The sequence below is a fragment of the Lathyrus oleraceus genome, chromosome 5 (genome assembly GCF_024323335.1).
Source record: "Lathyrus oleraceus cultivar Zhongwan6 chromosome 5, CAAS_Psat_ZW6_1.0, whole genome shotgun sequence".
NCBI lineage: Eukaryota > Viridiplantae > Streptophyta > Magnoliopsida > Fabales > Fabaceae > Lathyrus > Lathyrus oleraceus.
In genome coordinates this window covers 96,719,625-96,791,713 of record NC_066583.1, presented here as the reverse complement: position 1 = coordinate 96,791,713, position 72,089 = coordinate 96,719,625, and the positions used below count along the sequence as shown (strand labels likewise).

Here is a 72,089-nt window from a genome sequence, read left to right as displayed (position 1 = left end):
GTTAAATAAACCTTGCATCATATAAGTTGTATTTAACATAATTTTTGTGCACATCTTCGTTTGGATTTGGATTCGAGTCCGTTTGGATTTGATCGCACATTTTAGGAATGATGTGGATATGCTAAGTCAATGAATATATCAAGGATTTTATTGCTGCTATGACTTGATTATACTTGAAATTATCGCTTCGGTTACGTAAACACCTACAGCAACAATACAACTCAATAGCATAATGCATACGCAAGGAAACCTTTCCAAGCAACAACGTGAAATCGACAACTGTTAGGTGCCCAAGTTTGCTTATTTGAGCTATCAAATGTGGGCATCTTTCACTCCTTTTTATCGAAAAAGTGTTCGAAACCGCCCTTGCTTTTGTTGATTTGCAATACTATGTGAAATGATCTTGGTACCTTTAATTTGTGTGTTATTGTGCAGGAATTAGGCATGAAAGAGTAGAAAACTAAGGCACAAGAAAGATGGCAAAGGAACCAAGAAAGAAAGCAAACATAAGCAAGCTCGCTAGGCGAGTGAGGTAGCGAAGTACTCGCTAGGCGAGCACTCAGCGAGATGCCAGCGAACACTCCCAGACTTGGACAGAACCAAAAAGATCAAAACTCGATGTGGCGAGGGAAGTAGCTAAGTATTCGTTAGGCGAGCATCCAACGAACAATTCCAGTAGCAAAAACATCAAGACTCGCTGGAGCGAATGAGAGAAGCGAGGGCTTCGCCTAGCGAAGGATTGTTCGCCTAGCGAACAGATGCAAACTTGTTTTGGATGCAGGCTCTTCTGGTGACTTATTTTGGGGCTCGCTAGGCGAACCATTCTGCTCGCCTAGCGAGCATGACAGCTCAACAACCATTTCTATAAGTAGTATGGGCTACTTTTTGGAATAGGATCTTTTTATATCTTTTATCATCTTTTTACTTGTTTTTTGCTATGAGGTGATTTTTGTGCCCTAGAAACCCCATTTCTCATTCTTCTTCTTCTCTTGACAATATTTTACAAAAAGAAGGTGGATTCCCATCCAATCTCGATTCTTCGACTCGGATGTTGATCAACCCTCTTCCGAAACTTGTTGTTCAAGCTACCATGAAAATGAGTAGCTAAGTCTTTCATTTTGTCAAGGTTAGATGTAGATGATCATAAGCTTTGTATGTATATGGTTTGATCTTCATTTGTAAACTCTTTGATGATGAATGTATGGTGAAAACCTTGTTTTATTGATAACTCTTTTTGTTGGTTTATTATTGAAAGGTGTTTTCCAACTCTTGACCTAGGTTTTCATCCATCCTTGTTCTTTAGCTAGAGATAGTCTTGAATGAGTTTGTTCACTAAAAAGTTGAACCTAAAAGTTGTCATTTTGATAGATTGTGTGAGAAATCAACAATGGATCAAAATGGGAAAAACCCACAATGTGTGTTAGAAATAAACACATTGGGAGGATTTTGTGAATGTGTTTATCATCTAATGGAGTTTATGAGTTTTGTTTGATCGAACATATGCATGCAAAGGGATCGTGGAACCCTAACTTTGACAATCTTTCTCAAATCGTAAAACCAAAACTTTTACCGCAATTTCTTACTTTTTATGCAAGCTACCGTAACCGAAAACTAAAACCCCCTTGTTACTATAAGTTAAGAACTTAACAACTGTCGAACGGCGGCAATATCACATAATCCCTGTGGAGACGATAACAAATCCCGACACTCTATCCCTATCCCAACAAAATGGCGCCGTTGTCGGGGATTGTGAATTGATATTGCGAGCATCGCAATTGTTGCTGAATTTTTGACTTGTGCTTGTTAATTTGTTTGGTTTAGTGTGCAGCTTTCGTTTTATGCGAGGGCAGGTTCCTGAGGACCAACTTCTTTTTGATCCCGAGATCGAAAGAACCGCAAGGAGACTGAATAGCAGAACGAGATGAAGGAGGCAACAAGCTAGACAACGACAAGAACAAGGAGAAGGTTCTTCTACAACACACCCACCACCTTTCACACCTATCATGGATCCACCACCACCGCCGCCCGTTTCCACACCATGTGTCAACAGTCCGAGGAATATAGCTCAGTTTGCCAACCACACAGGAAGGCAAGCTGAGATGAAGACGGGAACTCTTAACTTGCTATACGGAAGTCCATTCACCGGAATGGACCATGAAGACCCCTTTGCTTTTCTCACCAAATTTTACGTGATAGCATTGGCAGCCGGAGTTGATCAAGCTCAAGAGCTACCGTTGTTCAAAAGACTATTTCCCCATGCTTTGCTCGGCAAAGCCAAAGATTGGTACTTGGATCAAACACCTGCAGTCATGACGGATTGGAACGTGTTGGAAGAGAAGTTCATTGAAAGATTTTTCTCCCACAACCGGTTCATGGAATCCAAAACGGCTATCTTTGTGTTTTCGTAAGGAGCCAACGAATCACTGAATGAGGCATGGGAAAGATTTAAATCCATGCTTCGAAAGTGCAAAGGGCATGGTTTTGACGAATTGATGCAAATCCACATTTTCAAGAATGGCCTTCAACCTAATTGCAAGACTTTATTGGATGCAACCTCGGGTGGTTCTTTGTTGTCTAAAAGCGTCGCCGAAGCTACTGATATCATTAACCGTATGGCTCTAAATGACCTCCAAAGTCAAAGTAGAGGCAACACTTTGAAGAAACCAGGAGTGCTTGAACTTGGGACAAACGATGCTATTCTTGCCCAAAATAAACTCATTTCACAACAAGTTGAACTCTTAACTCAACAAATAAAAGAGTTGAGAGAGCCTCCAAAAGCTAAACAAATAGCTTGTTGTGAGCTTTGCAAGGGTGATCATGACACCGGGTTTTGTCCACCTCCCGGGTTCAAAGAGGTGAATTACATGGCGAACCAACGAGACTACCAACCGAGGCAACAACAACAACAACCGTATCAACAACATCCTCAAAATCAACAACAACACTCTCAAGGGAATCAAGGGTTCCAACCAAGGGCTAACTATCACCATAACCAAGGTTATGGGGGTGGTACTTCTAGCCGTCAAAATCCTTACCAACCTCAACAACCGCCAGTCGTGACTTCAAAGTTAGAAGAGACATTGACACAATTTATGCAATTGTCGATGGCTAATAAAAAGAGCAACGATGCGGCAATCAAAAATCTCGAAACTCAAGTCGGTCAACTTGCTAAACAACTAGCGGAACAACAACCCGGACCATCTTTTTCGGCGAACACGCAAACGAATCCAAAAGAGCATTGTAAAGCGATAACGACGAGAATTGGAAGGGAGTTGATTAGTGAGAGTGAAAAAAGAGATGAGAGTGAAAAAAGAGAGGATGAGAAAAAAGATGAGGAGAAAAAAATAGAGGATAGCATTGATGTTGAAGTTGGGGAGTGGAGTGAGGAAGAAGTTGAAAAAAATGAAAAAAATGGTGAAGTAGAAAATAAAGAAAGTGTGGAAGTTGAAAAAAATAAGAGTGATGAAGTGAAGGTGGAGGGAGTAAAAAAGAAAAGAGAGAGGAATTCTAGAGTTTCTAAAGGAAAGGAGGTAGTGGGCGCTACTCCAATCCAAAACCTTTCGTATCCACATGCTCCATCTAAGAGGGAGAATGAACGGCATTACGCCCGGTTCATGGATATATTCAAACAACTCCAAGTGAACATTCCATTTGTCGAAGCATTGAAGCAAATGCCTAAGTATGCGAAATTCATGAAAGACATACTTACTAAAAAGTGGAGGTACACGGAACCGGAGACAATTGTCCTAGATGCTAGTTGTAGTGCAATCATTCAACGGACGCTTCCGAGAAAAGAGGTTGACCCGGGACGAGTTACTTTGCCGGTTACAATTGGTGATTTCTATGTCGGAAAAGGGCTAATTGATTTGGGGTCAAGCATTAATCTAATACCATTGTCTATTGTGAAGAGGCTTGGCAACATTGGAATGAAGGTAATCCGGATGACTTTGCAATTGGCCGATAAGTCGACTACCCATCCTCATGGGTTAGCCCAAGATGTATTGGTCAAAGTTGACAAATTCTTCTTCCCAGTTGATTTCATTGTGATTGATATGGAAGAGGATGACGATGATCCGCTTATTCTTGGCCGGCTGTTCATGAAAACCGCACGCATGATGATTGACGTTGACGACGGTTTGATGAAAGTAAGGGTCCAAAATGAAGAAGTTACTTTTGATCTATTCGAACCCATGAATCATTCAAAGGATAGTCGTGATAGCTTTCGCATTGATGTGATCGAAGAGGCAACTTTTGAAGTTTCTAAACATGTTCATAAGATATCTCCTATGGAGTTAGCTCTTGATGACTCCTTTGAAGTTTTCACGATTGAAGAAGAGCAAGCTCTTAATGAATGCCTAAGGGAACTTGATAGTCTAAAAGAGTTACATCCGTGGGAAGTTGAGGAGGAAGTATTGAAGAAGGAGGTTAATGAAGAAAAATCGCCGATTGAATTGAAAATGTTACCTTCTAATTTGAAGTATGAATTCCAAGACGAGACCGAAGCAAAGCCGGTTATCATAAGCAATCTTTTGTCAAAGAATGAAGAAGCCCATTTGATCAATGTTTTGAAAAAGAATCAAGAAGCCATGGGTTGGACTCTTTCCGATCTCAAAGGAATTAGTCCTTCCTATTGCATGCACAAGATCTTAATGGAAGAGGACTTTAAGCCGGTAGCTCAACCGCAACACCGCTTAAATCCTACTATGAAGGAAGTTGTTAGAAAGGAGGTTGTTAAGTTGTTGGATGCGGGAATGATTTACCCGATTTCGGATAGCCCATGGGTTAGTCCTCTACATGTGGTTCCGTAGAAAGGTGGCATTACCGTGATTCAAAATGAAAAGGATGAGTTGATCCCGACAAAAGTGGCAACGGGGTGGCGTATGTGCATTGATTATAGGCGGTTGAATACCGCAACTCGAAAATATCACTTTCCACTCCCGTTCATGGATCAAATGCTAGAAAGACTTTCTGGGCAACAATACTATTGTTTCTTAGATGGCTATTCTGGGTATAACCAAATTGCGGTTGACCCGGACGATCATGAAAAGACGGCTTTCACATGTCCTTTTGGAATCTTCGGATACCGTAAAATGCCCTTTGGGTTGTGCAATGCACCGACGACTTTCCAAAGATGTGTGCAAGCTATTTTTGCCGACCTTATCGAGAAAACAATGGAAGTCTTTATGGACGACTTCTCCGTATTTGGTGGTTCCTTTGGTCTATGCTTGGACAACTTGGAAACGGTTCTTGAAAGATGTGTGAAGACAAATCTTGTTCTTAATTGGGAGAAGTGCCACTTCATGGTGACCGAGGGGATAGTGCTTGGCCATAAAGTCTCTTCAAGAGGGCTTGAAGTTGATCGTGCTAAAGTTGAAGTGATTGAAAAGTTGCCTCCTCCGATGAATTTGAAGGGAGTCCAAAGCTTTCTGGGGCACGCTGGTTTCTATCGGCGCTTTATCAAAGACTTCTCAAAGGTAGCCAGGCCTTTGAGTAACTTGCTAGCTAAGGATCAGGATTTGGCCGGTGAACAAAGAAAAGTGCAATTGCTTGAGTTGGAAGAAATGTGCAATGCCGCATATCACTCGAGTTGGTTGTACAAAGAAAAGGTGAAAGAGTATCATGACAAAAAGCTTAGGAAGAAGGAATTTGTGCCCGGACAGTTGGTCCTTTTGTTCAATTCTAGGTTGAGGCTATTCCCCGGAAAATTGAAATCTAAATGGTCCGGGCCATATCGTTTCAAAGAAGTCAATGAGTATGGAGCTGTTGTCATTGAGGACTTGGAGAAGAAAGATAGTTGGACGGTTAACGACCAACGTTTGAAGATTTATCTTGGCGGTCTTGTGGATCGCGAGAGCTGTGCAATCTGCTTGGATGCTCCTCTGTGAGCATCTCGAACCGTCGAGCTTATCCGACGTTAAACAAGCGCTTGTTGGGAGGCACCCCAACATTGTAAGTATTTACAGCTTTGTGTTGTATGGTATTGGTGTTCAAATTGGTGGAACCTTGCTGAATTGTGCTGTGCAGTGCTGTTTTGAAAAAAACAAGATCCTGTCATGTTCGCTAGCTGCTCGCTAGGCGAAGACAGTAGCGAGCCGTCCGCTAGCTGCTCGCTAGGCGAAGGTTGCGTGACAAAACTTTATTTTATTTTTCAGAGGGCCACTCATTTGGGCCCAAAACCCATTTATTTTGTTTTAGTCTGAACAGGGTCACAAACTCACTCTCACTTTCACACTTTTCACTTCCATCTCACACAAAAACTTTGAGAATCATCCTTGTGCAAACCCTAACTGTTGCATTTCAGAATCAATCAACCTCTTCAATCAGGTTTGTTCTGTCTCCATTCCTTTGTGCTTTCAATGTTGTACAGATCGATGTGGCGCGAATCATTGCGATTGAGATGAAGTCCGTGGTTGAGAGCGGGCTGAAGTCGGGGGCGCGAGTTAACTGCCCCCTTGCTTTTCCTTGTCTCATCATGGCTTTGTGTCAACAGTCGAGGGTGAAGCTACCCTCCCGCAGTTAGGTAAGGATTCCGTCCGCAATCGATGATCGATATGTGGACAAGTACTGTAAGCCGAAGAACTTCCGTGGTAGTACAGCTGCTGATGATACCGGGGTTGCTGATGGTCCTGGTGCTTTTTCTCAGAGGTTTGATCCTTTCCAGCAAACTGTTTGCAATTACAATTGGGATTGGATGACGGCGACTCAGCGCGCCATGATTGATATACATGACTCTATGCACGTATTACAGTTGCAGGTACGTGACCCTTCTGGAGAGCATCCTATGATGACGCGTGAGCAGTTCCTGCAACATGCTAGCTGGCCTGAGGACAGGCCTGTTTTCGGAGAGGGGGCGGGTGCTGGTGCTTCTGGTGCTGATGGTTCTGGTGGTGCTGCTGGTGCTTCTGATGATGACGATGATGATGATGATGATGATGATGATGATGGTTCCGGTTCTGAGGCCAGTAGTGAAGAGGGTTCTGAGTCCTATGAGGACTAAGTTTTTTTTATGTTATGTTTTATTTTCTTGTATTTTCAGATATTTGGTATTTTGGTTATGTACTTTTTGGGGTGTTTTGTCCCCCACGCACATTTTAACATTTTGAAGTGATGGTTGTTGTTTATGTTTTAAATTATTGTGTTTGGTTTGAATTTCTTTTGTTTAATAAATTTTTGATTGTTGAGGGTCAAACCTTCTAGATTGGTTGCTCCTCAAAGAAGTATCCAATGAAGGTGCATCCGAGCTTGGATGGCGATGATAAAAATAAACAAGCGAATAATGCTAAGGTACATGGTTACCTCCGGTTAGAATTTTAGAATGCATTAAGAACTTTACTCTTTTCGTAATTGAATATTGTTCTTTTTGCAACATAATTGAATGAATGATTCACCTAGGGCTTAGAACCACAAATTGTGAGGAAACCTCCATTGTACACTAAAATGCTAGATTCTAATAAACTGTGTTGATTCATTTGATTCATGCTTTGTCTTTTATTATTGTGATTTTGTGGAAGCAATTAGAAATGATCAAGGCGCTTGTTTTCTTTCGAGCACAACCAGTTCCAAATACAATTTACCCGTGAGCAGAGAGTATTCGTGAACCCCTTTGAGCTTAAACAGTTGAATCTCAGCTTGAAATAAGGCGAGACGTCAAAATCTTTTTTCTTGAAACCCTGAAATTTTTGATAATTGTTCTTTTGCCGTAAAAAGTCAAGAGCATTCACTTGGGGTGAGTAAAAGATAAGTTGGGGAGAACGAAAATGAGAATCGGTAGGTGCCACAACTCTTGAATAACCGAGCAAGCATTGGAAAAAAAAAATAGAAAAGAGAAACATTTGTTTTGTGAATACGATGTGAAAAAAAATGAAAATGAATGCTTGCTTGGAAGAAAAATAGTGAAAAACAAAATTGAGTTATGAAATAAGAGTTGTGAAGGTTTCAAATGAAAAACAAGTGGAACGAAGTTGAGATGTGTGAATAGCTTGTACAGTGAATGTCTCTTTTGCATTGGCAAGTTCGTTTTCAATGGCCTTATATATGACCATTGATTGTAAACCTGACCAAGCTACAACCGGAAAAGACCTTAGTGATCTTCGTGCTTCCGCATTTTCATTTATAATTGTTAGACATTATATGAATTGAATTGACTTTTGCATTGTTTGTTGGAGAGTGAAATTGTCCCCGCGGTTGCAAATGCGTAATTTTTTCAATCCTTATTCGAAGAGGAGAGATAGGGTGATTCATTCAGGATAACATTGTTGTGGATTGATACATGTTTTGCATTTCTATAAGGCTTTAGTTCTTGTGTATTGTGTTATTCTAACCATTGGGAACTTGTGTCTGGTTGATTCTCTTGTGTTTGAGCCATTTTATCCGATTTCGGAGAAATCTTTTTCTTTAAGCAAATCCTCTTGTCCTTCAAGAGGCATACTTTGCTTGAGGGCAAGCAAGAATCTAGTTGGGGAGAGTTGTTAGATGCCCAAGTTTGCTTATTTGAGCTATCAAATGTGGGCATCTTTCACTCCTTTTTGTCGAAAAGTGTTGGAAACCGCCCTTGCTTTTGTTGATTTGCAATACTATGTGAAATGATCTTGGTACCTTTAATTTGTGTGTTATTGTGCAGGAATTAGGCATGAAAGAGTAGAAAACTAAGGCACAAGAAAGATGGCAAAGGAACCAAGAAAGAAAGCAAACATAAGAAAGCTCGCTAGGCGAGTGAGGTAGCGAAGTACTCACTAGGCGAGCACGCAGCGAGATGCCAGCGAACACTCCTAGACTTGGACAGAACCAAAAAGATCAAAACTCGCTGTGGCGAGGGAAGTAGCTAAGTATTCGCTAGGCGAGCATCCAGCGAACAGGTAGTGAACAATTCCAGTAGCAAAAACATCAAGACTCGCTGGAGCGAATGAGAGAAGCGAGGGCTTCGCCTAGCGAACAAATGCAAACTTGTTCTGGATGCAGGCTCTTCTGGTGACTTATTTTTGGGCTCGCTAGGCGAACCATTATGCTCGCCTAGCGAGCATGACAACCCAGCAACCATTTCTATAAGTAGTATGGGCTACTTTTTGGAATAGGATCTTTTTATATCTTTTATCATCTTTTTACTTGTTTTTTGTTAGGAGGTGATTTTTGTGCCCTAGAAACCCCATTTCTCATTCTTCTTCTTCTCTTGACAATATTTTACAAAAAGAAGGTGGATTCCCATCCAATCTCGATTCTTCGACTCGGATGTTGATCAACCCTCTTCCGAAACTTGTTGTTCAAGCTACCATGAAAATGAGTAGCTAAGTCTTTCATTTTGTCAAGGTTAGATGTAGATGATCATAAACTTTGTATGTATATGGTTTGATCTTCATTTGTAAACTCTTTGATGATGAATGTATGGTGAAAACCTTGTTTTATTGATAACTCTTTGTGTTGGTTTATTATTGAAAGGTGTTTTCCAACTATTGACCTAGGTTTTCATCCATCCTTGTTCTTTAGCTAGAGATAGTCTTGAATGAGTTTGTTCACTAAAAAGTTGAACCTAAAAGTTGTCATTTTGATAGATTGTGTGAGAAATCAACAATGGATCAAAATGGGAAAAACCCACAATGTATGTTAGAAATAAACACATTGGGAGGATTTTGTGAATGTGTTTATCATCTAATGGAGTTTATGAGTTTTGTTTGATCGAACATATACATGTAAAGTGATCGTCGAACCCTAACTTTGACAATCTTTCTCAAATTGTAAAACCAAAACTTTTACCGCAATTTCTTACTTTTTATGCAAGCTACCGTAACCGAAAACTAAAACCCCCTTGTTACTATAAGTTAAGAACTTAACAATTGTCGAACGACGGCAATATCACATAATCCCTGTGGAGACGATAACAAATCCCGACACTCTATCCCTGTCCCAACAACAACCCTTTACTCATTTCTAGATGTCTCATTTGGTTCGTTACCTCTTTTCATTTTATTATTGCAATACTGATGTTTCTTTATTATTATTGTTTATGAGTTTTTCACATTTTTATTAGTGTATGCGTTTCAATGTCTGTTGTGCCGTGTTGATGCTGCAAGTCACTGAGCTCTGCAATGACTTTTGATTTTGCAAAGTGTAAATGATGTATTATCATCATGCTGCTCACTTTGATAGATAAATGGTTATGTTTCTTTGATTTGTTTGGTGCAAGAGTGTTAAAGTGTTCTTGTTCAGCTATCACAAATTTCATGTAATTTACTGTGATATTATGGGGTGAATCTTGTTGTTGTATCCATAGGTTTACCCTTTGTTTTCTTTTGAAAAATAAGAGGAGTATTTAGTTTTATAGTCTCTAATAACCATTGTCATGTGCCAATGTGGATTTAGCCCATTGAACGAAAACAATAAAAAGGTTGAACATAAAGGAGGCGACGTCTCCCTTACTGTTAATTATTTTTTAATTTTTTTTTTACTTAAAAAGGCTGTGTAACAATTTTTTTCTCTTATATTAGTTAGATTAGAATAAAGAAGGAATTATGGTTATTGGGCTAGAAAGTGGCAAACTTTAAAGCCTACATATCGTTTCTCCTCCATATTGTTTTATACCTCTCATGTGGAATAGATGAGTGTGATGATGTAAAAAACTTATGTTGTTGCTATGTGATTATTTTATTGCATTAAGCCGGATTTTTAATCTGTGGATTCGACAATTTCATGTCGTTATGCCACCCAAAAATTTCAATAAATCAATATGATATTTCACCCGGTTACGATTTTGTGAATGACATTAATCATGTTATCATTTCGTACGAACCGGTTTTGAGCACACCGATTTAATTCAATCCGTTAAATCAACATTGATATTTATTTCTATCACTTTTAATTAAATTGGTTAATTAATTAAACTTTGATTAATTAGTTAATTTTAATTAACTTAATTATTTGACTCAATTAAATAATTTTGATAATTAATCTTAATTAACTTAATTAATCGATTTAACCAAATTTTAATAAATTAATTTTGATAATTAAAATTTGATCGATTTCTTTCACTATCACCATTCCGCATCATTTCAAAACCAAAACCCATTCAATCTCACTCATAAGCGAGAGTCTTGGTCCAATGCCGAGCATTTTTTTATTTAAATCCGGTTAACCGTGCAAATTCAAGTCATTTTTCTAAACCAACACAATTTATAAAGAATATTCTTTTAAAACTTGGGATGAAAAAGAATATAGGAAACGTTCGCTTCACTGTTTCTCAAGTACTCGAACGATTGGTGTACGCCATATTGTTCAAATCCTTGTCACTGGATTAAAACTTTAAACGTATAAGTTTAAATTATTTTTCAAATCAATATAAATATTTTTACAATTTAAACTTCAGATGAAAAAGGATGGGAGGCATTCGCCTCACCATCTCTCGAATAATTGAATGATTGGCGCTCGCCATATCGTGCAAATTATCGACTTCCGATCAAAACACGCTAAATAAACTTGGATAAAGGAATGAGTGGTGCACGCCTTATTGTTCCTTGAATAAGCAAGCGGGGGGCGCACGCCTCACTACCATGCATATTCAATTTCCGCAAATAACTTTCAATAATAATTTAAACGAAAAAGGAAATTGGAGGCGTTCACCTTGTTATTCCTCAAAAGAATTGAACGATTGGTGTGCACCATATTGCTCCACCTTTTGTCGTTTCTTCAAAAAATATCTCAAACATATTAAACCTAACTTTTCTCCCCCGTCCGATCGAAACCAACCAAACAAAACATCAAACATATCAATTCAACTTGTCACCCTCGTGTGACAAAAACCCTTTTCAAAAAGAACATTGTTAATCCTTTCTAATGCGCGCAACAAACTAGTGCTTAAGTCTTTGCCGAGAGTAGACAAGCCAATGCTTAGCCTTTAGAATGCAATCTACACAGTCGTTTATTAAAAAACACCAACCAACCGTAGTTCCCCGAACTACGAATGCTCTGATTTCCTTATTGCACCATAAAGATACGTAGGCAGGAGATTGTTGTATCTTCGCTAGCACACTAATAAAAAACCTCCATTTCCCCCTTCTGAGGTTTCCATCCATCTCTCTTCAATATTTCAAATTACTCGAAGAAAGCAAATAACATTCAACTAACAATCAAATAGCAAATTAGACTAAAAGGTTCCCATTGAGTACAACGGACGTGAGGGGTGCTAATACCTTCCCTTTGCATAATCGACTCCCGAACCCGAATATGGTTGCGACGACCATTATTCTATTTTCTAAAGGGTTTTATCGATATTTTCCTATTCCTTCATTGGAATAAATAAAGTTCGATGGTGACTCTGTTCGAACTAATTTTTTTCCACGACCATCGCGAGGAATCGTATTTTTCGAGATACAACAGATGGTGACTTTGCTGGGGAAATTTAGCTCCAAGCTAGAGAGAGTCAAGCCTAATTTAGTTCAAATTGCTATGAATGTTAAAATATTATTTTCTTCTTTATTGCTTCTTTATATCTTGCTGTATTATTTATGCTATATGATTTATCCTGCTATTATATTGGGTGGTATATGGTTCTTGATACATGTTGTGAGATAAACTCCCTACCCGAGCTTTGAGAAGAACTTAGAACCTGGAGTTGTGTAGTATTGAACCGAGGGGTATACACCTTGTTGGGACAGTACGAAGACTCCACCTAGAGTAGATATGTTCAGAATTTCCATCACAATATGGCTAGCCCATTATTGCAAGGAAATTTTGAACATGGTCCGTGACTCTAGGGACCTCGCCTTAACCCGAAGTTTGTCTTCATGATTGGCGATTGTGTAGTATTGAATCGAGGGGTCTACACCTTGTTCGAATAATACAAAGATCCCACTTAGAGTATATTGACTCTGAACTTTCATTACGATGTGGCTAGCCCATTATTGCGATGGGATGCTGAACACAATCCATGACTCTAAGTTCTGTCTTGGAAATGAACAACCTTAGGAGCCATCCTTTGTGTGTGGGGTAGAGAACATAGAACCTCCGTATAGGATGTACCATATGATACTCATGATATCCTGGATCCTAATTATGCATGCATTACATTTTCTTTGCATACAAATGTAAAATTTCATGCATTCGCATTTCATCAGCATGGATTGCATATCATTTTCCAATACAAAAAAACCCATCCCGTCCTTTTGCCAATTACCAGCAGGCTGATTTCCTGACACTCGTATTGAACCTTTGAGAGCTACTAAAAGACAAGGGAGCACTGGGAACATAATCAAGTTGAGCTGAAAATGGGTATGAACAACATGAAAGGCAAGATAGACCAGATGTTGGAAGTTAGGCTAGCCCAGTCAAAGAACAATTTTTAACATGGTGTCACAGAGAATGATGGTTCCTTACCAGGCTTTAATGTAATTACCAACCCAATGTATGACCCTCTGTCCGACTATAATCCTCCACAAGTGAATATTCCTACTCAATCCCAGTTGATGCCATTGACCAATCCTGATGTTGAAAGGCTTCACGCCCTTGAGGAGAGAGTCCTAATAATGGATGTGAATGACAATCTTATGCATGATATGTGCTTAGTACCAGGCCTAGTAATCCCCCCGAAATTCAAATTACCCAACTTCGAGAAGTACAAAGGGGATAGTTATCCAAGGCACCATTTGGTGATGTTCTTCCGAAAAATGGCATCACATACTCACAATGACAAAGCTGATGATTCACTGTTTTCAAGCCAGTTTGATCGGAGCATCGTTGAGCTGGTATATGAAATTGAAAAGAAGCCATATTCAGTCATGTGAAGACTTAGCCAATGCTTTTTTAAAGCAGTACAACTATAACTTGGACATGGCTCCAGACCGAAGGCAGCTGCAAAGCTTATCCCAAAAGAGCAACGAATCTTTCAAAGGATATGCACATCGATGGAGAGAATTGGCAACCCAAGTGTAACCACCACTTTTGAATAAGGAATTGGTTGACTTGTTTATAGATACCTTGCAGAGTCCTTGCTTTGAAAGGATGGTAGGCAATGCGTTATCAGACTTCGCCCACTTAGTGACCATTGGAGAACGCATCGAGAGTGCCCTAAAAAGCGGAAGAATCCAAGGCGCCTCGAGCAGCCAAGCTAGCGAGACAGAATCCCTCAGCAATTCCCAAAAGGAAGAAGAGGATGAAACCAATGCAGTCATAACAGATGTTGGGTATTCGCATGGTGCACCAGCAAGACCTTATGATTCGTTATCTTTTCAGCACTCACCAGTTCCAACACCACGTTATCCTTATAGGTAACCAGCAACGCCGAGAGCACCATACCAGCAACCATGGTCCACTCCTTACGCAAATCAATGATCTCGTGGTCGAGGATATCAAAATCATCTTTTGAACTAATCCAGGCCTTGAAACAATCTGGAAAGAAGGAATGCTCCTCTCGATCCAATTCCTATGTCATACAGTCAACTTCTGCCATATCTGATTCAAAGCTCGTTAGTGGGTCCCAAGTCTCTCAGGCCATTGCCAAAACCATACCCACCTGGATATGACCCCGATGTGCAATGTGGATACCCTGCCGGGTCAATAGGGCACTCGACTGAAGACTGTATCACTTTCAAATCCAAGGTTCAACAGTTGATTGACAAAAAGTACATATCCTTTCCAGACGGAAACCTGTTGGTGCACGTCAACCTCTCGTCTGAATAAGTGCGAAGACTTCAAGGGAGTATCTCATAAGGCCAGTGGTTCAGACAGGAAGACATCCTTAACATTGGCAATCATTGGATTGATTTGTTTTCATTTGCATTTGTAATTTCTTTGTGGTTAAAATCTACTTGTGTTTAAACATTGTTGTTCTAATGGTAATATTAATGAAGTAATGATGCATGTTTTGAAACAATTATCTCGTATTCACTCATTTTCCCTCTCTTATTTAAAAAAAAAATACATCCATGTTCTCCATCTCACTTTGCTTATCAAACTGTTGTTTTAGCAAAATTGGATGGAGGATGACGAAAATAAAATACCCATAATTGCAGATTGTATGCTTTCAGATAAGATCCTCCTGATGTTGTACAAGCATTGTTTCAAATTCCCAAACACTGGAGAGATAAGGAGTTAATCCTTAGTCAACCACTTCGAGCATAGAAGTAGGAGTTTCTTTCGGATCCACAAACCCTTACATTTAACCTGGGGCAGGGTAGTGTTCATTTAATCTGACTATGCAATCAAATTACAAGATGAAGTATCCTGTCTGTGGATCAACTACATGCCATTCTTCACAACATCCTAAAGTGTCGAAGGAACCTTGAAAAATCCAAAAGTTGTGACAGTTGTTCTTCAATGACCAATGAGTTGGCAGTCACATTCTAAAAAAGGGAATCAATAAAAAAGCCCACTAATTCGATACCCCAAAAGGAGACTTAGGCAAAAACCGGGGCAATCCCGATGGACTAAAGCTTCAAAAGTGGTCCAGGAAAAAGTTAGGGATCAAGACAAAAAAAAATCTTAAAAGGCAATGAAGACCCTTAACAAAACAAAACAAGATTCAGTAACCACCATACCAAAATCAAAGGGCCACTGACACCCAAAAACAAAATCAGGTGACTGCCATTTCAAGCGAATCTTGAATCCTCATCTTTACACCGTCAGACTTTTTTTATGAGTGTGTGTGTTAAATCAACTAAACGTAGGATTCGAGATCATCATGAAGAATGGGTGGGTTAAAACAAAATTTGAGTCTTACATCCTTTGTTTCAAAAACCGTGAACCATACCATGTTACAACCTTTAAAAGACCTAATTGAAGCAAGGTTATTTTTGAAAGCATACTACAACGACGTTGCGTAAACTGACTCCTAAAGATTTTCTAATCTTCAACATCGATGCCATTATTCTCACTGTTTCTTTCACACTTTAAATTGCTAAATCAACATTACATTTGGACTCATGGTCCACTCGTCACACATTATCACATCATTCAAATAAATTCTTTTCAAAACTTGCACGAGTATTGCATTAAAATTACCATTTCTGAACAAACAATTTTAACTGCAAGTCAGTACTTGACGTCAGGGAAATTCCAATAATAAGGAACAATCAGAGGAACTTGGACATTTGTTGGTGTTGACCCGAATCAAGACTACCTCATAACCCATGAATCAGGGGCTTGCCACCCAAAAATAGTAGTTGATCGGAGGAAGATTTCTCTAGGAATGAGTCAGCCTGAAATAGTCTCCAAACATCTGTTAATCAGGGGCAAGTCATTTCAAGAATCAGTTGATCTATAGCATATCATATCAAGACTCTATTAACTATGGGCATATCACCTATAAGTTTTATTGACCCAGGGTAAATCTCTTCAATGTTCAGTCAGGGTGAGTTAAGCCACTTCAACGCTCATACCGGAGCAAGCTACCTCAATAGTACAGGAAATTCAACCACTCAAAGAGTTGGTTAATCAAGGACAAAACCTTTCGTGACTTAAAATTATGGGGCAAGCCATCTCCAAATTATGGTACAACTGCTTTCGAAATCCTTTCGAGGTAAACTTCCGCGAAGACCCAACAAACTGGGGCAGGATGAGCCATATAGGAGCAGGTCCTCTCCATGTTTTCAAGATGTTCAAGCAAAATCTTTTTCGCACGTCATCAACTGCAGAGTTCAAGATGAGTGTCAGGGAATCATGCTATCACCCCATCCAATAACCTTTCGATAGATAAGAAGCCTTGTTGCAAAGAACCTTCTCTTCCAATACCCACGCAGGGGCATTTCGGGAAACATACAAATCATTGTATAAATCACCCTCATGCATTAGTCATGTCGCTTTTCTCTAGCATAAAACCATGCATATCATATCATTTATCGGACCTAACCCCATAACATTGAACCTGATATTGAAAGGCCTTGAAACACAAAATCTGACACCAAAGTCCAGTTCCCGTCTGACAATTTATTTCAAAGCCCAGTTCCCGTCTGGGAATTTATTTCAAAGTTTAGTTCCCGTCCAGAAATTTAATTCAAAGTCCAGTTCTCGTCTGGAAAACCTTTTCAAAGTCCAACTCTCATTTGGAATTTTATTTCAAAGCCCAGTTCCTGTATGGCAAACCTTTTTCAAAAGTCCAGTTCTCGTCTGGAAATTTACTTCAAAGACCAGTTCTCGTCTAGCAATTTGTTTCGAAGTCCAATTCTCGTTTGGCAATTTACTTCAAAGTCCAGTTCTCGTCTGGAAATCTATTTCAAAGTCTAGTTCTCGTCTGGCAATTAATTTCAAAGTCCAGTTCTCGCCTGACAATTTATTTCCAAAGTCCAGTTCTCGTCTGGCGAACTATATCAAAAATCAGTTCTTGTACGATAAATCATTTGCCAAATACCGATTCTCGTCTGGTAGGTCACCTATTTCGATACCAGTTCTCGTTTGGTAGTCTATTTTTCGTAACCAGTTCTCGTCTGGTAGCCTACTTTAAAAGTCAGTTCTCGTCTGACAAACAAAAACAAATTCAGTCCCGTCTGACATTTCAATTATTTTCACCAGTTCTCGTTTGGTAACATATCCTTCAAGTTTTGTCCTCATCTGGTAGTTCAATCTTCTTCACCATTTCTCATCTGGAAGTTCCCATTTAAAGTCCAACCTCATTCGCAATCAAGAATAAAACCCTACAAAAGCATAATTACATGTTTGCATTCCCACATGCATCATATAAATCATTCATAAATGTTTTCCTACCAAACAGAAAATTCAAAAAAACACAGTCATATCTATCATCAGCATACTTATGCATAACCTTATACAAGATAAAAAATCACTCGCATTCCTACATGGTCATCCTAAATATCGCCAGCAATTGCATCCCTTCATGCATCTAATGCATCATCCCATGCATGGCATTGCCACCCAAAGTGGAATATCATACAAACATCAAACATAAAATATCAGGATCCAGGGTCGTCCATATGTATCCCGGACTTTCCTCATTTAATTTAATAGAGTTATTACCCTGCATGTGCTCGATGAATTATTTCCCAGCCAATCATTCTTCAACTTTGTGATTAATAATGATATTCCCCAGCATCTTTGCTATCATTACTCCCCGAGCAGAGGTTACCCTAACAAGTCTCTTATGAGTTTTTCCCTTGCAGAGTTTTTCCAGTAATCTCCTCCAAAAGGAGTCTTTTCTAAAATATTTCCCCCAACAAATGAACATTTGAGATACTGCTTCATTTATCTGAAGAATCTCATTTACATGTTTGAGATACTGCTCTAGTATCCTCAGAGAGTCTTAGATTCAATTAAGGTATCATTTCTCATGTTGGAATATCTTAATTCTATCATATAAGATGCTGCTTCGATTTGATACAAAGAATCTCATTTTGTCTGTTTAAGATGATGCTTCAGTAATATGAAGAGTCTCGCCTATTTCTTGAGATACTGCTCTAGTATCCTCGGAGGGTCTTAGATTCAATTAAGGTATCATTCCCCATGTTGGAATATCTTAATTCTATCATATAAGATGTTGCTTCGATTTGATACAGAGAATCTCATTTTATCTGTTTTGGATGCTGCTTCATTAACATGAAGAGTCTCATTCGTTTGTTTGAGATAATGGTCTAGTATCCTCGAAGAGTCTTAGATTCAATTAAGATATCATTCCCTTGTTCAAAATATCTTAATTCTATCGTATAAGATGCTGCTTCGATTCGATACAGAGAAACTCATTTTTGCTGTTTGAGATGCTGCTTCATCAATATGAAGAGTCTCATTCCGATTTCTTTTGAGATACTGCTCTAGTATCCTCGAAAAGTCTTAGATTCAAGGTATCATTCCCTTGTTCGGAATATCTTAATTCTATCGTATAAGATGCTACTTCGATTCGATACAGAGAATCTCATTTTTGCTGTTTGAGATGTTGCTTCATCAATATGAAGAGTCTCATTCCTATTTCTATTGAGATATTGCTCTAGTATCCTCGGAGAGTCTTAGATTCAATTAAGGTATCATTCCCCATGTTGGAATGTCTTAATTCTATCATATAAGATGCTGCTTTGATTTGATACAGAGAATCTCATTTTGTCTGTTCGAGATATTGCTTCATTCATCTGAAGAATATCATTTATCTGTTTGAGATACTGCTTCATTTATCTGAAGAATCTCATTTATCTGTTTGAGATACTACTTCATTTATCTGAAGAATCTCAGTTGCTGTTTGAGATACTGCTTCATTTATCTGAAGAATCTCATTTGTTTTCAAGATTTTGCTCTGGTATCCTTGAAGAATCTTAGATACGGTTGAGGTATCATTCCATTGTTGGAATATCTCGATTATATCATATAAGATACTGCTTCGTTGATCCTCAGAGAATTTTACATGTTCAGCTCAAGACACTGCTCTGCTAATGTTCAGAAAATCTTAGGTAAAGTTGAGGTATCATTCCAATATTGGATTATCTCGACCATGACATCCAAGATACTGTTCTGATAATTCCTAGAGAGTCTTGATTGTTTCATTTACCTTCTAATAATTTTTCTTACTGTATTTCTCACTACATCTTCTTTCTGCATTTCTTCCTTGCATTTCAAAGGACAAAATTCAAGTCTTTTCGTATTTAATTATCTTCCACCATGAATGTACGAAGACTGTCGTCATTGTTACCTTCTGGTTCAAGATAATTAAATAGGGGCAACTGTCATACCCCAGTTTTGTCCGGGCATTTTAAAACTTTCATAAATTCGATTTTAGTCTCAATTTGCATCATATGTACAACATAACACGCATTTCATCATGAATAACACCTAAAATATCAGTCGGAATAAATTCTTGAATATACAAACAATTTGGTTAAATCATTTCTCAAGTATGTGCAAAATCAGCGGGTAAAAAGTTTCAAAATTAAACTTGCAAACAGAGGTTTTATTAGCCTACGGTTCGCGTAGCTTAATCTGGTATGCTCGTTATATTTGTCGACGACTTCTTCAGTTGCATTTTAATCCGTCTGAGCCTTTTAACCGGTGAAAATTTATTTCAAAATTAAAAGACATGTTGTATTTTTTTAATAAGTATATTTCGTGCTGATCATTTTAGTGCATCAAATTTAATTTTTTGAGCAAAATTTTGCCCGATTTTTATTCATTTTTAGTCGTTTTAATTTTGTTCTTTTATCAAAATAATTAGGAAATTTAAATAGGGTTTTCCATGTTCTTATCTTATTGTTATCATGTGTCTTTGGAAAGATATGAATTTTATTTGATTTGGTTGATTTAAACGATTTTAAATCAATTAAATCATCTATAAGGAGTAACTTTTGCTTTTTGAATTGTTGGTACTTCTTTAATTTAATCTGAATCATTGGTTCAAGTTAATCAATGACTCATGCAACTTATCCACATTTATTGCATTTGTCCAATCATAATTAAAGTTCAAATAATCAATTATATTGATAAAAAAAAATAAAAAAATATCTCACTCCCACCCATCTTTGGACGACTGGCACACGTTTAACGGGATATTGGGGACAAAAATCTGAATCCCCTCTCTCTAAAGGACACGCGTCAGACATTCAAAGGAGAATCCAAAAAAAAACGGTTTCGATCCTTATCCAAATAACACATCTTAGCACTCCAATAGGACACAAAATACACTCTCTTACCCAACGGTTACATGGAGGAAGAATTAAAGAAAGGAGGGATTTTTCCATTGGCTCTCTCAGCGGAAAAGAAAAAGAAGTGCATAAAGAAAAGCTTTTGGATTTTTCTGAAACCCACTCACCTACCCTCTGACTGTCTCTCTGCTCGAATAACAAAAACAAAAAAAATAAAAACTTCACTCTCTCACTATTCATCCTCATCTCCTTCCTCAAAACACTTTTCCATCTCTCCTCTTCTTCGCCGAACTTTTCCTCTTACACAAATACCGTCCCGGCGATGATCCGCCTTATCCGCGCCTTCAACCGTCCTCTCACAAACCTCCGCTGTAAACCGTGAATGTCCATTAACCTTCCTTCCACCTTGATTCTTACTCTGGCCACAAACAACAAACACGATCAAACAACAACTCACCTCCGTCCGCGATCCTCTCACCACCATTTTTCCGTTACAACCACTTCCTCTCTTCTGCTGCCACCGTGACTTACCCCAATCCAACAACAACCTAAAACTCCAAGGCACTACTCTAAGCTATCGTAAGTGAAACAGACTCACAAAGCATAAAATAATCATAATAGACTGAGAGTTTGGAATGGAGGCTCGCCGGAGCTGTGACGTCACCACCGTACGCTCATAAATCCCAATCTGTGTCTTTTTTTTCAACTCTTTCCTCGCCATCTCATTCAGCATGGTGGTGACGCCGGTGATAAAGACGACATTGAAAAATAACTTTACACAATGGATGAAAGTTCCGGGTCGAGTTACAGTCGCCGATATGCTCTTGAAGATTGGTGCTTAGGTTGAAGCTTTACCAAGAAGTTCTTACTACTGCATAAACACCATAGTTTGTTGAATAAATCTCGCAGTATATAAGTTGTATTTGACATAATTTCTGTACACATCTTCGTTTGGATTTGGATTCGAGTCCGTTTGGATTTGATCCCACATTTTAGGAATGATGTGGATATGCTAAGTCAATGAATATATCAAGGACTTTATTGCTGCTATGACTTGATTATACTTGAAATTGTCGCTTCGGTTACACAAACACCTACAACCACAATACAACTCAACAACACAGGGCATACGCAAGGAAACCTTTCCAAGCAACAACATAAAATCGACAACCCTTTACTCATTTCCAGATGTCTCATTTGGTTGGTTACCTCTTTTCATTTTACTATTGCAATACTGATGTTTCTTTATTATTATTGTTTATGAGTTTTTCACATTTTTATTAGTGTATGCGTTTCAATGTCGGTTGTGCCATGTTGATGCTGCAAGTCACTGAGCTCTGCAATGACTTTTGATTTTGCAAGGTGTAAATGATGTATTATCATCATGCTACTCACTTTGATAGATAAATGGTTATGTTTCTTTGAGTTGTTTGGTGCACGAGTGTTAAAGTAATCTTGTTCAGCTATCACAAATTTCATGTAATTTACTGTTATATTATGGGGTGACTTTTGTTGTTGTATCCATAGGTTTACCCTTTGTTTTCTTTTGAAAAATAAGAGCAGTATTTAGTTTTATAGTCTCTAATAATCATTGCCATGTGGCAATGTGGATTTGGCCCATTGAACGAAAACAACAAAAAGGTTGAACATAAAGGGGGCGACGTCTCCCTTATTGTTAATTAGTTTTTTTTATTTACTTAAAAAGGTTGTGTATCAAACTTTTTTTCTTATATTAGTTAGATTAGAATAAAGAAGGAATAATGGTTATTGGGCTAGAAAGTGGCAAACTTTAATTCCCATATATCTTTTCTCCTCCATATTGTTTTATACCTATCATGTGGAATAGATGAGTGTGATGATGTAAAAAACTTATGTTGTTGCTATTTGATTCGACAATTTCATGTCGTTATGTCACCCAAAAATTTCAATACATCAATATGATATTTCACGGCGTTACGATTTTGCGAATGACATTAATCATGTTGTCATTTCGTATGAACCGGTTTTGAGCACACCGATTTAATTCAATCCGTTAAATCAACATCGATATTTATTTCTACCACTTTTAATTAAATTAGTTAATTAATTAAACTTTGATTAATTAGTTAATTTTAATTAATTAATTTTAATTAACTTAATTATTTGACTCAATTAAATAATTTTGATAATTAATCTTAATTAACTTAATTAATCAATTTAACCACATCTTAATCAATTAGTTTTGATAATTAAAGTTTGATCGATTTCTTTCACTATCACCATTCCGCATCATTTCAAAACCAAAATCCATTCAATCTCACTCATAAGCGAGAGTCTTGGTCCAATGCCGATCATTTTTTTTATTTAAATCCGGTTAACCGTGCAAATTCAAGTCATTTTTCTAAACCAACACAATTTATAAAGAATATTGTTTTAAAACTTGGGATGAAAAAGAATATAGGAAGCGTTCACTTCACTATTTCTCAAGTACTCGAACGATTGACGTATGCCATATTGTTCGAATCCTTGTCACCTGATTAAAACATTAAACGTATAAGTTCAAATTATTTTTCAAATCATCATAAATATTTTTACAATTTAAACTTCGGATGAAAAAGGATGGGAGACATTCACCTCACCATCTCTCGAATAATTGAATGATTGACGCTCGCAATATCGCGCAAATTATCGACTTCCGATTAAAACACGCTAAATAAACTTGGATAAAGGAATGAGTGACGCACGCCTTATTGTTCCTTGAATAAGCAAGCCGGAGGACCATCACGAGGAATCGTATTTTTCGAGATACGACAGTACTGTATTTCTAAGTTAAGATTTTCGCAAAAATTTGGTATGGCTTAAGCAAATGGGAGAATCAGTAAATAGCGGAAACCACACATAAAGACTCGACAGTGCAATGATATTTGACTTAACTAGCGCCTTCTGCCATGTGTTCGTCCACGTCCCCAATGCAACGACGTAACATAGGAAAGAAAGGTAGAACCTGGGTAGCCTACTACTGTTGCCTCCTGCCACGTGTTCATTCACGTCCACCATTTCCAGGCTGGTGAGGTTCCGTACCCACATAAGAGGCATAGTCTTGTAGATCTTCCACACGCGTTGTCAATGCTTCCATTTCATCGATCAAACCAGACATGTTATGTTCAGTCCTGAAAGCGTAATCATGCTGGTCATGCTGCATCTGGCAAAGGATTTGCATCATATCTGTTTGCTGAGCTTCCATGTTTTGGCTTTGTTGGTCGTGATGAGCGTCTAATTCGCTACATCGTACCAGTTTAGCATAGATGTCATCAAGAGTGACAGGTGCCACATTTCTTCTTCTGGGTCTTTGGCTGGATGATATACCTACAACATTTTCAGAAGAAACGTATGTGGTGTATGGGTGTGTGTCAGTAGTGGGAGCAGCTTGCTCCTGAACATAATCCTCATCGATGTCCCTTCCACCAGCTACATTCTCAGGAATATGCACAGGGACTTGATTAGGCACCGAATCAGGAATATAACAATAATTGTCCAGGTTGCGCACATCTGTGCGAATTGGGTTGGGGAGGATGAAATCTTGAAAAACACTATTGGCAACCATTAGGTGAAATTTACCCTCTTCCCTTCGTTTTACCAATTTCATGCTCCTTGTCATGTCAATGTCAATGGCACGAGGCGGGAGCGGTGTTAGGCAGGATAATTTATCTTCGAGTCCTAGGACTCGGGCTATTGAGGTTATTAAACCTCCAAAATTAATTGGTCCTCTTCTCGCTTTGACTATGGCCTGCGTGTGAGAGAACATGAAAGGGACGATATTTACCTTTTGTGGCACAAAAGTGGCGAACAAATAGAAGAATTCTTTCTCGTTCACCTTGTTAGAGTTGGATCGGCAAAAATGGTGCAAGCCAATATTTGGCGGAAATAATGGATAGCCGGATTTTGAATTAAAGTGGTTCTGTTTCCCTTAAAACTGTGTGTTACCGTACCTGTTATTGCCCTCTAGAATGGTTGAAAGGCATGCTGCCAACCCTAAGTATTTGGGACCTCACTTACTATGTCATCCCCATGGGGGAATTGTAGCAGGTCCACTAGTTCGGAAAAAGTAAAAGCGTACTCTACATTGAACAAGCGAAACTGGACAGTCCCACTGGGACAGTTTGTGTTGGGGGCGGGACTAAAAATAAGCGAACTAAGGAATTCTAGTGTTAATTGGGCATATACCAGGTCTTTAAAATATAGGAAATAATTTTAACTTAAAGTATTTAGCATATGATTAACACTATCAAGAATTCCTAAGGATATTAAACAAGGTTCATCAGCATACCTTATTGACTTTATTTCTCCTGTGCTTAGAGCCGTGTAGATTTATTCCTGCAATTCACCTGGTTCGCCGGCTCTGAACAATATTTCGTATTCGCGCCTTTGTGTCATGACCGAAATTCACACTACTCGTGTATATGTAGTAAAAGTGTAGCAAGAAGGAGGAGAATTTCGTTTATGAAAGATGTATTTTTGTGAGGTTATGTTGCTGGTTTATATAGAGGTGATGGTGGTTGGAAAATTATTAATGGAATAAATTCCAATGAATGATGTTCAATGCATCGGTCAAAGTAGATTAAAAATGGTTGAAGAAGGCTTAATTCTTTGTCTGGAATGCATGGGACAAGGAATTTATGGAATTGATGGCACAACAACAACGTGAGGATTTATGGAGTGTGGTAGGCGCCACTTTGTGTGTGTGGCGGGCGCCACTATGTAAGTGTGGCGGGCGCCACAACCTGTGTTTGTGGCAGGAGCCACGGCCTGTGTGTGTGGCAGGCGCCACATGCAGTGTTGTAGGTGTTCCCTATGTGTTCCCCGTGTATTCTCTTTTGACCATGGTTTTTCATGTGAATTTATTTGACCAACATTTAATAGTTATTGAATAACTAGGTGAAAGAAAAACAAGATACATAAAAGTGAGAATTAGGAATTAAATAGGGTATGGTAGAATGAAATTAAAACATAAAATCGAAAAAGAAAAGAATGAGGTAGATAGAAAAGAATAACATAATTCATTTTCTAGATAAAAGTGAAATAATTAAAAATTCCTAATTTGTAAAAACAACAAGAAAATCCAAACATGAAAATAAAATCTAAAATCAATGTCAGTAAAGCGGTAGAGTTCATATATATTAGCCATTATGGCGACTGCCAACAGGAGGAGTGAACGAGTAGAAGTGCTGATAAATGTGATCCAAGTTCTATGTCACTACGTCCATAAAGTCGTGGAGGTCCATGCACAAAGTGCTCAATTCGTCTCTCAGGTTGGCGATGTCGGTCTGGACAACGTCGATGACAGCAACATGATCAGTAGAAGGCGCAACAGGTACAGTAGGGGTGTACGAGTCAGCGTCATAGAGATAGGTATCATAATGGTCACAGATTTGGGGTGTCTTTGGAGGAGAGGGTGGGGCATCTTATGGTCCGTCAAAATTAAAGAGCCAATTGTTCCTATCATGTACACTCGTCATATGGTATGGTAGGGGAAACAGGTGTACGACTTGGTTGTTAATTAGAAATTCAAACACATTCGGGCCCAGGTTTATAATGATACCAGTGTTGAAACAGAATTGAATGTTCATTGGTCGTATTCCACCTAGAGGGTTAAGTCTGATAAATGGTTGTCTCAGTCCAATAGCATTTGCGATCATGGTCACTAAACCCCCTATTAAGATTGATCCATGGTTAGCTTGTACCATACAGTCTAAGTTGGCTATCATAAATGTAACGGCATTAACAGGACGAACCTGTGATGCACAATACATTATAAAGAGTTCGTCTTTGGACACGGAGGTTATGTTTTGTTCTTTTCCAAATAGGGTGTGAGATAGGATCTTATGAAAGTAACAGATGGCAGGGTTGTGGATGTTCTCAAAATGCATGAGATCCGACTCGGGATGGTTGTTTCCTGTAATGATACCCCAAAAGTAATCTAGTTCAAGGTCTGTAACCAGGTCTTCCTGGGTGATGGTAAAGGTATTAGGACCATTTGGGCATCCTATGAGTTCATCTATTTCTCTATGATTGTAGTGATACTCAATATCAAACATCCTAAAGGTGATAAGGCCTTTATTAAATCCGATATCATGGCTTGGCAAGTAAACTAGGGAGCTTGGGAATTCTAAGGTTAGCCTTCGGTAAGAACTAAATTTTCTTTTGATAGCAAAAGTATCCCAGCCAATTTGGTTAATTAGGAACTGTAGCGGTAAATTCATGATCATCAAGCTATGGATAAGCAAGAGATCAATAAAACCGGAGTCGCCACCGCGCTTTTATTATTTCCAAGGGAAAAGGGAAAAAGTACGAACAAAACCCAAAAGTAAGAAGTTTTCAAATCAAAACTAATAAAATGTCAGAGATTACAAGTAAAGAGGTTGGTTACACAGAGGGAAGGTGTTAGCACCCAAAGTGTCCTAGGTACTCCTAGGGAGCCCTTTCTTGTGTGCATATGTATTTTGTACAAAGTGATGTTTACAAACAAATAGAATGGGGGGATGAGAAAATAATTCATTAATTATAATTTTGTGTTTGACAAGACCTTCAGACTTGTGCCTACGTACCAACATAAAATGAGGGATCAAAACCTCGTAGTTCGTGATACAAATTTCAAAGTGGATGCATTGCTTTTAACAAAATTTGAGTTTGAAAGGCACAAAGGCCTAAAATGGTTTAAATGAGTTAGTTCTTTTTGGCTTTTTTAAAGTTTAAGTCAAGTATAATTAAGTCTATTTACAAGTTTGATTAAGAAAAGGAGTTTGAAAATGCAATGGCATAAGGCCAAAGTTTCTAGTTTGCAAAGTGGTCAAAGTTTAGAACAAAATAAGTTCAATCAAAGAATATTTTAAAAAGGAGGGAGAGATTTTGAAATTAAATAAATGGGGAGAAGATGAAGAGACAAATCCTATGTACAAAATTAAAAGTTAAGGGTTGAAAAGATCTGACCAATGGATAACAATCCAATAGACAAGAATGTCAATAGAAACCCAAACTCCCTTGGACATTTAGAATCAAGCAACATACAAATTCACAAATATATCTTGAAGAGCAAGGCATCAAATAAAGATAGCTACATCCAAGCTTATCCACTTTATGATCTTCTTCAAATTAAGCCCATGTAACAGATGAATTCCACTAGTCACAGGTTCAAAATAACAACTTCATAATGATCATGTTGCAGATGAACTCAAAGGGATCTTGAATGATGTATCAGATGAAGTTTCAAATTGCAAGCACTTGGTTTCTCAAAAGTTGGCATTGGCCAAGTCCTTAACATAGGATAGTTGCCTAGATTCTAAGTCCAATTGTCTAGGATCAAGCCAACAGTTCACACAAACGTTTTTTAGGGTTTTTGTTATTGTTATGTACATTAATGGTCAAAGACCACACAAACAAACAAAAATATACACAAGCAATATATATTACACAATATGGTCCAAATGGACAAAGTGAAAATGGCATTAATGTAAACAATTAGAATGGTACGAATAATGGAAAATGAATAGAACTTAAAGATTAAAGTACATTAAAATAAAGGACTTGAAATTAAATGTTAGTTGTTAATAAGTTAGAAGTTAGTATTGTTTTGCTTTTGCTTTTCACTTTTTAAGTCATTATTTGGAGAACACTCAACCCACTTATCACAAGCATGGATCCTTGAACCAAGACATCTTCCAAAGGAAGGAAAAAAGGTCAAGTTTCCATACAATACCATGAAAGAGGGGAGACTTACAATCTCACTAACTAGAATGTTATGCCTTTTTTTGTCACAAATTTAGCGCTATGTTAAGCAATCGTAATTGGACTTATGTAGAAGTCACAACTATTTGAGGTCGGGCAATAGAATTTTGGTGTTAATGCATGTTAGAGACATAGTATAATGGAATATGCTCATGAAACATACCACACACAAAAAGAATATGCAAAAGAGGTGGCCTAATCTCATCCATACTTATGTTGATTTTGGAATCAACTAGCCTTAGGACTTAGAGATATCATAGATCAAATGAGATGAATGCATAAAGAATGGATCAAAACTCAAATTGGTCAAAGGAGGACTTTTACCAAATTAATATCATCTATTCATTTTGGGAGATGGAATGTACATTCCATCAATCCCCTAAATCCAATGATATTAACTTGACAAAGTAAAATCAACATTTACCAAGGCCCAACAACAAGAGTCAAACTTATACAATTCACCACAATAGGTCAACACAATTAATTGACATTTATTGAAGTTAAAAATACTAAAATAATACATTTAATTAAACATGGTTTGTCAAATTCCTAAAACCTCATCAAAACACCAAAGAAATGGCCATGAGATTTATCATAGGTCAAGCAAGGTCAAAGGACCTTTGAGAAAAAAATTCAGAATTTTTAAAGACTTAAAAGTATTTTTAAACAATTAAAAACAATCACAAAATCAATTAAATCATGAAAAATATTAATAATGATCCAAAAAATAATTTTAATTCAAATTATGAAAGAGGAAATTATTTGAATTTTTTTTGGTGAAACTCTCATATTTTTTGGATCAATATTAGAATCAATATGAACTAATGAAAATAAGCTAATTAAAATGAAAATAAATAAATAGCAAAAAACGTGGACCACTTGATCTCCCTCATTAATTGAGGTGGCAGATCAAGTGGATCAGCGCGCGCGTTCCATGGTGCACTGCAGTCAAAACGACATAGGCTTGGTATTTAAAAGCAACGCACGGGATTAAAACATTTCAAACTCATTTAATGGCTCTGAACATTTCCAGCTCATCGCCTGAGCCAAAGGCCGATCATCTTCTCCGATGACCCTGGCCGGACTGGTTCAGTCATCACCATATCATAAATGACAAAAGAGAACATGATCTGAAAGATAAAATGGTGTAGATCACGAATATCACCTTAATTTTAACTAACTCCAAATATATAGAGAGATATATGGAGTTGAATTTTGAGGTGTGTCAACTGAGTTGCTTCGATTTGACCTCTAAGAAACCCAATCTTCTTGCCTACATTGGTAGGACTTCAAACAACCAAAGATCCAAGAGAATTGAGTAGAATTGAGTGAGAATCGAAGAGATGAGGTTTTCTGAAAATTACCTTCAATGATGTGCAAAACTTGATGTTGCTTGCTTCAAACACGATCTGGTCACACTTGAGAAGCTTGCAGGAAGTGATTAGCAAGGGTGAAAGGCTTTGGATCCTGGAGTTTTTCAATCTCCAACATTAAAGATTCAAACTCAATTTTCAAATTGAAAATTCTTAGGTTTTCCTCTAGAATGAGAGGGTTTGAATTGGGGGGCAAAGTTGGCGCGCAAGATGTGTTTCAGTTGAGCTCAGAGGTCATGTATTTATAGCATTTGGGATTGATAATTGCACACTTCAAAATTTATTAAATTTGGCAATGTGATGCACAAGCTTGCATGGGCGTGTACAGGCCCATGAAGCAATCCATTTAGGTCCAAATGCTTCTGAAATGAAGCTTGATTGGCAAGGCAATGTGAAATGGTCATTGGCACTTTTGATTTTCTCCAATGGTGCAGCTTTGTTAAAGCCATGCGCAGCCCTATCAAACCTCATCCAAAATGCATGAACTTGGGTTCTTTTGAAAGCTTGGATCAAGAGGAACAAGTTTGATGTTGAACACTTTTTCATTTAGAGCTTGGATCATGATGAATTTTGAGGTGGAAGTTTGGAAATTTCAACATGTTGAAATATTTTCTAAGTGTCAAGCCATATATCTCAATATTCCACCTTAACTTTGTATGTGAGATTCAAATGAGAAAAGTGTATTCATCAAAGTTGTAGCTATTTAAAAGACCTTCAAAATAGTCACCATTTTAATGTCATTGGGATTTAGAATGATAGAGTTATGCATTTTTGAAGTTTGGAAAAATCACTTGTTCAATGGTATAGGTCAAAAATGACCTATAATGTATCCTCATATCACATGCTCATAAAAGTTGAATTTGCTTCCACTCCAAACATCAATGTTGAAGTAGACATCTTGAATTTGATTGTGCAACTTGGAAATCTTTCATCGCATAAAAATTGAGCAAGTTATGGCCTTGGGAATTTGACTTTCAAATTAGGGTTTAGACAAAATGACCTATAATGTTTCAACATAGAAGATAATTTTCCAAGAAAAACTAGCTCTAGATCTCAACATGAAAGTTGTTTGTAATGTAATTTAGAGTAACATTTCTCTTGGAAGCATTTTGATATGGTGAAAATTGTAGGAGATAGGGTTTAGGGAGACCCAGTTTTGATCAGATGAATTCATCTGGCCAACCACCATCAACCAACTTGCTAACTTTCAATTCTCTTGACTTTATTGGCTAATGGTAGATCATATATGCATAAGATTATAAAATTTGAAGTGTCCCTTGAGAACTTTGATCAATTGGTGAGATGGCTTGTTGGAGAAGTTACTCAGGATACCCAGTCAAACTAGGGTTTCCAAGGCAAATCACCTCCAAACTCTTGAAGAAAACTTGATCAATGTATCATGTAGAGATCATTGGGACTCATATATGATGATTTTAACCATTGTGGATAAATCCATAGTTGTGCTCCTTGTCATGAGGGTCTCAAACCCTAGATATGAACTTGATAGATCAATGGTGATCATGCCCTACCTACAAAAGAGTTAGGCAAATACAAAGACATATTTTTGGTATTTTGGTTAGTAAAATGATAAATATAAAAGTATGATACAAACACATGGTGCTTGGTGATATCTCCCAAAGCAAACCCAATGAAAGGGAGGTAAGGAGGATGCCAAGGTATGATCCCAATGCTAATGCATATGATGAAATTGCATGAGGGGTCTTAGGGTCAAAATTGGGGTCTTAAAGCTGCCCCTATTTAAGGATATTCTAACTGAGGAGGTGAAGGTTAAAATCTTCGGCTCGACTCAGTAGAATGGGCTTAAATAACAACATATAGAAACAAATTTTGGTCCCTAAGAGACCTCATGATGCATATGATATGAATGTAAAAGTTAATGCTCTGTGGGGAAATATTGCCATAGAGGAAAAGAAATCAGAGAGACAGAAAGTCCGCAGGAGTATAATGCATTCCATGAGGTAAACTCACTAGGGAGACAGAGACTCTGGGGAAAATGAGGTTATGCGTAGGCCAGTCTACGGCTTAAAAACTGTTGGGGGACTAGAGGAATTCCAAACAAAATGGAAAGACTCATCCGGGGAAACAAAACATCTGCAGGGAAAACGAGTAGATCAGGATAACACTGAAGCACTCGAATCATGTAGGAAAAGCGATTTCACTAAGCAAATGCGCACTCAACTCAACTAGGGAGAAATAAACTTCAACACAGGAGGAGTAGAAATCTATTATCTATTACCTGTTACTGGGTAAGGAGATAACAAAGATCTGACAGAGAAGACATCTGTCATCTGTTAGGATGAACATATCAAGGATGACTCACTGGGAAACACCAGGAGGGAGTATTCATTACCAGTTACTGGGTAAGAATAGCCTTGCTAGGAAAAACTGAAGAAAATAGGATTTACAACTACCAGTTACTGGGCAGAAGACCTGATAACATGAAATAATATCACATTTTTGGACTCGATTTAATTAAATTGTATTATTATTTGTTTCGATTTATTTCATTTTATTCGATATTACTCGTTATTTTTCCTTTTATTTGTCTCAGGTAATTTATTTGAAGCATAAGTGAAAAAGGAAGAAAAGGGGGTGCAAAAAGACAATGAAAAGCAAAATCCACAAAAGCCCAGCCCACAATCACAAGCCAGGAGCGCTGGACCTGTGACGAGCGCCACGCAAGGTGTGACGAGCGTCACGCCCTGCTGCCTTGTGTTACGAGCGTAACACATGGTGTGACGGACGTCACACCTTTCTCCTATATTTTTGGCTTCAGAAGCGCAACAGAGGCACGTTGAAGCCTATTGTTACGCTTGACTCTTGGAACGTGAAAGCTGTGGAAACCGTTACAAGTAGACTAGTATAAATAGTCACTTCCTTCCAACCCTAAAGCTCTCTCTTCTTCGTCCCTTTTTCTCTTCCGGCCGTGCAAGCATACTTTACAACATTACCTTTTTACAGTTTTTACTTTATTTGCAATTTTTATTTCCTTTTCCAGCAAATCTTTTAGCACTTAATTAATTTTTCACACAATAGTTTCTACACCGGAAACTATTGTGTATCTTTTACTGGATCTAACCTTACGTTAGACTCTAGATTTTTATTCCTTCACTTTTATTTTCCTGTCCGATTGAAGAATTCAAGAACAAATCCAACCGATCTGTGGTGGAGTGTTCAAGATTGCCATTAATTATTCAGGTTCTTTAATTATTGTTTGAATTTATATATGCCCTGCATTATTGTTTATTTATATTGTTTGCCTGAGATGGATTTATTTAAGCATGATGATTGTTTAGATCTGTTTAGCATGTCCGGCTAATTTATTTAGGTATCGGTATGTAAAGTAAGCGGAATGAAGGAATCAAAACTAAGTTGGCTTAATTACGTTTAAAAATAAAATCACTCTTTTTATGGTCTCAATTTACAGGTTTAATACCAAGGTTTTTGTACGAAAGTAAAAGACTAAAGAAGTTAAAATCAATAGAACGAAAGTTTGAGTTTTTAACTGGACAGTGTAAATTGGACATTAATTCTAGATCAGGGCGAAAGCAATTTTTAGAGTTAATTAAATTCTAACCTTTTTCAAAAAGTATTTTTAAAAGTTAAATGTGAGAACGAGAGTTAAGCATTTGAATTTAATTATATAATCTAAGTCAACAGAGCGAGAGTTTGAGACGAGGGTGTTTAAACGATTAGTATTTTCTTAAAAAGAGTTTCTTTAGATTTTATTGTTTTTAAAAAGTGATTTTAGACTTAACTAATAAGTGACAGCTACGTTAATATAAAGTCATAGTCTATTCAACAGAGCGAGAGTTTGAGAAAAGGCTTTTAATCAATAGTGTCTACTGAAAAGATTTTATTTTAAAACCAAGAAACCAACGAAGATTCGATTCCCTAATTACGACGAACTACATACCGATATCCGCTTAATTGATATTTAACCTAGATCTCATTTTAGTTTTAACTTTTCCCCAAACAATCAAAGTATCATCCGCCTTAGCTTTACGAAGTAACCTTAGAAAATGGTATATCGATTCATAAGTCCCTGTGGGATCGATATCTTTTAAAACTACGTGATAGAACTGTGCACTTGCAGTTTGTACCCCAATTCGACTCATAAAGTCGCGATCAAGTTTTTGGCGCCGTTGCCGGGGACTTTTATTTAGTCGATATCGTAACTCTTCTGTTACGCTGTAGAGACTAAGGCAATTTTTATTTCTCTTTTTTCGTTGATTTGTATGCCACACACTCGCTCATAAGGCGAGCCGTTTTACTTACGAATCAACGACATCGAACTATATCTCCGAGTCTTACGAAGAATTCGGGAATATCGTGCTGCAAACAATCTCCCTCCTATCGAAATTCCTGATCTCAAAAATCTTTTTCCTTCACCAATACCCGAGATGGCAGAACCAGCTCGTGCTCTTCGAGATTACGCCGCTCCATCGCAAGATGAGCCGCATTCGAGTATTGCTCCACCCGCAATCGAAGCAAACAAATTCGAACTTAAACCTTCGCTGCTACAGGCAGTGCAACAGAATCAATTCTCTGGAAATCCTACCGAGGATCCAAACCTTCATTTATCCATATTTGTCCAATACGCTGATACTGTTAAAGCTAATGGTGTCACTTCAGAGGAAATTCGACTTCGTCTTTTTCCTTTCTCGTTAAGAGATAAAGCTAGAAGATGGCTTCAGTCTCTTCCTTCCAACTCAGTCACAACATGGAATGAGTTGAAGAAAGTCTTCCTTGCCCGATATTTTCCTCCAAGCAAAACAGCTATGTTGAGAGCCCAGATAAATGGATTTAAACAGAAAGATAACGAGTCTCTTTTCGAAGCATGGGAAAGATACAAAGACATGATGAGACTTTGTCCACACCATGGTTTAGAGGACTGGTTAGTGATTCATACCTTCTATAATGGTCTCTTGTACAACACAAGGTTAACAATAGACGTCGCAGCAGGTGGTGCACTTATGGATAAACCTTATGCCGATGCTTATCAACTTATCGAAAGCATGGCCCAAAACCATTATCAGTGGGGAAGCGACCGAGCAATGGTAGAGAAACCTCAAACGAAAAGTGGCATGTACGAGATAAGTAGCCTTGATCATGTTAATGCAAAAGTGGAAGCCCTTGCCCAGAAAATTGAAAGTTTGAATGTATCACCCCCAACCACCGTGGTTGCCGCAACTCAGAATTGCGAAGTCTGTGGAATCCAAGGTCACACTCCTGCAGATTGTCAACTCCTAACAGGAATCCAAGCAGAGCAAGTGAATTATGCTCAAGGAAATCCCTACTCGCACACCTATAACTCAAACTGGAAGAATCATCCTAATTTTTCATATAAGAGTAACAATGCTTTATACGCACCAGGACAAGCTCCAAATCAAGCCCCAGCTATACCTCCTGGATATCAAAAGCTGACCCCACCTACACCTAACAATAATGTTCCTAGGAAATCCAACTTGGAAATAATGATGGAGAACTTCATAGCTTCTCAACAGCAAACCAATAAAGATTTCTTAAACCAGAATATACACACTAGCGAACAAATCAAACAACTAGCAAGTAAAGTAGATGCCTTGGCTACCTATAACAAAATGCTGGAAACACAAATATCACAAGTAGCTCAACAACAAGCGCCTACTGCTGCCTCAACTGGTTCATTTCCTGGACAGCCCCAACCTAACCCGAAAAGCCACGCTCATGCAATCATACTAAGAAGTGGAACGGAAGTGGAAGGACCAGTAGATCCAAGAACTGAAAACCAAAACTCTAAAAAGTCAACTGAGGAAGAAAGTACACCTAAGGAAAAGGAAGAGAGTAATAAGGAAACCGTAGAAAAGAAAGAACCTTATGTACCTCCACCACCTTATAAACCACCTATCCCTTACCCTCAAAGGCTTATTAAAACCAAAGATGCGGGCCAATTTAAAAAATTTGTTGACCTACTAAAACAATTAAACGTCACAATTCCGTTTACAGAAGCTATTACGCAGATGCCCTCATATGCTAAGTTCTTAAAAGAAATTCTTTCTAATAAAAGGAAACTTGAAGATAGCGAAATTGTTACACTCACTGCTGAATGTAGCGCTATAATCCAGAATATGCCTCCTAAACTTAAAGATCCAGGTAGTTTCTCTATACCCTGTCACATAGGAAAATTTGTCATAGATAAAGCCTTATGCGATTTAGGAGCCGGTATTAGTGTTATGCCTTTATCCATATGCAAGAAACTTGAAATGGGAGAATTAAGACCAACTAAAATGTCTGTGCAACTAGCAGATCGTTCTGTTAGATATCCTGTAGGAATTCATAAGTCCCTGTGGGATCGATATCTTTTAAAACTACGCGATAGAACTGTGCACTTGCAGTTTGTACCCCAATTCGACTCATAAAGTCGCGATCAAGACCAAAGATGAGAGTATCTGTCATCGGTTAGGATGAACATATCAAGGATAAACTCAATAGAGAAGAAAATCCGTCATCGGTTAGGATGAACATATCAAGGATAAACTTGCCTGGGAATGTCAAGGAGGATACCCGTCATCGGGTAGGATGAACATATCAAGGATATACCAACTGAGCAAAAAGTAGGAATTAGATCTATCGAATGCTGGATAGAATACCACCAAAGAGAAAATCCGTCATCGGTTAGGATGAACATATCAAGGATAAACTCTGTAAGGAGAGAAAATAGGAATTACATCTATCAGTTACTGGATAGAATACTACCAAAGAGAAAATCCGTCCTCGGTTAGGATGAACATATCAAGGATAGACTCTGTGAGGAGAGAAAATAGGAATTACATCTATCCGTTTCTGGATAGAATACCACCAAAGAGAAAATATGTCATCTGTTAGGATGAACATATCAAGGATAGACTTTGTGAGGAGAGAAAATAGGAATTACATCTATCAGTTATTGGATAGAATACCACCAAAGAGAAAATCCGTCACCGGATAAGATGAACATATCAAGGATTAACTCTCTGGGGAACAAAATAGGGATTACAACTACCTTTTTACTGGGTAGAATACTAAGAATGAGAATATCTGTCATCGGTTAGGATGAACATATCAAGGATAGACTCGGGCAGGGGAGAGAAAGATATCTGTCACCGATTAGGATGAGCATATCAAGGATATACTTCCTGGGAAATGAATCTGTTAGGGACTCCACTGATGGGAAAAACCAGGGATACTTTTGCCGGGTATTGGGCAAAAAGTAACAAACTGCACACTAAGAAGAATATTACTAGTTACTGGGCAATAAACTCTTAGGAGACTCACAAAATCTATCTAGGCAAGAGCTAGAAAGAAACGGTCAATCAAGGCTCAACCCAATGAGGATATATCTCAAAGGGAGTGGTTTCATTCAGATAATTTACTGAGGAGGTAACTGAAATAATGATCATCCACGAGGAAGTAACTCAGTGGGGAAAGGAGAAAGGTTAAAATCTTTCTGCTTAGGGGACGATGCTCTACAATTGAGAGAGGACAGACTCCAAACTTGTATGGGGATAAAGTACCGCCATAACAAGGAATAAGAATCTCATACAATGATTCAGCAAATATGAATATGCAAATATGCAATTATGAAATTATATGAGTGTATATATATATATGTACATATGATGATTATGCTGACAAAACGATCACAAAGGATACAAGGGTGTCGTAAAATTTGAATCATCGGTACAATCCTTGGTCAATCCACAAAAAGGGAGACAACTGCCGGAGAACAAAGAGATCAGCTACCCAAAGACTCAACTCTAGATGAGGAAGGAGAAGATCCGCTGAGGAGAGGAAATTTTATCAAATCTGCAAGGAATTTTAGGTCAACACCATATCAAAATGGGAGACAACGATATAAAGGATAAACACAAGTAGCTGCTCAGAAACCAGGAGGAAACTCTAACTGGGAGCAAGTCAGATGGCGACTGGTGGAGAAACCAACACGATCTACTGGGGAATCTAACTCACTCTGCTGAAAATCAACCCTACTGAGGAAACACAAATTCAGTCGGGGGAAGCAAAAACTTTGTCGGGGAAAAAACACATCGCAGGGCACTGAATCAACCAACTCAGCTGGCGAAAAGAAACGAAGCTCCGCTAGGGATCAAACATTCCGCAGGGGGATTAGGCCATCAAACTCAGATGGGGATACCCGAAGGGTTAACTGCTTGGGGAACCCTTAATGCTTCACACTTAAGACTTGTTGCTCTTCGAAATACTGTTGATGTTTCTTTTCTTTAAAATTGCTTTAAAAAAATATTGCTTTTATATGTTTAAGAAAAAAATGATTTTGATTAACATTTTAAATTTAAAAAATGCTCATAATAAAATTTAAAACTATTGGCTGAAGTAAATAAGAGTAGAAATATTTGGATAAAAGCTCAACTTTATTTAATAGAATGGTAGTCTGTAAATGACAAGCCTCCATATATCTTTACAAAGTTGAAAATGGTAATTTACATGGAAAAGGGTTACATTGAATACAAATGATCCTTAATCCTTCTACCAACTTTTGATGTCCGCTATGCTCTTGACCGCTGCTGGGGACGATGACTCGACGTCAATCCTTATGCTCAACAAAGTCTTTCCAAAACTGGACGATTAGCAGACTGTAGTTACTTGCCATAATCCCTAATTTTTACATAAGTCTCCCCAAGGCGGGGTACTCAACTTATCGGGAAATTCTTTCTGTTTTTTAAGTCTCGAATTTTTCCCTGGATCGCCCTTTCGGGTTTTCAATCCACCGAGACACTCATTTTTGCCTAAGTCTCCCTTTTAGGTTTTCAACTTAGCGAGCTATTCTTTTATTTTTAGGCGAAGTATTTCTTGACTGCATCTGCGTTCACAGGACGAGTGAACTCTTCACCATCCATAGTTGTAAGAATCAAGGCGCCGCCTGAAAAGGCTCTCTTAACAACATATGAGCCTTCATAATTAGGAGTCCATTTACCCCTAGAATCTGGTTTGAACGATAGAATCTTCTTGAGCACAAGGTCACCTTCTCTGAACACACGATGCCTGACCTTCTTATCAAAAGCTTTCTTCATCCTTTGCTGATATAACTGACCATGACACATGGCAGTTAATATCTTCTCTTCTATCAAATTCAGCTTATCAAACTTGGTCTGACACCATTCAGCCTCAGTCAACTTGGCTTCCATGAGCACACGTAATGAAGGAATCTCAACCTCTATGGGGAGCACCGCTTCCATACCATATACAAGAGAAAAAGGGGTTGCCCTGATGAGGTGCGGATGGATGTTCGATACCCGTGCAAAGCAAATGGGAGCATCTCATGCCAATCCTTATATGTCACAACTATCTTCTGGATAATCTTCTTGATGTTCTTCTTTGCGGCTTCAACAACCCCATTCATCTTAGGTCTGTAGGGAGAAGAATTATGATGTGCAATCTTTAAGTCTTTACAAAGAGCTTCCACCATATTGTTATTCAAGTTCGATCCATTATCAGTAATGATCTTACTTGGCACACCATAACGACATATGACCTGATTCATGAGAAACCTTACAACAACTTGCTTGGTTACATTTGCTTACGATGCCGCTTCAACCCATTTTATGAAGTAATCAATTGCCACAAAAACAAAACGATGTCCATTCGAAGCTTTGGGCTTAATCATCCCAATCATATCAATTTCCCACATGGAGAAGGGCCATGTGGAAGAGATAACATTCAATAGTGTCGGAGGCACATGAATCTTATCCGCATATATTTGACACTTGTGGCATTTCTTCACAAACTTGCAACAATCAGATTCCATTGTCAGCCAATAGTAACCTGCTCGCAACATCTTCTTCGCTATTGCATGTCCATTGGAATGAGTACCAAAGGAACCTTCATGCACTTCAGTCATTAACAAGTCTACTTCGTGTCTATCCACGCATCTGAGCAAAACCATGTCGAAGTTTCTCTTGTACAGTACATCGCCATTCAAGTAAAAATTGCCGGCTAATCTTCTTAAAGTCTTCTTATCTTTCAAAGATGCCCCAAACGGGTAAATCTGACTTTGGAGGAAGCATTTAATGTCGTAATACCACAACTTCTCTTCTCTGACTTCTTCAACAACAAACACATGAGCTGGCCTATCAAGACGCATCACAGACAGATTGGGAACCTCATTCCAATACTTCACCACAATCATTAACGCCAATGTTGCAAGAGCATCTCCCATCCGGTTCTCATCTCGAGGGATATGATGAAACTCTACTTTTGTAAAGAGGTTGAAATCCTCCTCGCATAATCTCTATACGGTCTTAGACCGGGTTGATTCATCTCCCATTCTCCTTTGATTTGATTCACAACCAAAGTTGAATCTCTGAAGACATATAAATACTTGATTCTGAGATTCATGGCCTCTTAAAGCCCCATAATGCAAGCTTCATATTCTACCATATTGTTTGTACACTTGAAAGTCAATCTAGTTGTAATAGGAAAATGCATGCCTTGAGGAGTAATAATCACTGCCCCAATACTATTACTATATAGATTAACAACTCCATCAAATACCATGCCCCAATGGGAACCAGGTTCTGGTCCTTCTTCAAGCAATGGTTCATCAAAATCTTTCATTTTCAAGTACAAAATCTCTTCATCAGGAAAATCATATTGCATTGACTGGTAATCTTCAATTGGTTGGTGAGCCAAATGGTCAGCCAAGATACTACCTTTGATTGCTTTCTGAGATCGGTATTCAATATCATACTCTGATAACAACATCTGCCAACGGGAAATTCTCCCAATTAAAGCAGGCTTCTCAAATATATACTTGATTGGATCCATTTTGGATATCAACCAAGTGGTATGATTCAACATATACTGACGCAGATGCTTAGCAGCCCAAGCCAATGCACAATAAGTCTTCTCAAGCATAGAATACCGAGTCTCACAGTCAGTGAACTTCTTACTGAGGTAGTAAATTGCAAATTCTTTCTTTCCAGTCTCATCTTGCTGACCAAGAACACAACCCATACTATCTTCAAGAACAGTCAAATACATAATCAACGGTCTTCCTTCAACAGGTGGAGACAAAATCGGAGGTTCAAGCAATATTCCTTAATACTGTCAAAAGCTTTCTGGAAATCTTCGGTCTAATCACAAGACTGATCTTTCCGAAGAAGCTTGAACATCGGCGCACATGTGGCAGTCATGTGTGAAAGGAATCTTGAGATATAATTCAAGCAGCCGAGAAAACCTCTGACTTGCTTCTCAATTTTGGGCGCATGCATCTCTTGTATTGCTTTGACCTTGGTAGGATCAACTTCAATACCCTTCTCGCTGACAATAAAGCCCAACAATTTACCAGAACGAACACTAAAAGTACATTTATTGGTATTCAAGCGGAGTTTATAGTTCCTCAAACGCTGGAATAACTTCAACAAATGCTCAACATGTTCCTCTTCATCAATTGATTTAGCAATCATGTCATCGACATATACTTCAATCTCTTTATGCATCATATCATGAAAAAGAGTAGTCATTTCTCTCTGGTAAGTTGCACCAGCATTCTTTAAACCGAAAGGCATCACTTTATAACAGAATATTCCCCAAGGCGTAATGAATGTGGTCTTCTCCATATCTTCGAGTGCCATCTTGATCTGATTATATCCGGAAAATCCATCCATAAACGAAAAGACTTTGAATTTAGCATAATTGTCTACCAACATATCAATGTGTGGCAGAGGAAAATCATCTTTCAGACTGGCTTTATTCAAATCTCTATAATCAACACAGATACAGACTTTTCCATCTTTCTTCGGCACAAGCACAATATTGGCAACCCATTGCAGATACTCAGCGGTCACAAGGAAACCGACATCAATCTGCTTCTGAACTTCTTCTTTGATCTTCACAGCCATATCAAGATGCGTTCTTCTCAATTTTTGCTTGACTGGCGGGCATTCTGGCTTCAACGGGAATCTATGCTCCACAATCTCAGAATCCAAACCAGGCATGTCTTGATAGGACCAAGCAAACACATCTGAATACTCTTGAAGAAGATCAATCAATCCCTTCTTGACATATGGACACAGTCGAGACCCAGTCTTGACTTCCTTCACATCATCCTCGGAACCCAAGTTGACCAGCTCAATCTGCTCCTCGAACGGCTGAATGTTCTTTTCATCTTGCTCAAGAAGACGAGATAATTCATCACTCACTTCTTCGTCACTTTCCTCCTCGGTCTCAAACACAGGGAATTCAAAATTTGGAGAAGGAGAAGGATCATTGTATTCAATGGGGTTAGAAATCAACCTGCATAATGATTTGATATTTTGATTTTAGAGAAGTGGATTTGTGACCAAATATTATGCAGATGGACAATTATATTGCTTATTTATGTTTTTTGTGATTACCATTTTCAGAATAAAGCAAAAAGTAAAAACAAACATCATGGATGTGGATGAATAGAATTAATTTTATTAATGATCAATATAAAAATGGCCAAACAATGTTCACTTCTCCCTTAGGCATATGAGAAGGATTTTTAAAAACATATAAAAGCAATTACTTAGATCGATGCAAAATGACAAGAATATCAACAGCAGTCCAATTATTGCAAGCCTTTCCATGCGTCACAAAATTGGTGTAGTCTTCCTCTTCGTCATCCTCTAGCACAACAGTTAAGTGTTGTTCATTTCCATGAATGAACCCTCCGCTACGGAAGCTAAGTTGCATATCTTCAGAGATTGTAGTTGATGAACCACGCTGGAATCCCAAACCGGTTCTGCCATTGTTGTCGGAGACCTTTACCATGCGCCCCCATTGATCAACGTTGCCTTCTTCCACAATCTTCTTTTCATCTTTCAATGAGGACATAGGTGCCCCAACTCTTTTTTCAGCAACAATAGATAAGGCTTGGAACGGAGTTCCAACCTCATCCTCAACTTCAACATAAGAGAAAGATGACAGCTGGTTAACCAACAACGCCTTCTCCCCGCCAACGATTACAAGCTTTCCATTTTTCACAAATTTGAGCTTCTGATGCAATGTGGAGGTAACAGATCCTACCTCATGGATCCATGGCCTTCCCAACAAGAAACTGTAGGCCGGGTGAATATCCATTACTTGAAAAGTAATTTGAAAATCGCCCGGACCTATCTTAACTGGAAGGTCCACTTCACCAATAACTGTTTTACGGGAACCGTCAAAAGCTTTGACGATTACACCGCTATACCTCATAGGCTCTCCTTGGTATGATAGCTTTGACAGAGTTGACTTTGGAAGCACATTCAACGAAGACCCGGTGTCAACTAGCACATTGGACAAAGCATCCTCTTTGCAATTCATGGAGATATACAAAGCTAAGTTATGATTTCTGCCCTCCTCAGGGAGTTCTTTATCACAAAAGCTGAGATTGTTGCATGAAGTGATGTTAGCCACAATATGGTCGAATTGATCCACCGGAACATCATGTTCTACAAACGCTTGCTCTAGAACTCTCTACAGTGCTTCTCTGTGCGCTTCTAAATTCATGAGCAGAGACAACACTGAGATCTTCGAGGGGGTTTGGAGTAACTGTTCCACCATATTGAACTCACTCCTCTTGATCAATCGAAGTACCTCATCATCATCAGTCTTCAAATTGCTGGATTCACCAGACTTACCCTTTGAAGCACTAATCTGATCCACAACAGGCACTTCTACCTTCTTACTAACAACTGATTCTTCTTTATCCTTTGGGAACACCGGCCCAAACACACGACCACTATGGGTCACCTTGGTAACATCAACAATGCTCACTATAGAGCTGGTCATAGACAATGGGACCTCTTCAGTATCCTTCATCATCGTAGCATTATACTGATATGGCACAACTTTATCAGATGAATACGGGACTGGGCCCGCTAACCGTATAACCAACGACGATATTGATCTATTGCTAACATTGTTACTGTTGTTGTTGTCGTACTGGATTACCAATCTTTCTGGTTGCTTAAAAATGGGTACTATGACATTTACATCGTCATCTACATGACGGGATTGAACAATCTAAATCATGCATTCATCTATCAGTCGTTGGATGTCCCTTTTCATAATTTTGCAACCCCTTGAGTTAATACTACAAACAACACAACCATCATGGTCATGTTCACAATCACTCACCAAACAAATTTCCTTATGCATCTGCGCCAAGGACCTCCGGATAAAGCGAACATCAAAAACCTTAAACTCGCCAGGAAAACCATCCACCATATTCACTGAAGAATTCCCATGTGCGGGCAATGGATTTGCTTTCACATTCGGCGCGCGGTCCTCAAAGGACACCATTCCATTCTTCATCAGCTTTTGAACCTCATACTTGAGCGGATAGCAATTCTCTATATCATGTCTGGGTGCCCCTTGATGAAAAGCACAACGGAGTTCAGGTTTGTAGCACCAAGGAAGTGGTTCTGGAATCTGCGGCGGGTTTCTTGGTTGAAGTAAGTTCTTGAGAACTAAAGATGGGTACAGTTCTGCATATGACATAGGAATCGGGTCGAAAGAGACCTTCTTCCTCTCGAAGTTTTGTTGATGATGAGTGTTGTTGGTATTGTTGTTGTAGGTGTTTGCTCATTTTTGCGGTTGTTGTTGTTGTTGAATTGGTGTTGATTGATAATTAGAGAATACTGGAATGATTGAAGATACTTGGTGATGATGTTGATGGGATGGTTGACTCCTCCTGATCTGAGGCCTCCCACTGATTACTGCATTAACTTCGTTGTCTTTTTTCTTCCCAAAACTACTACCATACCTCTTACTTGACGATGCTTCATATTTTGACAATCGTCCTTCTCGGACTCCTTCCTCAAGCCTCATCCCCATGTTTACCATTCCGGTAAAGTCACTGGGGGCACTAGAAATCATATGTTCATAATAAAATGAACTCAGGGTCTTTAGAAATATCTTTGTCATCTCTTTTTCCTCCAAGGGAGGAGTGATATGAGCAACCAATTCCCTCCATCTTTGCGTGTACTCTTTAAATGTCTCTTTATCCTTCTGATACATAGACCTCAATTGGTCTCTATCAGGCGCCATATCCAGGTTGTACTCATACTGCTTAAGAAAAGCCTCTCCCAAGTCGTTGAAAGTGCGAATGCTTGCACTGTCCAACCCCATATACCAACAGAGCGCAGCACCGATCAAACTGTCTTGGAAGTAGTGAATCAACAGTTGATCGTTATCAGTCTGGGTAGACATCTTGCGAGCATACATCACTAGATGACTGAGCGGACATGTGTTCCCTTTATACTTTTCAAAGTCAGGCACTTTGAACTTCACCGGGATCTTCACATTTGGCACTAAACACAACTCAGCAGCACTTTTCCCAAACAAATCCTTACCCCTTAGTGTCTTCAATTCCTTGCGCAGCTCAAGAAACTGATCCTTCATTTCATCCATTTTCTCGTAGACATCCGGACCCTCAGACGGCTCGGAGTGATAAATGGTGTCCTCTACACGAGGTAAGGTGTGCACAATGGGAGGTGGCACAGACATCACCGGGCTAGATGTCGATATGGAAGCAAAAGTAGGCACAAAGCCTTCAGGCAAAAAGTTCGGCGGCATTCCCCACGGGAATCCGACAGACATAGCAGGCGTGAAGTGAGAGGCAGCAGCAGGCATGGTAGAGGTAGCCACCTCTAAAATAACTGTCCTCTGAGGAGGAGTTGCGGGTGTTGGAGAAGACTGGCTTTGAGCAGCTAGTACCGACTCCATCATGGCAGTCAGTCGAGCGATCTCGTCCTTCAGTTCTCTGTTCTCTTGCTCTAAATGTTCCATGATTCTGATATGATTGGTGCGAGTATTGTACCGATGAGTCAGCTTGGCTGAAGCACAGAAGAAACATCAATGAGACATCTGGCAAAAGAGAAACATGCTTATGCAAATGATACATGAAATGCAATGCTTGTTTATTTATTTTTATTTTCAAGGAACTTACTATATTATTTGCATATATATATATATATATATATATATATATATATATATATATATATATATATATATATATATCAACAATTGCAATAATTTTTTATATGACTAAAAAGCTCTTTTTATTTATATAATTAGAAAGATTACACTGAGTACAATTTCAGAAACCAAATGAAAAATACAAGAGAAAAGGAGACTAGTCATCCTAAGGATCCCTAGCAACAATGTCAGAAGACCTAGCTGAAGGCGCGTACTTCCTCCGTATGCGACGGATCTCGGTCTCAAAAGAAGACTTCATCTGAGTCTTCTCGAGGACAAGCTGATCAACAATCTTCTTCCAAGCAACGGAAAGCTGAGGCATGATAGAAGATGGAACCTCCGACTCTCTCTGTCTCTTCGTCACTCGTTCTTCAAGTAGCTCAATAAGTGCATCTTTGTCCTTAGACTCCAACTGCAACTCTTCATACTTCTTTCTCAAAGCACATAAACGCTTTTCCCACATATCCTTCTCTTGCTTCATCTTGGCGAGCGCGTCTTCTAACTCCTCTACATCTTGGTTAGGGAGAGTTAATGGCTCAACCACAACCATGGACATAGGTCTTTCACAAGGATAAGCCATCTTCAACTCCAAAGCTCTCTTCTTCACCCAAAGAGTGTAAGCTTCCAAAGCTACACAATTGCACAAACCAAGCTCGAATCTTCCTTTCCTATGCACATTATGCCAAGCATGCACAATCTTTTGCTTTAAATGTTAGGGATCTTTAGCCTCTTGATAGAAAAGACCTTCTAACAAAATGTTATTAGGTTTGTCTCTCAAGGGGAACCCAAGTTGACGACGAGCCAAAGCAAGGTTGTAGTTAATTCCTCCTTGTGTACCAAGGAGAGGCACATTAGAGAATTCACCACAACAATCAATAATATCCAAACTGCTCAAAGAGGGATCATACCAAACTATATCATCATTAGTGAGAGACATAAGTCTCTGAGACCACCGTAGACATTGTTTGTTCTCCACAAAAGCAGGTGTCTGAGGCAAGTGCGAAATAAACCACTTGTACAGAAGAGGATTGCAACAGACAATCGTTCCCCCACCCTTAAAATTCCTTAGATGCAAAGAGAAATACATATCACCCAACAAAGTAGGCACAGGATTCCCAATCAAGAAAAGTCTAATGGCGTTAACATCAACAAAACTGTAAATGTTAGGGAACAAAGCTAATCCATAAATAAGGAACACAAAGATAGCTTCAAAAGCATCCACACTACCGGCGTGAGAAAAAGCAGTGGCTTCCTTGATGAGGAAATCAGATGAAAACCCAAACAATCCTCCTTTATTCACCCAACGAGCCTCTATCTTAGACTTCTTCAAGTGAAGAGCTTCAGCAATAAGATTAGATCGGGGAATCTCCTATAATCCACTAAAAGGTACTCTACTAGAAACGGGTATCCCCAAAAGATGAGAATACTCCTCCAAGGTAGGCACAAGCTGAAAATCTGGGAAAGTGAAACAGCGGTAGAGAGGATCATAGAACTGCACCAATACACTCAAGAGTCCTTCAACCACATCAGCAGACAAGATAGATAGAAGCTTCCCATGACGTTGTTTGAAGTCCAAGGGATCTAATACAAAAGATGCTAGCTTCCTTAACTCTTTCAAGTCGGGACATCTGAAACTGTACTTTTTAGTGTTCCTTCGTCCACAATCCATGGTCTGAAAATTTTGCAAATAATACCTCAGTTCCTTGAAATTTTCGTGTGATGAATGTTATGATGCGCATGAATGCATGAATGCAACAATCACAAATAAGGGATCACACACAAGGCAAACAAACAAAGGTCAATGGATGAATCAAGTCATTGTCAAGATCAAACATCCATTTTGGTGGATTATGGTTTACACCTTATCAACACCCAAGTTCCATTGATATTGACAAGACTTGATTGGATCAACCAAGAATCAAGGGTTTGTTGTGAGTCACGAGCATGGAGTCTGGGTAAGAACCATCCCAAAGGAGTGAACTAAGGATAAAAACCTATAGATCATGTTCTAAAGAGTTCCCAGAGTCTTAATTCCATCTGTCGAATATTACAGGTTAAGATGACTGACTCATCGACCCATAATATTATCAAGTCTACACTTGAACAGTTTCCGCACTACGTCCTAAATAGGCCAAGAGGGGGTAAATATTCTATGATCCTCAGCTTCTCGGACCCAAATTAGAGATAGTAATGCCTAACCATAAATACTTGTGTGACATTTCCAAATCTAAAAGAGTCTCCACTAAGAAGATGGATCTCAAGCCAATTTGTTAAGGACTATTGCACACAAGTCGAACATGACTATACCCACCGGGTTAGAACTTATCTCACCACTCAGAGATCACCAAGCACAACAAGCAAATTATATCATACAAACAAATATTCAAACATCACATATATACAATTATATACACACAAAAACATAGGCTAAACCCACTGGAGACTACTCCCCAGCAGAGTCGCCACATAATTTTTGTAGCGGTAAATTCATGATCATCAAGCTATGGATAAGCAAGAGATCAATAAAACCAGAGTCGCCACCGCGCTTTGATTATTTCCAAGGGAAAAGGGAAAAGTACGAACAAAACCCAAAAGTAAGAAGTTTTCAAATCAAAACTAATAAAATGTCAGAGATTACAGGTAAGGGGGTTGGTTACACAGAGGGAAGGTGTTAGCACCCAAAGTGTCATAGGTACTCCTAGGGAGACCTTTCTTGTGTGAATATGTATTTTATACAAAGTGATATTTACAAATAAATAGAATGGGGGGATGAGAAAAGAATTCATTAATCATATTTTTGTTTTTGACAAGACCTTCGGACTTGTGCTTACGTAGCAACGTAAAATGAGGGATCAAAACCTCGTAGTTCGTGATACAAATTTCAAAGTGGATGCATTGCTTTTTAACAAAATTTAAGTTTGAAAGGCACAAAGGCCTAAAATGGTTTGAATGAGTTAGTTTTTTTTTGGCTTTTTGAAAGTTTAAGTCAAGTATAATTAAGTCTATTTACAAGTTTGATTAAGAAAAGGAGTTTGAAAATGCAATGGCATAAGGCCAAAGTTTCTAGTTTGCAAAATGGTCAAAGTTTAGAACAAAATAACTTCAAGCAAAGAAGATTTTAAAAAGGAGGGAGAGATTTTGAAATTAAAGAAATGAGGAGAAGATGAAGAGACTAATCCTATGTACAAAATTAAAAGTTAAGGGTTGAAAAGATCTGACCAATGGGTAGCAATCCAATAGACAAGAATGTCAATAGAAACCCAAATTCCCTTGGACATTTAGAATCAAGAAACACACAAATGCACAAATATATCTTGAAGAGCAAGGCATCAAATAAAGATAGCCACATCCAAGCTTAGCCACTTCATGATCTTCTTCAAATTAAGCCCATGTAATAGATGAATTCCACTAGTCACAGATTCAAAATAACAGCTTCACAATGATCATGTTGCAGATGAACTCAAAGGGATCTTGAATGATGTATCAGATGAATTTTCAAATTGCAAGCATTTGGTTTCTCAAAAGTTGGCACTGGCCAAGTCCTTTAGCATAGGATAGTTGCCTAGATTCTAAGTCCAATTGTCCAGGAACAAGCCAACAGTCCACACAAAAGTTTTTTAGGGTTTTTGTTGTTATTATGTACATTAATGGTCAAATACCACACACACAAACAAAAATATACACAAGCAATATATATCACACAATATGGTCCAAATGGACAAAGTGAAAATGACATTAATGTAAACAATTAGAATGATATGAGTAATGAAAAATGAATACAACTTAAAAATTAAAGTGCATTAAAATAAAGGACTTGAAATTAAATGTTAGTTGTTAATGAGTTAGAAGTTAGTATTGTTTTGCTTTTGCTTTTCATTTTTTAAGTCATTCTTTGGAGAACACTCAACCCACTTATCACAAGCATGGATCCTTGAACCAAGACATCTTCCAAAGGAAGGAAAAAAAGGCCAAGTTTCCACATAATACCATGAAAGAGGGGAGACTTACAATCTCATTAACTAGAATGTTATGCCTTTTGTGTCACAAATTTAGCGCTATGTTAAGCAATTGAAATTGGACTTATGTAGAAGTCACAACTATTTGAGGTCGGGTAATAGAATTTTGGTGTTAATGCATGTTAGAGACATAGTATAATGGACTATGCTCATGAAACATACCACACATAAAAAATGTATGAAAAAGAGGTGGCCTAATCTCATCCATACTTATGTTGATTTAGCAATTAACTAGCCTTAGGACTTAGAGATATCATATGCCAAATGAGATTAATGCATAAAGAATAGGAATGAGATGAAGAGGGAGGGGAATGAATCAAAACTCAAATTGGTCAAAGGAAGACTTTTTCCAAATTAATATCATCTATTCATTTTGGGAGATGGAATGTACATTCCATCAATCCCCTAAATCCAATGATATTAACTTGACAAAGTCAAATCAACCTTGACCAAGGCCCAACAACAAGAGTCTAACTTATACAAGTCATCACAATAGGTCAACACAATTAATTGCCATTTATTCAAATTAAAAATACTAAAATATTTCAGAATTGCCAAACAAATGGCCATGAGATTTATCTTAGGTCAAGCAAGATCAAAGGACTTTGGAGAAAAAAATTCAGAATTTTTAAAGACTTAAAAGTATTTTTAAACAATTAAAAACAATCAAAAAATCAATTAAATCATGAAAAATATTAATAATGATCCAAAAAATAATTTTAATTCAAATTATGAAAGAGGAAGTTATTTGAATTTTTTTGGTGAAACTCTCATATTTTTTGGATCAATATTAAAATTAATATGACTAAATGAAAATAAGCTAATTAAAATGAAAATAAAAAAAATAGCAAAAAACGTGTACCACTTGATCTCCCTCATTAATTGAGGTGGCAAATCAAGTGGATCAGCGTGCGCGTTCCATGGTGCACTGCAGTCAACGCGGCATAGGCTTTGTATTTAAAAGCAACACACGAGATTAAAACATTTCAAACTCATCTAATGGCTCTGAACACTTCCAGCTCATCGTCGGAGCCAAAGGCCGGTCATCTTCTCCGATGACCCTGGCCAAACTGGTTCAGTCATCACCACATCATAAATGACAAAAAAGAACATGATCTGAAAGATAAAATGGTGCAGATCACGAATATCACCTCAATTTTAACTAACTCCAAATATATATAGAGAGAGAGAGAGATGGAGTTGAATTTTAAGGTGTGTCAACTGAGTTGCTTCGATTTGATCTCTAAGCAACTCAATCTTCTTGCCTACATTGGTAGGACTTCAGACAACCAAAGATCCATGAGAATTGAGTGAGAATCGAAGAGATAAAGTTTTCTAAAAATTACCTTCAATGTTGTGCAGAACTTGATGTTGCTTGCTTCAAATACGATTTGATCACACTTGAGAAGCTTGCAGGAAGTGATTAGCAAGGGTGCAAGGCTTTGGATCCGGGAGTTTTTGAATCTCCAACAGTTGAGATTCAAACTCAATTTTCAAATTGAAAATTCTCAGGTTTTCCTTTAGAATGAGGGGTTTGAATTGGGGGGCAAAGTTGTCGCGAAAGGTGTGTTTGAATTGAGCTCAGAGGTCATGTATTTATAGCATTTGGGATTGATAATTGCACACTTGAAAATTTGCTAAATTTGGCAATGTGATGCACAAGCTTGCATGGGTGTGTACAGGCCCATGAAGCAATCCATTTAGGTCCAAATGCATCTGAAATGAAGTTGAAATGAAGCTTGATTGGCAAGGCAATGTGAAATGGTCATTGGCACTTTTGATTTTCTCCAATGGTGCATCTCTGTTAAGGTCATGCGCAGCCCTAACAAACCTCATCCAAAATGCATGAACTTGGGTTCTTTGGAAAGCTTGGATCAAGAGGAACAAGTTTGATGATGAACAATTTTTCATTTGGAGCTTGGATCATGGTGAATTTTGAGGTGGAAGTTTGGAATTTTCAACATGTTGAAAATTTTTCTAAGTGTCAAGCCATATATCTCAATATTCCACCTTACTTAACTTTGTATGTGAGCTTCAAATGAGAAACGTGTCGTCATCAAAGTTGTAGATCTTTCAAATACCTTAAAAATGGTCACCAATTTAATGTCATTGGGATTTATAATGATAGAGTTATGCATTTTTGAAGTTTGGAAAAGTCACTTGTTCAATGGTATAGGTCAAAAATGACCTATAATGTATCCTCATATCACATTCTCATAAAAGCTGAATTTGCTTCCACTACAAACATCAAAGTTGAATTGGGCATCTTGAATTTAATTGTGAAACTTTTAAATCTTTCATATCATAAAAATTGAGCAAGTTATGGCCTTGGGAAGTTGACTTTCAAATTAGGGTTTAGACAAAATGACCTATAATGTTTCAACATAAAAGATGATTTTCCAAGCAAAACTAGCTCTAGGTCTCAACACGAAAGTTGTTTGTGATGTCACTTAGAGTAGCTTTGTTCTTGGAATCATTTTCATAGGGTGAAAATTGTAGAAGATAGGGTCTAGGGAGACCCAGTTTTGATCAGATGAATTCATCTGGCCAACCACCATCAACCAACTTGCTAACTTTCAATTATCTTGACTTTATTGGCTAATGGTAGATCATATATGCATAAGATGATGAAATTTGAAGTTTCTCTTGAGAAATTTGATTAATTTGTGAGATGGCTTGTTGGAGAAGTTACTCAGGATACGTAGTCAAACTAGGGTTTCCAAGGCAAATCACCTCCAAACTCTTGAAGAAAACTTGATCAATGTAACATGTAGAGATCATTGGGACTGATGCTTGTAACCATTATGGATCAATGCATGGTTGTGCTCCTTGTCATGGGGGTCTCAAACCCTAGATATGAACTTGATAGATCAATGGTGATCATGCCCTACCTACAAAAGAGTTAGGCAAATACAAAGACATATTTTTGGTATTTTGGTTAGTAAAATGATAATATACAAGTATGATACAAACGCATGGTGCTTGGTGATCTCTCCCAAAACAAACCCAATGAAAGAGGGGTAAGGAGGATGCCAAGGTATGATCCCAATGCTAATGCATATGATGAAATTGCATGAGGGATCTTAGGGTCAAAATTGGGATCTTACAGGAACATAATACTATCTCTTATACCTAACTTAGTCATGGTACGTCCATCGGGGTATATGGTTAGTTCCATCTCTCTCTAAGCTAGAGCCTCAAAGCGTCTCCTTTGACCTCTGCCTCTGAAGACGATATCCATGTAGTCTACTTGTTACATCGTGAATGTCAGTAGCTAGATAAATTTAAGTAGACAATAACATTAAGTTAGTAATGGTTAATAATAAAGAAAAATACCAAGTGACTTTATGAAAAATAAGAAAGAAAAAAAATGAGAAATAAGAGATAATAATAAACATAAATTTAAAAGATAGAATTAATAATTAAAATTAGAGTGTGGGTTGTCTCCCACCAAGCGCTTTGTTTACTGTCGTAAGCTCGACAGAAATTGGTTAAAGGTTAATTCGGTGAATGAGCGGGCATCTCTGCAAGCTTTAGATTTGTGAAAAAATCTTTGTTGTCAATGTTATGCTAATGTTTCAAACACTGCCCGATTACGGTAAATGGTTCGCTGGCTTTTCCCTTTATCTCTATCGCTCCATTTGGAAATACGTTGCTAATTTCGAAGAGACCGGACCACCTAGAGTGAAGTTTTCCTGGAAAGAGTCAAAGTCGGGAGTTAAACAGAAGTACTTTGTCACCTTCCTTAAACTCTTTCCTTGATATACGATTGTCATGCCATTTTTTTGTTCTTTCTTTATAGATCCGGGCATTCTCGTACGCGTCTAATCTAAGTTCTTCTAGTTCATGGATATCTAATATTCTTTTCTCGCTTGCGGCAGTATAATTGAGATTAAGGGTCTTAACAACTCAATATGCCTTATGTTCTAATTCAACCGGTAGATGACATGATTTTCCATAAACTAGCTTAAATGGTGTGGTTCCTATTGGGGTCTTCTAAGTTGTCATATATGCCCACAGGGCTTCGTGTAATTTTGAGGACCAATCTTTCGTAAAGGTGGCAACTTTTTTCCTAAGATTTTCTTGATTTCTCAATTAGAGACCTCTACTTTCCCACTCGTTTGTGGGTGATAGGGTGTTGCTACGCGGTGTCGGACTCCATATTTCAGTAATAGCTTTTCAAAAATCTTTGAAATGAAATGGGAGCCACCATCACTGATGACAAATCTCGACACGCCGAATCTAGGGAAGATTATATGCTTAAAGAGTCTAATTACCACCCGTGTGTCATTTGTTGGAGAGGCTATAGCCTCGATCCATTTTGATACGTAATCAACCGCAACGAGTATGTACTTGTTACCAAAAGAAGATGGGAATGGTCCTATGAAATCAATTCCCCACACGTCAAACACTTCGACTTCCAAAATGCCTTTAAGTGGCATTTCATCGCGTCTAGAGATGTTGCCAGTGCGTTGGCATCGGTCGCAATTTATGATCGCGATGTGGACATCTTTCCATAGAGTGGGCCAAAAGAGGTCGGCTTGCAAGATCTTGGCGCAAGTCTTTGAGGTGCTTGCATGTCCTCCATAGGGGGCAGCATGATAGTGGGAGATTATATTTTCTACTTCATCTTCCGTGACACATCGACGGAAGATACCATCGGCGCCTTTTTTGAAAAGCAGAGGCTCATCCCAATAGTATTGTTTAAGATCATGGAAGAATTTCTTCTTTTGTTGGTAAGTCAAGTCTGGTGGAAACACCCCAACTACTAAGTAGTTGACGAAGTCAGCATACGACAGCAATGTGGTTTTAGTTTAAATTGCTTCCACTACTTTGTTTGTTTCGGTATCCTTATGGGTTAACGCACATTTAGCTGTATTACTTTCCAGCTGGGCTATGAGTCGTTCGTAAGGGAAATCGTCAATGATAGGCACTCTTTCAGGTTCAATACCTTCCATCCTAGACAAGTGATCAGCTACGACGTTTTCAGTGCCCCTCTTATCTTTGATTTCCTGATCAAACTCTTGTAGGAGTAAAACCCACCTTAGGAGTCTTGGTTTGACGTCCTTTTTACTTAATAGGTACCTAATTGCGGCATGATCGGTATAGATAATTATCTTTGCTCCTACTAGGTAAGAACGAAATTTATCCAAAGCGAACACGATAGCTAAAAGTTCCTTTTCTGTGGTGGCGTAGTTCATCTGCACAGGACCTAAGGTTCTACTTGCGTAATATATTGCATGAAGTTTCTTATCCCTTCTTTGTCCTAAGACTGCGCCTACGGCATAGTCACGAGCGTCACACATGATTTTAAATGGTAATCTCCAATCGGGAGGTTTCCTGATAGGTGCAGTGATAAGAGTTGTTTTCAATTGTTTAAACACTATTAGGAATTTGCTGTCAAAGATGAATTCGATGTCTTTCATCAAAAGGCCAGTTAGTGGTTTGGTGATTTTTAAGAAATCTTTAATGAATCGTCGGTAGAAACAGGCGTGTCCTAAGAAACTTCGTATTTCTCTTACGGTTTTCGGAGGTTGAAGGTTTTCTATAACTTTTATTTTAGCCTTGTCAACTTCAATCCCATTATCAGACACTATGTGTCCAAGTACGATTCCTTGTCGGACCATGAAATGGCATTTTTCCCAATTTAACACAAGGTTCACTTTTACGCATATTTCAAGTACCATTTCAAGATTCGATAAACATCCTTCAAAGCTCTGCCCACAAACAGAGAAATCGTCCATAAAAACCTCCATGATGTCGTCTATAAAATCAGTAAAAATTGACATCATGCATCTTTGGAATGTTGCGGGAGCGTTACATAGTCTGAACGACATTCGTCGATAGGCAAACGTACCATAGGGACATGTGAAGGTTTTTTTCTCTTGGTCGTCAGGATGAATAAGGAATTGGAAGAATCCTGAATAACCATATAAATAGCAGAAGTGAGAATGCTTAGCCAATTGTTCAAGCATTTGATCAATAAACGGTAAAGGAAATTGATCCTTTCGAGTGGCTTTGTTAAATTTTCTATAATCAATGCACATTCTACTTCCAGTTACCACTCTTTGTGCTATAGATTCGCCTTTTTCATTATTAACAACTGTGAAGGCCATTGGCTATCGGATATTGGGTAGATAATCCCTGCTTCTAATAACTTTTGCACTATTTTCTTTACTACATCACTCAGAATGGGATTTATCCTTCTTTGATGTTCTCTAAAGGCCTTACTGTCTTCCTCTAGCATATGGAAGGTCTTATTCCTTTTAGATCTGAGATATTGTAGCCTAAAGTAGTTGGATATTTCCTTAAAACGTGTAGGAGTTTTTCAGTTTCTATCTGCCCTAAGTCTGCATTAACTAATATAGGTCGCTCGTGTTCAGTGTCTAGGAATTCGTACCTTAAATTCTTGGGTAGCGTTTTAAGTTCTAATGTTGGTTTCTTTGGGAAAGGCATATGATTGGGTGTTAGTACTAGACATTCACTTAGGCTGTCATCTTGGTATTCCTTATTCCAATTTTTATCTTCAAAAGTAGGAGGCCTTGGAATTTTCAGTATTTCGTAGTACGAAGTTTGTTCATTCTCCATTTCTCTTACGTATTCGTTGATGACATCTAGCAGACAACATGTATCGTCTATAGTTGGTGCCTTTAAGAATTGCGTCAAAATAAATTCGACTTTTTCCTCACCAACTTCAAAGGTTAGCTTGCCTTTCTTTACATCTATAATAGCTCCGGAAGTGGCTAAGAATGGTTTTCCTAATATGATAGGGATATTGGAATCCTCTTTTATGTCCATGATTATGAAATCAGTAGGAATATAAAATTGACCTATGCGCACCAGAACGTTCTCTAACATACCCACGGGAAATTTAACAGAACGATCTGCAAGTTGTACAGACATCCTAGTTGGTCTTAATTCTCCCATTTTAAGCATTTCGCATATGGACAAGGGCATTAAGCTAATACTGGCTCCTAAGTCGCATAGTGCTTTGTCTATGACAAACTTTCCAATTACACATGGTATGGAGAAAATCCCTAGGTCTTTCAGCTTAGGAGGCATTTTTTTTGGTATTATGGCGCTACACTCAGCAGTAAGTGTAACGATTTCGTTATCCTCGATCTTCTTCTTGTTAGATAAGATCTCCTTAAGAAACTTAGCGTATGAGGGCATTTGAGTGATGGCTTCTGTAAGGGGTATTGTGATATTCAATTGTTTTAGAAGCTCTACAAAATTTCTTAAATTTCCCTACACTTTTAGATTTAATAAGTCTTTAAGGATATGGGATATGAGGTTTATACAGTGGTAGAGGCACATATGGTTCTTCTTTCTCTATGGGGTCTTCGCTTTTATCTTCCTTTAGTTCGTCTTCCTTCTCAATTATCTTACCAGGGTCTTGGTGCATGGATGGGTTTTGAATTCTAGGGTCAGTTGATCCATCTAATTATGTTCCACTTCATAGTATTATATCATTTGCATGACCTTTCGGGTTTGGTTGTGGCTGTCCAGGAAATGTACCTGCAGGGGGCAGCAGTAGGTGCTTGTTGTTGAGCCACTTGTGAAATTTGTGTTTCTAGGATTTTGTAATGGGTGGCTAAAGCATCTACTTTGTTTGCTATCTGCTTGATTTACTCACTAGTGTGTATGTTTTGATTTAGGAAATCCTTATTTGTTTAGGCTTGGGTAGCTATGAAGTTTTCCATAATTATTTCAAGGTTTGACTTCCTATGAGCATTTGGAGCATTTGTGGCAACTTTATGATATCCTGGTGGTACAACAGGTGCTTGGTTAGGTGCATACAACGCGTTATTGTTTTTGTATGGAAAGTTCGGATGGTTCTTCCAACCTGGGTTATAGGTGTTTGAGTAAGGGTTTCCTTGAGCATAATTCACTTGGTCTGTGGAGATTCTTGTCAAAAGTTGACATTCAGGGGCAGCATGCCCAGGAACTCCGCATATCTCGTAGTTTGGTGCTACGGCAGCCATGGTGGTTGCGAGTGTTATGGTCAGGTTTTCTATCTTTTGAGTAAGAGCATATACCTTAGCATTGACATGGTCTAGACTACTTATTTCGTACATACCACCTTTCGGTGGAGGTTTCTCTATGGAGGTTCTTTCGCTTCCCCACTAGTAGTGATTCTGGGCCATACTTTCGATAAGTTGATAGGCCTCATTGTAGGGTTTATCCATCAGTGCGCCACCTCCGACGGCGTCTATTGTCAATCTTGTGTTGTACAAGAGACCGTTGTAAAAGGTATGGATGATCAACCACTCTTCTAAACCATGATGTGGAAAAAGACTCATCATGTCCTTGTATCTCTCCCAAGCTTCAAAAAGTGATTCATTATCTTTTTGTTTAAACCCATTTATTTGGGCTCTTAGCATAGCCGTCTTACTAGGTGGGAAATATTGTACTAAGAAAACTTTTTTTAACTCGTTCCACGTAGTGACAGAGTTGGACGGTAGAGACTGGAGTCAGGCTCTAGCTCTATCTCTTAATGAGAAAGGGAAAAGACGTAGTCATATAGCTTCGGGGCTAACACCATTCACTTTCACTGTGTCTGCGTATTGCAAAAACACTGACAAATATAGGTTTGGGTCCTCCGTGGGACTACCAGAAAATTGGTTTTGTTATACGGCTGATAACAATGAAGGTTTTAGTTAGAAATTATTTGCCTCGACGGCAGGGGCAGCAATGTTGTTATGTGGTTCATCCTGCAAAGGGATGGCATAGTACTTGAGAGGATGGTTCTGCGGTCCTTCGGCCATCTCTGGTTGTATAAGTGGTTCAGGAATAGGGGTATTAAGATTGGGAAGATTACACTTGATACGATGCTTTCGTATCAGGTCTCGTATCCGACGTTCTAATCTTAGATAACGCTCTGGCTCGTCGAATGGTAGCTTTAATTTCTCGCCTTGAGAGAGAGAATACTTGGCATACACTCGACAAATTAGAAAGGGAAATAGATTTGTTTTCCTTAGTCTATACTGGGCAACACTGGAGTTACGATATCGACTAAATTAGTCCCCGACAACGGCGCCAAAAACTTGATCGCGTGACTAGTATGTCTATAGGATTTGTGACTGCAAGTGCGCAGTCGTATTACGTAGTTTTAAAGATTATCGAACCCAAATGACTAATAATCTAACTTACCGTTATCTAATGTTGCTACGTAAATCTAAGGCTGAGGATTTCTCTAGGAGTTGAGGGACGAAGAGAAATAACTACTAACGAAAACAGAACTTTAATATAAATATCCAATAGCGGGATATCGGTATGTAACGCATCAAACCTCGGGGATTCGATAGATAGTTGGTGTAATCTTAAACATCAAAATATTCTTCAGTAGAAATTATTTATTTAAAAGACTTTGTCTCACACTCTCATTTTTATTGACTTTGACCATACTCTTAAACAAGAATGCTCCATTCTCGCTATCTCATTTAAATTAAAAGTAATTTTTGGAAATAAATAAAGTCTAATTAATCCCAAAGCGCTCTCGATGTATTTGGGATTAATGCCTAGTTTCATCTATCTGGTTAAAATCTCAAACTCTCGTTTTTATTGACCGTAACTTTTGTTTTCTTTGTACTCTCGTACGAAAAACAGTTTTGAATTTAGAACAAGAAACTATAACCGGAAAATAATATTTTATAAAAGCCAACACCAATCATTTACGAATCCTGTCGTTTCGATGGTCTTTACATAGTAATATCGATTGGTTTATCCGAACATGGATTCGGGAACAAACATGATATTCTGATAATTAAACATGAGATAAGGCATAAACAATTAAAATAGAAATTAAACTAGAACCTGAAATATAAACCGAAAACTTGAAACTAATGTTGATTCTTGAATTCAAATAATGCCTGCACGCTTTGCAAATCGAGTACACCGTTACAATCAAATTTGGTTTCTTAAAACAAAAATCGTAATAGTCCCCGATATGGAGAATCTATCACTTTACAGGTAAATATCTGCTTAAGAAATACTAACAACAAAATCTGGCTAAAAGTGCACACCCCGGTCTCTGAAGACCGAAGTCTATATATATATATATATATATATATATATATATATATATATATATATATATATTATATAATATATATATATATATATATATATATATATATATATATATATATATATATATATATATATATATATATATATATATATATATATATATATATATATATATATATATACTCCCCACTCCTCCTTAAAAGTATCCTTGAATATCTACTAGTGGGGAGCAATTTGTGGAAAGAGCAAAAACGGAACGTGGAGAAAATTGTGGAGAGGAACAGGGAGGAATGGGTTGGTGGCGGCTGCCATAACCCTAGGTCTTTGCTCCATGTGGCGGGCGTCACTCTCTCATGTGGTGGGCGCCACATTCTTCTAATGTGGTAGGCGCCACCTTTCTTCAATCTATGTGGCGGGCGCCACTCTCCCATGTGGTGGGCACCATCTGTCCTAATATGGTGGGTGCCACACATTTCTTTATTTTGCTCCATTTTCTTCCCTTTTTCTTTCCTTTTTTGCTATTTTCCCATTTGCTTTCCTAAACATCTCTTATTCAATAAATACCAGAAATAAACATAAAGTACGACATAATACTATAGAAAATCAAGTAAAAAGTAATGCATGTTAAGTCAAATATATGATACATTTTCGTGTTATCAACTTTGCAAGAAATGGCTCACACCATAATCCAAGAAACTAACATGACTAAGCATTGCAGAATATCAAGATTTCTATTAGACCTATTCTGGGTAAGACTCCCTGTGAATTGTGGAAGAACAGAAAACCCAACATTTCTTACTTTCACCCTTTTGGTTGTGAGTGTTTTATGTTGAACACTAAAGAGAATCTTGTCAAGTTTGATTTTAAAGCACAAAAGTGTTTATTGTTAGGATATTATGAATGCTCTAAAGGTTACAGAATCTTTAACACTGAAACATGAATTGTTGAAGAATTAATTCATGTTAGATTCAATGATAAGCTTGACCCTGAAAAGTCAAAGCTAGTTGAGTAGACCAAGAACCTCTCATTCTGAAGAATTTATTCTGGGAGATAAAAGTGCTTCAGTTTGAACTAGATCTTCATTCAAACCTTCTGAAGAAACTTTTCTAGGTTTGTTATCTCTGATAGAACCCACATCTATTGATGAAGCTCTTCTGGATAATGAATGGATTTTGGCTATGCAAGAAGAACTTAATCAATTCACCATAAACAACATTTGGGATCTTGTTTAGAAACCAAAGGGTTTCCATGTTATTGGAACCAGATGGGTCTTCAGAAACAAGCTCAATGAGAAGGGAGAAGTTTTCAGAAACAAGGCTCGATTGGTAGCACAAGGTTATAATTAACAAGAAGGTATAGACTATACAAAAACCTTTGCTCTAGTTGTCAGGTTAGAGTCTATTCGTCTTTTAATTTTGTTTGCAGTCAATTATAACATCATTCTTTATCAGATGGATGTTAAAAGTGCATTCTTAAATGGATATATTTCTGAAGAAGTATATGTGCACCAATCTCCTGTTTTTGAAAGCTCTCAAAATCCTGACTTTGTTTTCAAACTGAAAAAGTCGCTACATGGTTTGAAATAAGATCCCAGAGCTTGGTATGATAGACTAAGTAGCTTCCTCTTGGGAAATAATTTTACCAGAAGGAAAGTGGACACAACTCTCTTTTGCAAAACCTTTAAGAATGATATTCTGGTTGTGCAAATTTATATTGATGATATTGTTTTTGGTTCTGCTAATGCTTCATTGTGCAAGGATTTTGCTAAGTCAATGTAGGCAAAATTTGAAATGAGTCTGATGGGAGAACTCAAGTTCTTTCTGGGAATCCAGATTGATCAACGTTCAGAAGGAATATACATTCATCAGAGAAAATATACAAGGGAACTTCTGAAGAAGTTTAACTTGTCAGAGTGCAAGCAAGCAAAGACTCCAATGTATCCTACATGTATTCTAGAGAAATAAGAGGTAAACAATAAGGTAAATCAGAAGCTATTCAGGGGTATGATAGGCTTTCTCCTTTATCTAACTGCTTCTAGACCTGATATTTTATTCAGTGTCTGTTTATGTGCTCGCTTCCAATCAGATCCTAGGGAAACTCACTTAACTGTTGTTAAGAGAACCTTTAGTATCGGAAAGGTACTACTAACCTTGGTTTGTTTTATTGAAAATCAAGTGTATACAAATTAGTAGGCTATTGTGATGCTGACTATGCTAGAGACTGAATAGAAAGGAAAAGTACTTCTTGAAGTTGTCAATTTCTAGTAGACAATCTAATCTCATGGCCCAGCAAGAGACAGTCAACAACTGTGCTTTCAACATCCGAAGTTGAATATATTGCAGCTTCTGGATGCAGTACTCAAATACTCTAGATGAAGAGTCAACTGGAAGATTATCAGATATCTGAGAGTAACATTCATATTCTCTGTGATAATCATTTTTCTATATGTTTGTCTAAGAATCCTATCTTGCATTCTAGGGCTAAGCATATTGAAATTAAACATCACTTTTTACGTGACTATGTTCAGAAGGGTAGTTTTCATCTAAAACTTGTTGATACAGACCATTAATGGGATGATATCTTTACAAAAACCCTTGTTGAAGATAAATTCGTTTTCATTCTAAAAAACTTATTTATGGATCTATGTCCTAATGAAAAGATGAATTTCAAAATGATTAAGTCTTCAGAACTCTATATTAGATTTTGAGAATTTATTTGTTAACTATGAAACACGAGCTTTCTGAAGTAAGGAAGTTTCATGAATCAGAAAGGTTCTGATCAGAAGCAATCTTATCGATTTGTCTTCTTGATTTTGAACAGTCATTGCATTAAATGGTTGTCATATCGTTTGTTTTCATGTTGTTCTAAGTAGTGGCAGTTGTTCCACTTTCTGACCATGCGCGATGATAGCATGACACATTCGGTTTAGCAATTTTTGAAATTAGGTTAAAAACTCTTATGCTTCCCCTCATGATTGCATATTTTTACCTTGTCATCTTGGCAAAATTTTAACTATTTAAACCCACTTCACTCACATTTCCACACTACGCGCACAATATTCCCACACTTTCTTCTTTCAAACCTAAACCACCTATTTGCAACTGTTCAACATCTCCTTCATATTCAACAATCGTTGATTTCAACAACATTTTCAACAACGACTTTCTCCCAGTCGCTCCATGGCTGATGAAAACCATCTAGTTATGGAAGGGATTCCTGAGTTAACTCTAAATGCTCCTGTTAATGATTTAACGGTGCTTTGTGAGACTATCGTGGACATCAAAAACCTGAAGGACAATGGTTTTGATTTCTATGAAACATTGAAATTCCAAGGATGGAAGAGTTTATTTGAAAGCTTAACTGGTCTTGTTTATCCATTATTTGTGAAGCAGTTTTGGGTGCATGCTACTGCGGAAAAGGAAACGATAACTTCCTATGTTATGTATAGGAAGATCATAATCACTGAGAAACCCATTGTTGATTTAATCTCACACAATGGAAAGGGAAAAAGAATCCACAGTGCCAAAATCAATGCTAAGAGAGAAGCAACAATAGCTCCGGTCATCTTCAAGGTTGGAACTAATCTTGATGATGATAAAGGTCCTAGTGCTAAGGACTTGACAAACAACCTAAGAGTTTGGTTCAAGATCATTCTGGGTTGCATTCACCATAAACCTAGCACAAATAGTTCTGACTATGCCAACACTCGTCAAAAGTTTATGCTATTCTTTCTAGAAAAGGGTCTAAAGCTAGCACTCCCTTATATTTTGTTCAAATTTTTGAGGGATTCAATCAGAGAATCTAGAACTGGTAGTTCTTCAAAGAAAATAAAAAGTAGGTTCATTCCAAATGGAAGGCTTATTTATGATATTCTTGTTGACAATGGTATGGTGGATGACCTTCTGATCAGTGGTTTAATTGATGAGTTAGTGAAGGATGCTGGAAAGATCTTTTCGGGGAAGAATCTCAAGAGCATAGGTCTCATCTCTAAGGTAGTAAGGCCATATTTCATTCCCTTAAAAGATTATATATATAGAATGAGGATTCCAGTTGACAACTTTCCAATCTTTACCAAGATTGATCCTCTGGAAGTTCTGAAGTACTACTTGGAAAGTTGTCTGAAGGATGGAATTGATCCACTGGTTGATCCTTTCAATCTACCATAAACTTATCTAGATGTTCATGGGAAAAGGAAGAAGGAATCAAGAAAAGAAGGATCTTCAATGCCTCAGAAGAAGAAAAAGAAAGTTGTTATCCTTCTGGATGAAGATGAGGCACCTCTCAGTGAGCGCCAAAAATAAATGCTCCTGAAGGACATGTCTGGTGTTGTCCTGTAATCTCCTAAAGCTCGTGAAACTACTACTTCTGGTAAGCTTTCTAAAGCTAGTAATCGCGTTGTTTCTGATTTTGTTATTTCTTAAAGGATCTTACCAACTCCGGCCACCTCCCACTTCTCAACCAATTTCATCTATCTCCCAACCAATCTCTAAACCTATTTTACTTCCACCTCCCACATAAACCTTTATCTTAGAACCTGTTACAGAAACTCCTCAAGTTTCTAAAACTCCACAAGTTTATGAAACTCGGTTGCAACAACAACAATAATAAATACCACCAACACCAGCTCCTTCACAATTACAATCTTCACCCATTCCACCTCCATTTGTTTCTGCTCCCCACACAGAAAATCCAAAGATAACAACCCCTAAAACATCTCCCTCGAGATATTCTGGAAACCATATGTCTGAGGGTACTCCTGAAGGCATGTTCAATTATGAACCTGAACCATAAGTATCTGATTCAGAGGCACCCTCGATCATTTTCCATACACTTCCAACTCTTTATGGTCCCGATCCTGATGAAACCATAATAAACATTTCTGTCAGAACTTCTAAACCACCTAAATCTAGTCCCAATATTGGTAAGATTTTGAGGAAGTTTGAGTAAGATTCAAGAAGTTGTCTGCATAAAACTATGATAATCATTCGTTCTTCAACAAATCCGGTTGAAAGTGATTATGCTTGAGAAGCCTACAGAAGGTGGATTAATTTCAAAATCTCAAAGCTAAAGGATTTTGGGTATGACTTATCTGAAATAAATTTTCGGTATGGGTTTGTTCCCTTCGTGGAACTCTGGAAGTTAAGAAATTCTCCACTATGTCTTCCTGCTCTGGAGATTAAGGAAGTTATTCAGGATGCTGAGGTAGATTATGGGCACCCAGAAGGTGTTATGGAAGAAGCTGGTGTACATTTTATTGTTTATGAAGACCAACAAACTGAATTTTCTCTTTATCAACAATCTGCTGGAACTTCTTCTAGAGAAATTCCTGATGCGCTTCAGAAGACCATTGATGAGATAAAAGTTGATAATGCTCTGGCCAAAGAACGTCTGGACATACCGGAAATGATGTTTTAGCTGATATTATCCAGACTTCCACCGCCTCCTCCTCATAACCCTTAACACTTTAAAAAAATGCTTTAAGTGTTTTTCTTTTTTATTGTATCTTTTATGCCTTTTGGCATGATTAATGAAAGTTTTTGTTTCTTTCTTTCCATCTTTTATTTTATTTGTCTATGTCTTTTTGATTGATGACAAAGGGGGAGAAACATATCTAAGGGTAAGAAGAGTTATTGACATACCTAAATTTTTAACTAAGAACCAAACATTGCTTAATGTTTATGCTAATAACTACTTCAAAGAATAGTTTGTTAACTATTTTGCAGGGTTAAGTTCAAAGATCATAACGGTTATGTTCAAACATCAAAAGCTCTTTTGAAGTTTCAAAGATTAGAATGTAAGTTACCAGTTTCTAATGAAATTGTCTACTATCTGAGTTCGAAAAAAAATAACCATGTTCTAAACTTGGAACATTGGGTACTTGGCATCAAGTTCTGAAGAATTGGAAAATTTGGCATCAAAGTATGAGGAAGTGTAACTTCCATAGTAATCAGACTTGGCAATCAATATCTTAAGAAGAACTCTTAACCAGGTTCTTAAAGTTCTTCTCAAAGAGTTTTTCTCTTCAAAGGCAATTTAGCTTTGAAAGAGAATTTCAAGAGAATCTGAATTCAAGCTTCTGAAGATAACCAGATCTGAAGCTTCTTCAAAAGAATTAAACCAAGCTTCTAAAGTGAAGCTCAACATAATGTTGACGTTAAAAACAAACCAGTGCTCTGGACAACATCAAGCAACTTCTGAAGACAAACCAGATTTTGATTGAAAATCACTCAGGTACTTCAAAAAAGGTTAATCAGGAAAGCGTTCTTTCATTCTGATTTTATCTTTTTAGGATTATACATCTCAGGGGGAGCTTTGTGCTTCTGTAAGATGTATTCTTTTGTGATTACCCTATACAAAAATGTTCATAAAAATACATGTTTTGTCATCATCAAAAAGAGGGAGATTGTTAGAATAAGATTTGGTTCTGCATCTATACCTTTATTTTTGGTGATAAAAATGTTGTATTTGTGTGAGAACAATTTTGGTACCCTAAAGGTTGTTATTGTGTAGCTTTAACATCCAATTTTGATTCTGAGTATATGACGTGCAACGTCATCAGTTTCTGAATGATGAGTTCCATTTCCGCTCATGCGCCAGTCATTAGAAGTTCTAAAAGATGTTCAATGTTGTTGCTACAATATTCTTTCTGCTTCTGAGTTGATTCACTCCTGAGAAGCTTCTGAGGAGACATTATGTTACTGCTGCAACATTCTCTCAGTTCTTACTTCTGGAAGTGACTCTGATCACCAAACTTCTGAAGAATGGCAAGCTTCTGAAGTTGTGTTACTTAGCTGAAGATTTTGAAGATCTCAAGCTAGACGATTGAGGTTATCAAGGTTCTGACTGTAGATTCTGAAGACTCTGAAGATTCTAAAGATACTGAAGATCTCAAGCCAGACTATTGACACTGTCAAGATTCTGACCAAAGATTCTGAAGTTTCTAACTCCAGCTTTACATTTCTTTATTTCATTCTTTATCAACTTTCATCGGAATCTAACAAACTTGAAGATAAGATCAAATGGGCATGTGATCAAATAGTATATAGTACAAATAAAATGTCCTCTCCACTACCTGGTATTATGGGCAAAGACAGTATTATACATCACACCTATCACTGAATTTGTGGGCGAAGGACAGTACGCAGTATCACTCCTTTCACCATCCAACAATGGACAGCCGCTCTATGAGCTTTCCCCATTTTACCCTCCAACGGTCCTTTTCTTATGCTATATAAGTAGAACTTGGAGACTTGAAGAAAAACAACGAGAGACGCAAGAATGCTGAAGCGCTGCTAAACTTGAAAAAAAGCTATCATCCTTTATATACAAGTTTTTATTTAAGTATTTGTTTATCATTTGTGTAAAATATGCTTGTATAGAAACAACTTGTAATACACAAAATATTATTCAAATTGTTTGTTTGATTCCTTAAGGAGACTAGGGTATAGTCGGATCCTTGAGAAGACAAAGAATGTCATTCTTTGTGATTATTGTAATTAGTTGATTATAGTGGATTAAGTCCTTGTGTATAAGGAGAAATCACCTTGGCGGATGGACTGAAGTAGCTTTGAGTTTCAAGCGAACCAGGATAAAAATACTTGTGTTTTTATCTCTTTGTTATTAACTTTTAAGTGGTGTTCTTGAGGTGGTAAAAAGCTTTTGTTTTGTAAAACCCAATTCAAACCCCTATTTCTTGTGTTTTTCACAACTTCAATTAGTATCATAGCTCCGTTTCTGATTGTGATAAAAGTTTTATCAACACTTCACTGTGTTCAGTATCGATCCAAGTTTGTGTGAGAAACAATAGTCGCTGCTAACGCTGCTAATATTGGTAACAACAATGAAAGAGATACTATATTGCAAAACCGCAAACCTTTGATGGTGAGAAATTTGATTCTTGAAAAGATAGAATAGAAAGTTTCTTTCTTGGTTACAATGCTGATCTCTGGGATCTTGTAGTCGATGGCTATGTTCACCTAGTTAATGCTGAAGGAAATAATATAGCAAGAAGTGCTATGATTGATCAACATAAGAAATATTTCAAAAATCACGATAATGCCAGAACTATATTGCTTAATGTTATCTCTTATATTGAGTATGAGAAGATAACAAACAGAGATTCTGCCAAATCTATTTTCGATTCTCTAAGGATGACTCATGAGGTGAATTATCAAGTAAAAGAGACAAATGCCTTGGCCTTAATCCAAAAATACGAGGCATTTAGAATGGAGGATGATGAAACAGTTTAGACCATGCTCTCAAGATTTCAGATGCTTGTTGCAGGACTGAAAGTTTTGGACAAAGGATACTCTACAACTTATCACATCAAGAAGATTATCAAAAGTCTTCCTAAAAAATGGAGACCTATGGTAACTGCTTTGAAGATGGAAAAGGATCTCAACAATATCAATCTTAAAGAACTTGTTAGTTCTTTAAGAAGCCACGAGATTAAGCTCGAGGAAGATGAACCTCATAAGTGAGGTAAATCTGTTGTCTTAAAGTCTAAGCCTGAGAAGACAAAAGCTTATCAAGCTAAGGAAGAATCAGAAGGTTTTGATGAAGACTCAGAAGATGATGAGTTGTCTCTGATTTCAAAGAGAGTCAATATTCTCTGGAAGAACAGGCACAATGGTCAAGGGAAGTTCAAAGGAGTCAGAAGGACTGCTGATCGTATTTAAAATTATTATTATTATTCTAAAATATAATTGAAATAAAATATTATATATTAGGTTTATCATATTAAATATTAAAAGGAGTCTTAATATCATACTTAGACATAAAGAGAGAAGTAGATGAATTCAATCTATTTAATGTGAATTATTTATTCCGAATTTATTTTATTTAATATATTTAGTGAACTAAATTAAGAAGGTTTGAATTTAATAAAAAACAAAAAATTATTTAACAATTAATAATTTTATAATTTAAATAAAAAAACAAAAATGAATTATTAAAAGAGTGTAAATATTAGAGTAGATTAGATTGAATAAGTAATAATTTGATTATAATAAGGAGAAGTAATAATAATAATTTCCTGAGCAGATAACTTGGTCTAATTGGCTGCAGCCCACGATCCAGAAAGAAAAAGCCTTAAACGACGTCGTGTTTAGAAATTAAAAGAAAAACGCCGTTGCCGGGGATCGAACCCGGGTCACCCGCGTGACAGGCGGGAATACTCACCACTATACTACAACGACTCATTTGTTTGTTTTTCCTATCGTTTATTATTAATACATTTTATGCTAACCACTATGATGAAGATAACACGTTTGTGGCTGTGTGTTCCAAACTATTCTCATCCGTGTGTTTATTGTTTCATTTCATCATACTGTTTGTTACATTCAAATCAAAATAATACTACTCTCCAATAAATGAATACTTAGTACCAATGGCCTTGTCCTCTACATCACTATTATGCATTCTTCCACCCTATTTTACATTCTCAACTCAACTAACCATTACTAATATATTATCCAAATTCAACTATTACCCTATTTTACCTTATAATAACAATAAACTAAGGATTATAATCAACTTTTTTTAATAAAGAAAATAGCATCAACACTACTATAAATAATTCTTCTTAGCCATGGAAAAATTAGACAAACAGTAAGAATATAACAAATTTGAATTTAAATACTTGAACAATCCACTAAAAAAATTAATAAAAATTATAATCTCGATTAAATCATAATCTCATTATTACAAAATATGCATGTCACAGTTTTTTTTATAAATAAAACTCAACTATTCAAAAATCTTCAAATAAAATAAATAAATAACTAACATTATTATTTAGTGAAGACTTTTGAAATCGAGGCCGGCCTTATATCATCAAACCGCCTCCAAGGAGAAGCGTGAAGGCTATGAGGCAATCGCATAAATAGTCGGGAACAAACGTATTAAATAATTTTTTCATCATTGAGATGTTTCGCCGATTTTCAAGCATGTGGCCATAGACTCGTATGTTAGGGGCGAAGTGCTATTCTCAAATGCATTTGAGTATTGTTGAGTTCACTAGTATTTTTAATGTGAAATCTAACCGTTGATTTTTAATTTTATATTTTCTTTTTGATCTGATCAGATGTTCGCTTTTTCTTTATAAGAGTTTCCTGGTTCTTTGGTGAATTTTCTGCCACTTCTAAGAGTCATTTGCAGGAATATTGACACGAAAGTGTGGAAATCACATAAAAATAGAGGGTTCCTTGTTATTGGGTCTGACACGGGTTGTGTCCCCTAACATGGGTCACTCGTATCAGCACCCCTACATTCTCCGATTTGTCCATTTTCAATCCCGTTTTGGATAATCAGATGTGTTTCTCCTTGTGGGGCATGACTGAGTGAATAGGCCTAAGTTACTCAACGAATACTACTTTGGAATTCACTCGGTGGGCTTGTGTGAAAGCCATTATTTCGATTAACAATATTGTTGGATAACTTCTCTAATGGTCCTCGCTTAGAATATCATTGAAATTCTAATATGTGTTAATTGATGCTCATCTAATGGTGTAATTGGTAAGTGAGAAAAAAATTTTGATCGAGTGTATGCTTCGATGGTGAGAAAAATCCAATTGTAGGTGGAATTTGTGAAGGATGTGAGTATTTATCTTGCCGATGTAGTAGTTCGTAGACAGGATATTAAGGAATCTCCATAGGGATTTCCTCGGTCTTTCTCATGTAGGATATTAAGAAATCTCAATAACGAGACTTCCTCAGTCGATACTGTAAGACCCTAATATTGACCATAAGATCCCTCATGGCATTATAACATTGCATTTGCATTGCCTCAAGGATCATAAGCATCTTGGCTCTTACCTTTGGGTGGGATCCCTTGTGATTTGGTTTGAGATCACCAAGCATGCCTGATTGTATATTATTGCTTTTCTCATTTTATTTACTAACCAAAAGCACCAAAAATATGTCACTAACATCTCTTGTTTGTAGCTTGAGCAAGTCACAAGGTCCAAAGGCTTCTAGGAGATCATATGTGCATTGAAATGGCCAAGAGAAGATGAAAGCAAACATGGCAATGATTCCAAAGGCTCTCATCCATCAAATATGCCTCCCAAGTGTCTCAATTCATCGTTTTGACCAAACCAAATCAAGGGGTTTGAGACTTGTTTATCAAGGAAACCCTAATTCATCTGTTCATCAACTATGCCTTGCTCATGAAGCAATCTCAACCCATGGTCAAATGAAATCAAGGGAAGTTCTTTCATTCATCATTTCATGCATATTTGAACTTATATGAGTGCCCTCAATCATCAATTCATGAAGATATGAGGTGTGGACTTGAGAAGTTAATCAGTCAATTCATCTGATTATTTTGAAATACACTGAGACCTAACTTTTGATGTTTTTGTCAAATGGAGATAACCCTAAGAGAAAAAATGTTCTTAAAGATCATATGAACAATTTTCATATTCATCAAAAATTGATTTGAAGCTTGGAAGGTCATCATCCATTCCAAAACATTATAGGTCATTTTGACTGAAACCCTAATTTTGGGTTAACTTCCCAAAAACATAACTCATTCATTTTTCATGATTTTGAGATGGGATAAAATTCATTGGAAAGCTTAAGATTTATACTTCAAATGTTATGTTGAAAAAAAATTCAAAATCTCAAAATAAATACATGTGATAATGCAAAACATTATAGGTCAGTTTGGACCAAATGCATTGAAATGTGAAAAAATCCAACTTCAAGTGCCCATAACTTCTTCATCAAAAATCCAAATGATGAAAAATTTAAGTCCAAATTGATTTACTTGAAAATATATACAACTTTTATGTTGAATATTTTGACATTTGGAGCTTGTATAATTGAGACAGAAGGGCTTGAACTTTGGCCAATTTTGAAAATATCACATATGTATGTTTTGCACCCTACACTTCATGTCCAATTTTCATTAATTTCCAAGGCCCAAATGGAGTTTTGATCAACATAACAAATGACCCTCATGCAATAAGCTTTCCAACCATTACTCATGAGGTAGTGTTTTCATTTTTGGCATAGCATTTTCGAAGGCTTGAACATAATAGTGCATTTATGGAAAATCATTTAATTTGCATTGCATGAGCTACTACTATCCAATCTGCACGTCCATTTTGCTTCCATCATGCATTAGCTTTCAATTCCAATTGGAATTGGGCCCTCCATGCGCCCGTACAGGCCCATGCATGGAGGCCCTTTCCATTCATGCAAATTTGAAATCATGCATTCAGCATTGCATTGCCTATAAATACCATGCCATAGCTTCATAATTCTTCAACCTAAAGGCGCCCCAATTGTTGCTAAATTGAAACCACAACCATCGCTAAAGGAACTAGCTCACTTTTCTTCAAATT

General features: G+C 37.6%; 3 non-coding genes across 3 annotated transcripts; 1 reads left to right on the top strand and 2 right to left on the bottom strand.

Moving 5' to 3' along the window:
* Nucleotides 1-34,485: 34,485 nt before the first annotated feature.
* Nucleotides 34,486-34,592, bottom strand: LOC127088454 (small nucleolar RNA R71). Its single transcript, XR_007790289.1, has one exon. It is a non-coding gene; the product is annotated as a small nucleolar RNA R71 (small nucleolar RNA).
* A 23,392-nt stretch (nucleotides 34,593-57,984) lies between these two features.
* LOC127090071 (small nucleolar RNA R71) lies at nucleotides 57,985-58,091 on the top strand. Its single transcript, XR_007791605.1, has one exon. It is a non-coding gene; the product is annotated as a small nucleolar RNA R71 (small nucleolar RNA).
* Nucleotides 58,092-68,864: 10,773 nt separating this feature from the next.
* On the bottom strand, nucleotides 68,865-68,936 carry TRNAD-GUC (transfer RNA aspartic acid (anticodon GUC)). Its single transcript has one exon. It is a non-coding gene; the product is annotated as a tRNA-Asp (tRNA).
* Nucleotides 68,937-72,089: the final 3,153 nt, after the last annotated feature.